Here is a 72,089-nt window from a genome sequence, read left to right as displayed (position 1 = left end):
AGTTTGCCTTGGCAAAGGTGAGGTAACAAGGGATGGTACAAGACGGTGGGAGGCAACACGTTGCACTTGATCAAGCATTCGTATTGTTAAATGTTGTCCAGGTCAATGTGTTTCGTCAGGAATTTCGGATGCCCAGTAGGAATGAGACAATATTTGCACACGTAGGGATACAATGAACACACGTAATATTATTTGATTTCTTCTCCTTTCTCTTCATCAGCGTGGTACAGCAAAATGGTGCCATTTGTCATTCCTCCGTACAAACTATCCCTCGGGTCAGTGGGTCCATCAACTTGTAACTTTCTACGATGCGTTTAAACTCGGGATCGGTTTTCAAACGTTGATCATATTCGTGTTCCCACATTTCCTCCACTTGGTATCCTTACTGTTCTAACTTCAAGCGTCGCTGACAAGTAGCCTGGTATAAGTCTTCCATGGTTTGTAGTAATAGCTGATTTTTACTGCCACGTTGAGGGTAACAGGCGGGTCATCCGTGAAATAAGCAACCGTTAAACTCGTACATGATCTTGGGGTTTTCTAAGTCCCAGCCAAGCACCGAATAAGTTCCGATAGTCTTTTCTCCTCCTCCGTTGCGTGCGTGCTGAATCCATTTGTCTTCCTTGTCGCACAAGTAATGTAACCAGCGTAGGTCTTTGACCGAGTATTGACGTTTGACAAAGTTGGTCGTCTGGGGGCTGATGACAGCCAAGGTGTTTTCGGGCATGAATCGTTGGCGGTACACTACGCTTTGGCATTGTTGCAGGCTTCTTTCAAAGGATCGACCCCTCCGTGTTACATGAACAGTTCTCGAACTTTTCCACAGCAACGCCGTAAAATGTCTAGGTCGGTACGACAATACTTTAACATTTCTTCATGAAGCCGAAAGGGTCTGAGACGTGAGCCTGGTACCAAGCGTATAAAGCTTCTCGTTGTTCAGTGCGCATGTTGTCGGGGTCGTATTAGTAAGCCTCATGCAAATGGGGTAGAACGGCGTGTTGACTGGCTTGGGTATTACAAAATCTTTAAACTGCACTTGTCCCCCTTGCATGGAAATGGTTTTGGCTCCTTTCATTGTGACTTTAGGACGTTCGGTGCCTTGTTTCGCATATTATCTCAAAAGAAAATGTGCATCGTATCCAGAGAAATTGTAAGCCATGACTGTGGCATGGTGATGACAATCTCCGTAACGTTCTATGTCCTCTTGGCTACTCGTCTTGTCGATGGGTTCTAAGATCCTTTGGGCGAGATCGGCTAGCGTGTTTTGTCCCCGAAAGATTTTTTCACGTCCTCCAGGAATTATGGTGCAGTGAGGGCAATGACTAAAGATAGGTTCTTGGATGCACTTTTCGCACGCTCGGTGAGCCACACAGAAATTAGGGATGTGAAGGTCAGTCTCTTGCATGCATTAGAAATCGAAAAAGATGAAACATCCTTTCTTCTTTTTGGGGTTGGTGTTTTTGAATGCAGCATTGATGTTCCAAGTCCACGATTTGGTGACAAATGTGGCATCATTTCTTTCCTGAACATACGTGTGACTTGGCATTATTGGTACATATGCCTTGTCCACACGTAGGACACAATTTCAGGAGTTGACAAGGCACTTTTCTGCTCTGAACCTTGCGTCTTCAGATGTTTTTGGTAACAGACAGGGCTGACAAAAGTAAGCTGACAACCAGAGCAATGCAGTCGTTGTTGTCCTTCGTTCAGACAAGGTTGACAGGCGAAACATTCTGAGCATTTAGATCCACAATGCTTGTGTTGCTATCGATTGTTATAGCCATAGTCACATATATCACAGTAATAACCGTATCCCAAGAATGCGGTGATACTGGTAATGGTATCGAAATGTTCATTGTGATAATATACATGAATTTATGTTTTCCGTCTTGGAAATCTTTGCCTGGAAAAAACAGAGACCCTTGCACTTATTGAGGGTGCACTTTTTAGGTGTAGCGTGGAGCTAGGACATCTTGCAATTTTTGCATTTCAGGAATGCCACAGGGTGTGTCTTTGGATAGGCCGACTTGCTGTAACACGAGTTCTGCTTCACTTTGTTGTTTGGCTCGGTCCGATCGTTAAATAGTTTTCCAGGCCCTTTTTCCATTCTACCGACTCGTTCTTGTCGGCGTATGTTCGTCCCACCACGATAGCCCTGGCTAAACACATCTGGTCTTGAGGGTTGTTAATTCGAACGTGGCTATGCTTAATATTGCAAAGGTCGTCCAATAATAATACCTTTCTGCGTTGTCCGGTCCCCTTAGGGATAGAGTCGTGGGTCATAAACAGTGTCGCTTTTCCATCAGTGATGTGAAACTGGTCTTTAGATTGTTGCACGTGTTGAATCTTGTCGATGACTTTGGAAGGTGTCAATTCTGCTGGGTTGCTAAACTCGATCCAAACGGGGGATTTCAGACTGTCGTGATGAATGGGAAGTCTCAAGCGATCGTCTTCTTTGGCTTCATATTGGCGTTTCAGAGTGGTTAACAAAGAGTCCCACACCTCGTTGATGAAACCCTCTGCTTTCTCCAGTGGTACGTTGTACTTGAAATTTTTAAACTTCACCGTGTATGTGTAAGCTGTGGTTCTAAAATTTCTAGAGGAGCGCTTTTCCGTCTCTCGAATGTGATAGTAATTTTCAGAGTTTACTAACGGTGGCGAACTTTGTCTAAGTGTAGAATCACTGGGTCTGGATTCTGGTTCACTTATGTCATCTTCAAAATCACTGGCATGAATTTGTGCCAAGAATTCAGCTAATGTATGAGGCGATAAGTCACGTGTCTGCCTTTTACTTTCTTCTTCTTTCTTCACGAATTGATGCGCTCTTTTCATCTTGACTGCATAAAGTCAAAGGACCGCATTTTAAACACCATAAGTCACTTTATATCCATAGCAGGCCAGCGGATATAACGGGTGTGTCTCTTGCCTTCCAATATTCATTTCACTCTCAAACCGAGCAGAAAGATGGAAGAGCCTACACAGATCGACCTTTTGATCAGAGCTTTGCGAGGTGTCATAAGAACATTTTCTTCAGACAAGCCGACGGACTACTCACCCTCCTTTCGAGATAAAAGTCAAGATACTTGCTATATCTGTAAGACGAAATGACATTGGTCTTCAGAGTGTCCAGACCGTCAAAAAAAAGAGGAAAAAAAAAACAGGTGCTAGAAGAGACAAAACATCAAGATACCTGTTATCATTGTTAAGAGAAAGGACATTGGTCTTCAGATTGCCCTAAGAAACAACAGGAGCAAGAGAGGGGTTCTGGATAGGAAGAAGAGGTACCCGCCCTCAAGGAATAACCTAGACACATGCAGAAAGAGAAACATGAGAAGAAACGAAGACGAGGAGAAAGTGAGGAAGAAGTGGAGGAAAAATGTGGGAAAGTGAAGAAATTGAAAAACAGAGAGAGAGTGAACACAGACACAGAAGAAGCCTATGGACATTTTAAAGTGTTATTTTGTTCATCTGTCAATTGGATTGTAAAATTTGTACCAGAATAGACCAGGCATAAAACGGAAGTGTCTCTTCGTTTTGAATTTTAGAATATGGACCTACAATCACGCACTCAAACACGTACATGATGGGTTAAACGAGGTTTTGAGTTTTAATTGATGTTGGCAATTTAAATACTATCTCTTTTCGAGAGAAGTGGGTGGCACTGAAAATGATCTTTGGGTATTTGTATGTTTAAAAAAACTCAGGAATGGGACGAAATCAGCTTTAACTGCCTTAAGCCTTTGCCACGACCAAGGCCTACTTCTGACCTGCCTCCTGTAGATGATTTGGTAGAAATCACTAGGGGTCGTACGGCAAGTGGAGTCACAGGGTTGGGTTGTTTAGTTCGGGAAGGTCTTTTTCTCTTCGGTCATAATAAAGAAGTCTGATACATTTGTTTCAGACTTCTTAACTCTGCTAAAATGTCCAAGAGTACCGTGACCGTTTGACTTTCACTATTCTCTCTTAGACCTTATTTCTTCTCTGCTTCTTCTTCCTATTGTTTCCTTCTTGCTTCTTCTTCTCACTGTTGCTGAAGAAGAAAAGTTTGTTCAGCTTCCTTTTGCTGCTGTACAAATGTCTCCAATTCTTCTTTCTGTCTTTGTTTAAAATTCTCCACGTGTGGTAAAGAAGGAAAAGGTGGCGAAGGTACTGGTACCGGAACAAATTCCTGCGAAGAAGAAAGAAAATCGACAAAATCCCAGTTAAAGTTAACCTCTTATGCATGTAGGCCTGTCTTGACTTGGGTAGTAGCTTCTATTCTATTGCTTCTCCTCTCCACAGCCAGTGCACCCCAATTCATCGTCCTCTTAGTTTCCGTCATGGTTAAAAACTGTGTCGCATGGATTGACTGCGCACAGACGCTAGCGACTCTATATAGGGAATGTGACGTCACAGACTGCTATCTTCGGATTGGACGACTGACTCCGTGTTGTGACTAAATTTTGTAACCCGTGTTTGGATTGGAGAATGAATTCAATCCGTTTCTATCCTCCTTATCCCTACAAATAACCGCAGTTCACCGCATTCCCTCTACCTGTTCTCGTCACAAGATGTGGACCAACGTAGAATCATCTGCTCTCGTATCGTTAATGCTGTTCCGTACGGACTTACCCATGTATGTGAAATCATCATGGACCATTGTCAAGATCACGGATACAAGTGTTTGGAAAAGAAGAATTTATGTGCAGAGACAAGGCTGTTTGAAAAGAGTCCTGATTTACGGACCAGAAGTCAGACAATGTTTGAGGAAGAGAAGAAGCCCTCTATGTTAACGGAATAATGTTAACATAAACCCAAAGGCCCTTTTCAGGGCCACTCATATGCCTAGAAAAGAACTGCTTTCTTACCTCCAATTTTTTTTTTGATGTTGTATATATATTTGTCTCTTGTCTGTATTATCTCTGTACACCCGTTCTTTACTCAGTACTGTGACGTCACCTCGCCCTAGTTGCAACATTGTTACCAATCTCCCCTACCTTGACGTCAGACGCTATACAGACCCCACTTTCCCTTGTCGCTATACAAACCCAATAGTCCCATGTTCAATTTCTTTTGTCGCTATACAGTCCCAGGGTGTACTTAAAAGTCTTGTCGCTATATCGTCCCAAAGGGATCTTGTAATGCTAATTCCCATTGTCACTATAAATCTTGTCGCCACATCGTCCCAGGGGAGGTCAGTAATGTATTTTCCTATTGTCGCTATATCGTCCCTCTACACTAATCTTACATCTCTTGAGCGTAACCAAGGTCGGGGATCTAGTTCAATTTGTTTGTGAATCCATGCTGTAAGCATTTTTCTATTCTCATGAATTACTTGAAATTGTCACGGATAAATCCACGTTGAGAAATTGTTGAATCTAATCTGTAGATTGCAGGCATCCCAGTAGATATTACCTCGCTGAAAATTGTAATGTGTGGTTACATTCCAGATGGAATCAGTGGCTGTCTTTGCACCGGCTTCATGTTCATCAGTTTAATTTAAATACCCGTCACGTTGCTGCTAGGACTGGTCTCATTGGCAAGTTGAGTCGATTTACTTGGATGTCTTTCTTCTCGACTGCATTGACGGGCTTCATAGCAATTTCAAGCGTGAGTTCTCTTTTCAAAACGGCTATTACGCTTCATAGTCTTGTTACAATCGCAACTTCAGTTGTTGTCATCGTCGATATCAGTTCTTTTTCCTATATATGATTGCTACATCAATACGTATTTGTATGTGCGAGTCTGTAGTTTGCGTTTACTTGATGTGTCAGTGATAGTGTTATTGTGTAAAACCATGATATCTGCCTGATAAATATTTTGGGGGAGTGGTGACATCAAGCAGTCCATGTTCAATCGTTTGGGTGGTGGTATCTAATTACCCGCCCCCACGGCTAACTTATCACTCATAGCCGATCTTATCATCCAGCTGGCAAGTGACTCCCTATTATTTGCATTTGTTATCGACTTCAGCATGTGAAACCAACATGACATCAACAATAGGTCCTTGTTTCAAATCTTTATTTTTAGAAGCTACGTCATGGGCATGGCACGTTTGATCAATCGCAAGCACTGTTATTATTTGCCGTTTTTGCTCTGAGTCTAATAATATCCATGACCGCTTTGCGTAGAATACATTATAGACTCATGATTATACATAATACATATCCGTATACTACGTACGTAATTGACTTTTCAGCGACACAAAAGCAAGCACCCGTCAAACGTCATCCAGAGTTATCAAACTGTACTCGAGCTGCTGTCATTGGTCATTCTGCGTCTAATAAAATTCAGTTGTTGCTCAACCTGATACTGAGATGGCTCAAAAGTTACAAACTTTATTTCGTAGAGCCATCCGCAGACGACCAACGATGTAACGAGGAGCTCAAGGAATTCAGTGAAGTTCCCAATGATTCTTTGTCGCCCGATAAAGGTGTTGGTGAATTTATCACCGACATCATTGATTAACTGTTAATCGATGATCTGGATGGAAGTACTAGTAATCTTGCGGTTTACGACGATATCATGCTTCACAAACTAACGAATACAGCCGGCCTATTTTCACGAGGCAGACATAAACACACCAATGTAATTTATGTTACACGGCGGCACGGTCAGATTCCCAAAATGATCAGAGATAACTGTAATGTTATAGTTATCTTTAAGAGCGTTGATACATCTAAACTGCGAAACATTCATTAGCCTTGCTGCCCCAGTGACATGGGCATAAATAAGTTTGAAACGGGCTTTGCATATGCTGCGAAACTCCAGATGGAATCATTATACACATTGGACTTCATAGAATCATTGACTCAATACTCCGTCAGCGGATATGCTAAAATGTACAACAAACTCTGTAAACATGTTGACGTTCACGGTCCATAATGTTTATTCGCACCCCGGTGGAGACAGCATCCGGGGCGTACTTGGCCTTATTTTAACTCTTGTCACGGGTTTTTGTGGCTCTTCGGTTTTGAAAACAATGATTGACCCCCGAGGATTTCCAAGTCAACCAAGATCTTGCTCACCAGCCTGACATAAAAGTCTCAGATCAACGTTTGGTATTTAAGATCTCACCATTTTTTCTAGCCCCGGGTGTAGAATCGGGGCCTTGAGTGAGGAGAAGGAAGTAGGGTGGTAGGTTGGTCACACCCACCCCAAAATGGGTCGATTCACTCGCATCCCCCTGCTGTTGAAGATGATGGCTGGACCCTCTCAAATTATACGCATACAAAAGATACAAGTCAATCAAGCAGATGTCTAACTCAACAAGGCTCGAATGTCATCTTTCTTACACTGCAGCGCCATCTATACACTATACAGTGTGCAATCTTTTGCGTCGAACAGCGTACTATATTGTCCCCTTAATACCAAATGCAATTACGTTAATAAATTTATCAAAATTATTTGTTCTTTATACTGTTGCCTCAATAATCTAAACTACAGAACGCAACTTTAGCAACTGCCCGAGACAGGTAGGTTGATAGATAGTAGATACATGCAGCGAGTGGACACAGATGGGAGCATATATTGGACCACTATAACATGAACCATAATTTCGAACAGCCATACTTTCAGTGGAAGATATAATGCAAACGGATGTCAAATATGACCCTAAAAGCAGGTTCTAAACAAATGGTGGTCGTACGTTGTAGAACTGGTAGTGTACACTACAGTTCCATGAATAATGGTGACATTTTGGTAACACATATACTACAAACATATATGTGTTGTGTACGCATCTCTCTTACTTATCTGCCTTTTTTGGTTGGCCGTGCATAGGTCAACAACTTCCCCCTGAAAACATATAAACGTAGTGTGTCTAGATAACTTGTGTCCACACCGAATTGCCATAGTAAACCTATCATAGTAGTTATTTGAGACATTAGGGAAGTGAGCTTGGTGCCCCAATATTATTAGAATATCAAAATACAGGAAACGAGCTGTATTTCTCCAAAGAATTTAAGCTGTTATTTAGATAAGGTAAAGCGAAAACTATAATTAGACATTTAAAAAAATGGAAATGAAAACCAAAACCAAAATAATCTATATTAGCAGATCGTTTTTTGCTACCTGTAAGAAGATGAACGGGTTGAATTTCTGATTTATAACCGAACACTGTTGACGGTGATATAAATACAATGTTTATTGATGAATGACTTGAATGGGAAAAATAATAAAAATTAATTCGTGCGTGCATAAGATCCAAATATTGGACTAATTAACACAATCCGCACGAACCTAATAATGTACCATAAATGTGGATACAAGTAAATGACTGTAGACAGTACATGGACAAAGGTTAATGACTCACAGTAATATCACATGACGACAATAATGACGTGTTTTACTCAAATAGTAAAAATGATGTTATTTGCTCATATAGTAAAATGTATTTACTCAAATAGTGAATAATGAGGTACTTTACTCAAATAGTAACATGATGAAAACAATGGGACATATATCATACGAAATATCATAACTGTCCCAAAACACTGGGTATAACAAATCCCAAAATTAGTCTACAGCTAAAGGTTTACATGTATGGAGTTATACAAAACACTCCGTCACCAGAATATGTCGCTACCAGTCAAACTAGTCAATCAAGCAGTCTGCATTACAGATAGTCACCGACCACAAATTAATTCATTAGTCAATCAAGCAATCAGCGCCCACCAATCGGTCAGCAACGCCCGATCACCTGCTACTCAACCAGCAACACTGTTTACTCTGCTTTACGGCTGTTATGGATCAGCTTTACAGCTGCTATTGTCAACTTATATGGTTAGCTCTACAGCTGGTACCACGTCGACTTCGATCAGCTGAAAATACATCTGACACCGTGTGCTATGCACGATACGGGCATATACGATATAACGTAATGACGTTATATATGGTAAGCTATACAGATTACATTATCGGCACAACGTGTCAAAGCAATAAACAGGTTCAGAAATGAGCCTACTGGTGTCCGATATGAATCATATCGTATTCAATATTTAAAATGAAACTTTATAGCTAATATAAATCTCTTGCTAAGTCACACACAATAGACAATATTTGCAGTATGCTACTCTAGCCGAAGCTACAAAGAAAATATACAAAAGTAAAAGTGGTAATACAATAGTTATAACACACCTCTACAGCTGACGATGTGCAAGTCTTTACGTGGACTGCTTACTGACAAGATGTTTCCGTAGTTCAAAGATGTCGTCCTACGGTGAGGCATTTATACACAGCCGATGAAGTACTACATCGTCTGTGCGCTTGATGTCTATCGGATGTTCCCAACGAGACCACTTTGCACGTTCTGCATAGGATGAACCGAACCTCCTGTTTTGACTTATTGTACAATATACATAATCATCAACCTCTGATATCGTTGTATACAAAACTCCGAATCCCGAGTACATTTGTTTAATAAACAAATGGATGTATGTAATTCAGTGACACTACCATTTCGACTTCTCTCTCGCCATCGTTTACTTTTGATATGTAATTGATTAGAACGAGATCTAACAAACATTGTCAGCTAACTATATTGTCCTGAATATGTTAGAGGAAATAAAATCATATAGCTTTTACCAAGAATACCATCAATATTCTCTTTTTGTGACTTTGTTGTTTTGTTTTTTTTTTTCTCCAAACAAAGCGCGAACAGTTTTATTGTACTTATGAATATAATCTATTACAGGTGCTCATATCTGTCTGTTTTGGAATGTTTTAAGGAGTTCTACGTACAAATTAGTGTAATTCTAATTATCTTTTGGGAAACCTGACCGGACCGATACGCCAAAATATACATTGTATCATGGCTGCCTACCAATAGACAGATCTCAGTAGCTTAAAACGAGGAATACAAAGACTCACATTCATATTACAAATAATGGAATCTAAACTTAGATTTAAATTTTGGGTCCATGGATCAGTTTTAGAGTAATTAAAGCTAAGAGCAGTGTCCAAAGAAAGATTGACAAGTAGAGATACTATGAGTATGGTATTATTATTTAGGGCTTGGGTGGATTTGATGTAAATGAGGTAATACTAACAACGCAATAAGATAATAAGAAAATTGAACCTAGAGATTCATTGTTTCTCGTGAATGCTGAGCCTTCGACAACCCTAATTAGGTCCTTTTCCTTTCGACATGTATGTCGCTAAATCAAGTGTCATTGCAACATACAAATTTACCACAATGTCTGATGATTATGTATTAGAAAGTTCAAATCAAAACTATATAAGACTACTAGATAAATATTTCAATTTCGTATTTGTTTATTAATTCGCTTGATATACATTTGACTCACGTTCCAGTTGATTCCATTAACTATTTCCTTTAAGTCTGGCCCGTGCCCGAATTACGCTTACTATTGAAACAACCGGAACAACCTCAACGACCTGGATCATGATACTTGTTCCGGCACTGAATTCAACATGACAACCATATATATGTCTTGTTCTTGTTGCAACAACCCTGGTGCAATCTTGATGAGTGGTGAATCGTACTAACCCTACTACTACTACTACCTACACTATTAAAATAATTTTTTTACCACAACAAAAGCTACAAAATAATATCTGCTACTACACCAGCAAATTTTACAACCATCAGCACCTCAACTACAACATTTCTTATTAACATTACTTTAACACATTCATCAGCAAAAACAGTAGCAACTAATATGTCTAATAAAGCCTTCGCCACTGATACCACAACAACACAACAAAAACAATAATCGGTATTACTAACATCAAAATAAGGAATATTCTGTTTGCAAACCTCAACCTGCCACACTATATTATCGGTACAAAACATAATAAAGGCAGATCCTTCTTTCAAATTATATGTATGTAATGTAATACTTACAGTACACATAAAATGTAGCCATGCACGTCATCCTGGCGCTGTTTCAAAACTAATGTGTGGTAAATACCCGTCACAAACGTGCAACATATTTATAGCTTTTAAACGTCTTTGTATTTATAGCAGGAACAAAAGCATCGTATAAATCAAACTAAAATAACTTCTCACGAACCATTAAAGTTAGATTTTAAATACATACTACGAATATTTACTAGTCATTTGATAATTGTGTAGAAAAAATGATAGTAATGTTAATGGCAAATTGATAAAATCAGGTGACAAATATAGCATCGTATTAAAAAGGAGAAGAAACACACCATAAATAAACAAAATAGAGATGGACATGTTGTGATAGTATTTTCTACGCATAAGAAAGGAAGATGGTGGCTATTTCCTGCTAAATGATATGCATATATAAGATGCAAATAACCCACGAATATTTATAATTCAACAAGGCTGGAATGCTATCTGTCTTACACTGCAGAACCATCAATACCGCATACAGTGTACAGTTTGTATTTTCACACGTCGTACTAAATATTTCGTTATTACCAGATGCATCTACTTTATTTCAAATTATCAACTGTATTTAAGCTGATATTGATACCTCAGTAATCCAAGCTATTGAACTTGAATTAAATAACTGCTAGAGACATGAAGATTGACAGATATGCCCAATATACATCTAGTGTAGGCAAAGTAAAGGATATATTAGACAAGTATAATGTAAACTGTAATTTTAAACTACCACATACTCACTGGAAGATACAAAGCACACTGATTGCAAATATGACCCTAAATACAGGTTATAAACCTTTGGTGAACATCTCACCACCCTCCCCCCAATGTTGTAACGATTGAAATGAGGTCGGAGTGACAATATATCATGTAGTCTAACAAGATGCCGCTCATGGATTCACACTCGGTTGCTGCTATACAGAATTGTATTTACATGATATGTTTACTCTCGTGAACAAAAAAACAAACTTTTACTAAATCATATCAAATATTTGTGACATTACGGTGGTTATCTTTTTGCCCAAATATTGTTATAATATCAAATAGCAGGTAACGCTTTATCTCGGAACGTTTTTACGTACAATGTTGAATAGCCAATGGAATAGAACTGTCATCTAGATAAAGTAAGTGAAAACTATATCTAGATATTTAACAAGAGTGGAAATGAAAACCAAAACCATAATAACTGAATGATCTCATTTTCCTTCGACATTGTTTTTCATTACTGTTAGAACACACTAGCTAGTATATCAATTTATGCTACCCCCTTCATCTTCTCTCTCGTGGAGCGGACATAAATGCTACAGTGTATTCTATACATTTCCTATGCTTGTAATTTGATATCGAACTTTGCGTGCACATTTTCGACATATTTTCTGGTAATTTGACAAATGTAATCTATAACAAGATCGTCTGAACTTCTGCATTAGAGTTAACTCGTACTTTGATATAGATACAGTGGCATATTCAGATGATTGAACTTGATGCAGCGATATAAACATTTATTTACATTGTTTCTCTCTGTCTCTCTTTTTTGAATCGAGAACTATGCTTCAGATTGATGTGACATTTCAGTGATGAGATTAGTGTCCCAATATTATAGTAATATTTTAAATAAATTAATCTTTCCAAAATTATGTTTATATGCAAATGTTGAATGTCATGGAATTGTAAAACTCGAATGACATATTAATAACGTAAGGTGACAAATATAGCATTCCGTTCACAACGAGAAGAAAATCACGGGAAAGGAAACATAATAGATGGACATTTTAGTGAATACATTCTGCACTGATACTAAAGGAAGTTTGCTGGACAATAGTCTCTGAGATGCTTAAAAGGCCGAGTGGCCTACATCGCTCACCGTTACGGATCACTGCCATCTCACCTCTTTCTGCGTGGGTTCGAGTCTCGGATTAGGCCAATGTGAGTATGTGAGAAATCTTGCCAGTAGCTTCTCGTGAGTCGGTGGTTCTTTCAGGCTTTCTTCCCATGTTCTCCCTCCACTATTTATATTGGCTAGTCATACATGTAATGCATATCTTGTGCTGAAAAATAGCGTTAAACCTTACAACAAGAACAACACAACTGAGATGCTTACAAAGATCCAAGTCCATGGACTCCACCCTCGGTGAAATGGCTGCTGCTGTAGAGATTTCAACTTGTATCAGTTCAGTTTGCTTTCATAGCTAGAAAACAAACTCTAACTAAATCATGGTAGATGTTTGTGACATTGCGTTGGTGCGCTTGTTGCTCCCCTATCCTTATAATATCAAAATACAGGAAACGATTTCTCTAGTAACTCTTTTACGTACACAATTGAATAAAGCTAGCTGCAGTCCTAGGAAGGATTGGAAAGGAAAACAATACCAACATAACTGTGTTTTCTCATGTTCCGTCCACACTGCTTTTTTGATTACTCACTGTTAGAACACACTAGCTATATAATCTATACTTTTATATCTTTTCCTGCTATCATTTCCTCTGCTATCTCAGCATCATTACTTTTGATAAGTAATTGATTAGAACGACAGGTTCCTAACATTGTCAGCCAATGATATTGTCATGGATATATTTTAGAGGAAATTCAGTCATATAGTTTTTACCGAGAATACCATCAATACTCTCTTTTTGTGAAGTTGTGTTTTCTCAAAATGTTGGGCACACTGTGCATGATTATACTTATCAATATCGTCTATTACAGGTTCATATATCTGTCTGTTTTTGGATATTTTAAGAAGGTCTACATGCAAATCAGTTTATATATAAGTATTTTTGGGATACCAGACCAGACCAAACAGCCACAATATACTTTATATCATAGGTGCCTACCAATAGACAGATCCCAGCAGCTTGAAACGAGGAAAACAATGATTCACATTCATATTACAAATATTTCCCAATGTCAAATGTCACAATATTAGAAAACTTTGATCAGAGCGCTTGAAATAAACGCAACAAATTTCAAATAATTGTAGAAATTTTTAATGTTTTGACGAGTCCCAAAATATCTATATCAGATTATATTTATAAAAAGGAAACTTTACATAAATTATAATAGATGTTTGTGACATTTTGGTGGGAAGCTTGCTGTCTCAATATCACAATTATATAACAACTCTAACAATAATTTCTCTAGTAAGTTTCTAATGTGAAGTTAAATATCCGTGCAAAAAAACGCCTATAGATATTTCCCAAGATTAGTCATAATCTCCCAGGTGAGATGACCAACCCCTAGAGGCATGAGCCATCCAAAGAACTGTTACTTGATTTTCTCTTACAGTTGAACTACGGTTTACCTGTTATGATTAATTTAATATCAGCAAATCAGAATCTGCTTGGCATATGTTTCGGACTCCTTTCTGTCGATAACTGTATTATTAATTGGGGCAATATGTATTGATTGTGAAAGAATTTAGGTAGCGGCGAAAAAGATGCCTTGGTACGTAAAGCTAACATTGTTGTTAGTGTGGCGTATACGCAAGCGCTGAAAGAAACAAGATGCGAAAACAAGAGATTTCGCCACAAAGTAAAAAGATACTCCAGAAATTTACGCAAATATTTGAGCATGCCAAAAAATGTTAGCGGAGAGCCAATGCTATTTACGAAGGGTACTGGCTCAGTGGATCATGGTTTTGCAGGCGTAGTGGATCAAGTTTGCAGGCGTGTAGAGAAATCAAAGATTCTTACTTTATATTATATTTACTATATTTTTGACGCCATGTTAAGGTGCACACAATACATCCTACATGTTGGTGTTCCGCTGGGAATATGCCTCATTAGCCCTACCACCTCTTCCTGCAGTCGATCTCGAAAGTCAAGTTATTTCCGCAAAATTCACCTGCTATTTTGACATGCTTGTATGATCATTTAAAATTGATCAGTATAACAAAAGCTATGAAAGCAAGAATTGTTTCGTTTTATTATATTTGAAAAGAAAAACTATGAAAACAAGATTTTTTTTCATTTTGTTATAAATAAAAACAGAAAATATGAAAACAATAATTGTTTCGTTTCGTTGTACATAAAACGAAAAATATAGTGAATTCTTACTCTTTTATTTTTTGTTGGAAATGCTACGAGGCTAAGATTAAAGTCTCAAATCAATTTCACTTTACAATTATTTTTATTTGAAAGGTTAATATATTTAAATGATTGCAGGTGGGAAATATCGTAGCTAAACTTTGTCTATCCGTCCGTTACGTAGGTCAGTTCCTCATCTTGCATTAACATTATTGCAGGGATATTCTGATCTTAACAAAATAAGTTAAGTTTTGAAGCATTGAATACTTCATTTTACATCTAGTCATCACTGGAATAGTGTTGGCATCCTAACTTCAGGCTTCACCTCACACTGACGCCTAATCATGAGGTGAGGTAGGATTCTTTCTTTCTTCTTTTCCTTCTTCTCTTTCTTTTTTTCTACTCCTCGTCTTCAATGTTGACTTCCTCCTGGATCGCCTCCATAACCAACTCATCCAGCAGGCGTCTGGCATTCTCCAGGTTCATTTGGAGTTTTAAAATATTGGCTAGTCTACTCATGGTGATACGTCAACTACGGGTAGCCAGACTGACGAACGATACACTTTATATACTTCAAGCACGGACGTGAATGAAACAACCCTCTTACACAACAACTACCAATGGCCACATTTCAATCAAAAACATGGAACGCCTCGACCTAAAAGAAACACTCACGTCCACCTTTTTATCTACATACACACTTTATAACTTTTCATACATAAAAAATAAAGACAATCTTGCAAGCCAGGGAAACGATATGCTTATAGGCAAATTTATATGTTTGCTTACAAACAGTCACAGACCAACACACAAATACAGATCCATATTTTGGCAATAGATTAGCATATCGTTTCAGATTGTTGGGGTAGCCCTGGAAAGGGATGTTTTGTTTGGGGCTAAGGCAACCTTGTATTCTATAAGATTCCTTCCCTGTCCGGCAGCAGGATTTCCAACGGGATACGGTCTGCTTCTTTGGAAGGAGGAAAAATCCTTAGCATCTAGACGACAGTCCACAAAGCCTCTGTCTAGCTCCTGTGTTTTTTGTTGTTGTTGCTACTGCTCCTTTTCTCTCTGGTCTATCACTAAGATCACCGATACGGCCATTTGGAAACGAAAGATCTATATGGAAAAGCAAGGATGTCTGAAGCGAGTCGTAATCTGCGGTCCAGAGGTCAGACGAAGTTTGAGGAAGAGAAGAAGATCCGTTAGATGTCCTCTATGTTAACTGAATGGTGCTAACAAAAAAATAAGGCCCTTTACAGGTCCACTCCATTGTCTGGTAAAGATGCATATTCTCTCTTGCAAAACAAATTGTAATCGATTTATTGTGTGATGGATTTATGTCCATAAATCTATGTTTATGTCATATGTCTCTGTCTTTGACTATGTGTATAACCCTGTCTTTGACCTTGTCTCTAACCACGTATCTATTTCTCTATTTGTCCCTAGAGTAATGCGTATCCAGGTCAACCCTTTGCCACACTGTTCCGCCAGTTTAAGGCCTGTGTCCAGTATCGTGACGTTACCCATTTTCAATTCCCATTGTCCCAGTCTTTCCCATTCCATTGTCGCTATACATTCTCTATCTTAACTTCTCATTGTCCCTAGACAGTCCCACAATTTCAAATTCTCATATACCGCCCCAGCGTTCGACCCCTGCTTTTCTTTATATGTTCTCATTCCCACTCACTAATTTCCTCTGTCTAGAAGAACTTCTTCTATTTTCAAAGAGCTCTATCATTGGTGTTTTCTAACGAATGTCAGAACAAGGAACTGACATACAAAGACAAAGAGATCACAACAATCGGATGCGTCCTATTTTTGTATGTATTAATATATCATTCATCTAAAATGTATATACATTGTTCCATGTTAATTATTCGTTCAAGAATAAAATATTTACGTATAGCAAAAATTTAGTGATTGATATCATCTTGTTTATGTCATGTTGTTTATTGTTGATGACTTAGACACATAATATATTTAATGACGTAAGCAATGATATAGAATTCAGTTTGAATTCAGTCTGATGAGGCAAGAAAGGAAACCGGTCACACATTCTACGAATATATAGATATCTGCATGCCTGGTCATGACATAAGACGCAAAGTGATGACTTCATTTGATATTTGTTATGTAGCGATATTGTGATGTTTCACGGCAAGATTACGTCAAACCCACACAAATGGACCATGAAGCTCGTTGGAATCTTCCTCTGGCAGAAATGAATGGACCGCCATGGCTGTCTTATATCTCAATGTTAACCTAATGTAAGGTTCACCAGTAAAACGTTTGGGGTCAGACGATAATACACATTCCCATGTCAATCTTAAATGAGGTCATCTTAAACTTATATGAAATTGCTATGCTATGCTGTATTGGATATTTTCTGTATAAATTCAAACTTTCATTGTTCGGTTATGCATCTTCAATATATGTCATTATTAATACAGTTGACCTATTGTCTATTTGTTTTGTCCAGTCCATTCATTTGATGAAGTTAGTATTCAATGATACTATTGGTACAATATCATAGTTCCATTATAACTGTTCGTTTTCCATATCATGATGTCAGCTTGATATTATGCCGTCCTGTCCAGTCATGCTATGCCGTTAATATTTTATTTCGAGGTAGTCATTGCTTACGCGTCGTCGATAACATTGCGTTAAATGAACTCAGATATGGTTGTCATAATATTGAAATCGACCTTGTAATCATGTACTGAGCTTTTCTAACCTTAAACATTATGTACGGCAAAGATAACGTCACAACACTTTAGATGATGTTACAGTGATATTGATGTTGTGAGCAGAAACGAATATGAGAGTTACGAATGGATGTGGTGAAATCAGCATAAAACATTTCAAAATAATGTGAACTAATATCTTTCTTCATAATGACAAACAATACTGTATAAGCTATATTCCAATCAAAAAATGTAGAACGTTTATTGGTTGTGATACATTTTAACAGATATATGTATGTCATCCACATTTAGATCAAACTGACGATGATATTAGATAGTGGGCAAAAACATATAGTCAATAAAATTATGTAAGTTTATTTGATGTGTTTTAGTTAGTAATTGCTGCATTTACTATGTCTATGCGCATAAATTCAGGGCCCAATGTCAGAAGCATTCACAAAGTACTAAACGTTAATCCAAGTGTCTCAGTATTTTACGTTTTCTATCTCACAGTCTTTTCAGTTATGAAACTTTAAAAATGTTTTATATTAAAGGATGAAGCTTTGTATACTCACTAAAACGTGTGTTAAACACCTTATGATACAATCATCAAATGTCAGATTTTACAGCTTGGTATTGCATGTTTTCATTACCCTTTCTCGTCTGCCAAATACATTTAAAACTGTTTGAGACTATGCAACGAAACATTGTATACTTATTAACCATCCCAATTAAGACGTACTGAGTTCTATTTTAGAGGGTCATTTCTTCAAGTTTAATATCGCTCCTCAATAGTTTACATTTCGATGACAATTTTTTTTTCTCAGTTCTATAACTAAAACTGTTATGAGATGAAACTTGGACTATTGTGCTGCATCACTAATAGGTTTGTTGGGAATCTATTGCGAATCTATCTGCAAGGTCAAGGTAATGACTTTTTCTTTTGTTTCCCCACACTTCTTCACTTTCTAAATTAACAGCCATTTTTAGTTAAGGCACACAGTTCATATACATATATGTCATCGCTGTCACGTGCGTTGTGTATCTTTAAAGTCATTGGCATGGCGATATATATTTAATGTTTCCATTTCACCTCTGCAGTGTTTTTGAAGCAGTGATGCACTATGCTTTCCTACTGTTGCTTCAGCATCTTAGAGATCTGTCAGATAGGATGCTCGATGTAGGTCTGACAAGTAGTCAAATATGTTTTTTTGTATGCTATGGAATACATATATGTTTGTATAAACATGTATTTACTTCTCTTGTTACAAAACTCAAACAGTACGATCGCGACGAGGAAATAGCTGAAAAAGCTGAGGATAACAAAGTATGAATAAAGAAAGTTCTGTCATTCTACTCAGTCAACTATTACAGACCTGCTACCGTGTTGTACACTTATAGTGAAAGTCTATATCTCTGATAATAGCAGCAAGTTTGCCTATCTTCCAACCATGCTAAGTACATGAAAATGCGCCCGATGTTTGATAGAAGAAGAGGGTGAAACGATTTGATCACCTTCTGAATGGAATGGACATCAGAAACACAAAACGTTGACGTACATTACTTGCACACTATGCAGGAGAAGAAGTAAACGACATTTTTGAAACACTCCAAGATGCAGGAGAAGATTATGCAACTGATGTAGAAAAGTTAGCAAACTATGTCGCACCTAAGAAGCACACGAATTTAAAAACAATATAGCGTATAATCGATTGGTGATCTCCACACCATGCTGATACAGCTTTCAGCAACCTGCGAATTCAATGATGTCGATAACGAGATAAAATCACAAGTAATTCAAGGATGTGCGTCAACACATATTAGAGGTAGTGCACATCGTGAAGAGATGGACCTAACACATCTTCTTACACTTGCCCGTGCAATGGAACTCTCTGACAGACAAGCAAAAAAAATAGAAAAATCCGAAAGAGAGAATGCCAATATCATAGCAAAACGAGGGACACGGAGTCGCTACAGAAACAAGTCACATTTCATGAGAAAGCTAAATGCAGCAACACACAATAATAAAGAAACAAGACATGCATAGATTGTGGCGTCGAGTACCCATACAAAGATAGGCAGTGTCCTGCAAATGGGAGACAATGCAATTTCTGCAAGAAGAAGCATTTTACAAAAGTCTGTAGATCAAGACTCAAGGCGTAAAGCAATGTTAATCAAGTAGAAATTCAGAAAGATAGAGGTAAATTTATTATATCTTAGAGCTCAGATGAAGAATACACCTTTGGCCTGCGAACTCGAGATAATGTCAATACGCTAAAACCAAAACAACCTCACAGAATGCTAGAAGTAGATGGAGCAAAATTAGATGTGCTGATTGTCCCAGGACTAAGTATTAATTTGAGGGATGAGTATGCATTTGCAAGGCTGAAACAAAACCTTAAACTGCAACAAACACACAAAAATTGAATTGGCTGTGGATCAGAAACCAAATTACATATAGGTGGCTAATTTCAAGCCGTGATTTAGACTAAAGAGTGGATCACTACAGTTCTATTCTGTGTAACCATAACAAATTTGGGAAATCTGCAGAAAAATCATACAGTTACAAATGACTCCTTGAATGCGTGATACAATGAAGAGATGGTCTGAACAACTTTGTCGAAAGTTCACAGATATCTTCAAAGAAATAGGAAAAGTAAAAGACGTACAGTTACACCATCACACTGATGATACTGTAATCCCTTTACACCAAACCTACCGACGTATTCCATTTCACATTCGGAAGAAAGTTGGAATATAACTGGAAAGACTTAAAAAATTAGACATTTGAGTAGGTAGATTGACAAACCCCGTGGACATCTCCAATTGTGGTAGCTCCCAGACTTCAAAACCCCAATGAAATCAGGATCTGCGTTGATATGCGCCTGTCCAATGAAGCAGTATTTTGCGAGAGACACGTCAAACCAACAATATATGATTTTATAGTAGATCTCAACGGTGCAACCGTGTTCTATAAGCATGACCTTAATTCGGGCTACCGTCAACTGGAATTGAACGCAAAATGAAGAAATAATACAACATTCTCAACTTATATTGAACTACTAAAATATAACCGCCTTATTTTTCGTAATATAATCTGCAGAGGAAATATTCCAAAGGATAATATGTAATACACTGTAAGGACTAAAATGTACAATTATTATTAATGATGACATTCTGGTATTTGATCGTACTCTCGAAAACCATGACAAAATTCAAAAATCTACATTCACTCACATAAAGGAAAAGGGTTTGACACTAAATAAACACAAGTGTGAGTTCAACAAAGGCAACATTGGGTTCTTTGGAAAACGTTTCAGCAAAGATCGAATTCTCCAGATCCGACGAAACTGGAAGCAATTAAATGTGACAGTATTCCATCAGACGTAACAGAGGTACGCAGGTTTGTAGACATGGCAAATTATGAGGGACCATTTGTCCAGTTATTCAACAATCAATAAGTCTCTTCGCGCCTTAATCAAGCAAAATCAACCATGGGAATTGACTGAAAAACACAAAAAAGCGTTTGAAAAAAACTAAAACAAGAACTAGCAAGTGACACAATAATAGCGTATTTCGATCCTAATACGGAAACACAATTCATTGTAGATGCAAGTCCTGTTGGTCCGCGAGCTTTGTTAACGCAGAATGGAAAGGTCATTGCCTAGGCCAGTAGAGCACGTTCAGATATGGAAAAGCGGTATTCACATACAGAACGTGAAGCACTAGCAATAGTCAGGAGTTGGGAGCACTTCCATCAGTACTTGTCCGGCCATACTTTTAAGCTATTTAGTGACGACAATTCCCTGGAAGTTGTTTGCAACAATCCAAAATCACTATGTATGCCAACTTAGGGAAATGGAGACTGAGACTACAAGCATATAGTTTTAAAGTAATAATCAAGCCAGGTAAAACAAATGTAGCAGCTTATATTTCACGACATACCAAGGCTAGAACTGAATGAAGCAAACATACTGAAGTCGCAGAAGCTTATGTTCAATTCCTATCCGTCAATATTGTACCCAAACATTTATACAAACAAAACAAAACCTTGGAAATATTTCCAAGACTCAGACCCTAGCTCACGATTATTCCATATACAAATGGTTTGCGTAACAGGAAAATGGTAATCCCGAACATATACAAAATATAGTGATAGAGCGAGCACATGAAGGTCATCAGGACATAGTCAAGACAAAATAACTTCTTTCTGAGAAAGTATGGTTTCCTGGTATTGACAAACAATTTGAGGATTTCTGTCAAAGTTGTATACCATGCCTTACATCAACTCCAAAGCAAACGACAGAGCCGCTACAAATGAGTTCTACCAGACAACCTTTCGAGTCAAATTAGCAAGGCCTTCAGCGGCCCTCTTCCATCCAGAGTCTGCATAATAGTACTTGTTGAGGACTACTCAAGGTATCCAGTAGTTAAAATTATTAACTCAAAATGTGCAAAGTCTATCATTCCGCAAATTGACAAAAGTAATTTCAATGTTTGGAATACCAGAAGTTAAAAAAAGGATAATGGACTTCCAGTCAACGGACAAGAGTTTAGAAAAGTTGCAGAATACATGGGATTCGAGCAGAGGAAAATTACACGTTTATGCTCTCAAGCCAACAGCGAATCAGAAAGGCTTTTTGAGATTAATTGAAAAAGCACTTAAGGCAGCTAATACAGAACATACAAGTTGGAAAAAGCAAATGTAGAACTTTTTACGAAATTACAGAGCCACACCTCATGCAACAACCTACAAATTTCCCTCCGAGATGCTATTTGAACGAAAAATGAAAACTAAACTCCCACGTTAACAAATCAAACCACAGGACAACACAACTAGGACAACATATACTGATGAAGAGGAAAACATGAAGAGCTATGCAGATGAAACTTGTAAAGCTAAAAAGTCAAATTTCAAAGTAGGAGACCGTGTTGATGTAAAGCAAGAATAGCGAAGCGAGTTGTCATCTCCATTCGACTTTAAACCACATGAAGTTGTTAACAAAACATTATCAAGAAGAGAACCCCATCAAATCACTAGAAATTGGTCATTCTACAAGACAGTAAAGTTTTTTCCACATATTCCACCATCCGATGACCGGACATATGATACAATAAATGTAAAGAAAGATGGAGATAGATGCGATACACATCCAGCATCCGACTTAGCATTAAGAAAATCATCCCGAGTCAGAAAACCACCAGATTATTTACAGGATTATGTGTACGCAAAATAATGTGAAACTTTTAGAAGGTTAACCAGATACATTGTGTTGTGTGCTATTTTAATTATGAATAGTGTACTATGTCATAACTATAAACTGTTCTGTAGATCTAGATAATTAATAACAATAACATGTGTATCTCATCAAATGGCAATTAAGTTTGAAACGGTGAGCTTTAGCTCTGCTATCCGTCGAATCCCAGAATATTATTAGGACTAAACAGTGCAAACTTTAAACCTACTTTGCCCAGTTCTAAGTTGGCCATTTTGCACAGTATCAAAAAAGAAAAAAATCACAACGCAAATTTTATTGCACTCATGAATTTGAATTATGTGAATTTTTTTGTTAAGAAATGTATTATAATCATTGATCATTAATCGTTATGATTTGCTTTTAAACACTGAACTGATTTTCAATTTAAAAATATAAATTTTAAATCTGTAGAAAAGAAGGGATGTAGTGTTCTTGAATCAGTGCTATACGGTAATATAGATTTCCCACTATTGCATCAGCATCTTAGAGATTTGATACAAGCGTGACCGATAGGATGCCAATTGTAGGTCAGGTCTGACAAGTAGTCAAATATATTTTTGTATGCTATGGAATAAACATATGTCTTATGTTACGTGTTTAGGCTGGACTAAACAGTAACACAACAAAGAGTGAAAACAACAAGCTTGGCAAAATATAACAAATAATTCATATCCCTTGCAAAATACTGTAATAATAAAAAATGGAACTTACGGTTTCCAGAATCAAATCCAAAATTAATACAACAATAATCCACGAATAAAGTTTTTGCAATCCTAATATTGAAATGTTCTAATGATCTCAAGTTTGAGTCCCGATGAAGAATGCGAGATGGAAGGCGATGACGTATGCTATAGCCTGTACTGTATTGACGTCTACAGTTCCTTGTACAAACACAATAAGTTATCCTCCTGTCTTAGAAATCCAAACAGAATTTTCAATAAATGTCCTTGTTCAAGAATTCTGTATGAATACAATAATATTTACATAGAAACGAATTAATTTGTTAAAGTCCAAATAATATGGAGAAAAATTAATTAATAACTCAAAAACTCAAAAGTATTTTCTGGTCACATTAGAAGAAAACAACTTGACATCAAGTGTTTGAAAGCCCTTGACTCTGATCTCTCTCTCTCTCTCTCTCTCTCTCTCTCTCAACATCACTACTAAGTATTTCTCAAAATACGGAAATGCCTAATTGCGAAATATACTGCGAAATAGAGGATGAAGTGATCATGTTTACATGTAAAGGTCACATAGCTCCAGTATATCATATATAAAAACCAATCATTTTACTCATAGAAAAAGGTTGTTTACTTGACACTCAATCAAGGCCAGGAACTAAGTCAAAAATAGAAACAAGTGTTTATATTATTAAGTATCTAATTTAAAACTCAGGTCAAACTGAATTTTCTGGAAAATATAAAATTCCTAGTAAATAAAATTAATTACATTGACATGTCGTTACGTGTTTAGGCTCCAATAAACAGTAACTCAGAAAGAGTGAAAACAACAAGCTTTTTAAAATGTAACAAATAATTTATTTTCCTAGAACATTCTGTAAAAATGAAAACAGGAGAAGAACTTACGGTTTCAAGAATCAAATCCAAAAATAATCTAAGAATAATCCACTAATTATTTTGCAAAAGTCCTAGTAACAAATGTTCTGATAATTTAAAGTTCGAATCCTGATGGAAAATCAAAGACAGTTCCTTGTAGAAATATAAATAATGGCACTCCGGTGTTGAAAATCCAAATTAAATTTGTAAGCAATGTCTTTCCAAAATCTGTGTGAGCACTCTTCAAATATTTCCAAAGAATAAAGAATTAATCCTTTTGAAACCCAAATGATCTGAAGATAATTAACTCAAAATATGGCAACAACAAAGAAAACAAGATGATGCCAAGTGTAAAAGCCCGAAAACTGAGATCTCTCTCTCTCTCTAAAACAAAGGTTATATTGTATCATAAGACGCAGTTTCGATGTTACCCCAATATGCGAAATCAAAGAGGTGGGTGGGTCACGTGATCATGTGTATGTCACGTACACAGAATATGGTCTTGAGTAGACCAATAATGTTCTTTAAGAAATACAAATAAAAAAAGTTGTTTACACCTTAAACCCACGTAGTCCCATCATGACCTTGACAACAACCAATCATTTTAAAATAAAATAGAACTGTGTTTACTAATTTTGAATCAAGGTCAGCTTCTAGGCTAACACCTGGTGTTTATGAAAAGAATGATTCAGGTCATCCAATTTTCTGAAAAAAATATCATCTCCAGTGAATAACTTTATATTACAATAGCATGTAATGAAAATAAAAAAAAGTTAAAACTGAAAAACAAAGATATACGTAACAATGTAAAGAAAATTAAAAGATTCTAAAACCCACAAACACTCAAAATCAAATCAAATACAACTTAAATCAAATATAAATTAAATCAAATATATGTCACATATATTTGTATAAACTATTTTCCTCTTTCATTAAAAACCCCAAACATTTCAACTTCTTTCCACTGTAATTTTAGAGCCATTTGAGATGAAGTGATACATTTAGTACAACTATATATTATCACTAAACGGTGTCAGGTGGCACATTTGGGGGTCCTTTCATCATTCTGGATTCAATGTTGTTTTCGTTTCTGTGTTTTGACCTAACTGTTTAAGACAAATAGATAGATGCAGCTTAGAATAGTTATATAACGTCAATCAAGGAACATTCTAGAAGGCTTACCCTCAAGGTTAATATCACGGGTCAGTATTTTCCGTTCAGTTTTCTGCTAGCAAACCGATGATAGTCTGATGGAACTCCCAGCATCGGTCTATATTCCTCGGTATGAATGACGAGTCTGCTTATTACGGACTGTTTAAGGGCGTTGGTATATTCCGACGTCCTGATCACCATTTGCTCTTATCGTCGATGCAGTGATCGATGATTTGTTCTTAAAGGGCTTTGGTAGATTGGGAAGTCCTGATCATCATTTGCTCTTATTGTAGATTCATTGATCTATGATTGGTTGATCAAGGAATAGATATTCAACTTGACAGTATTCCAGACAGAATCAATATAATAAGTTAATTAAAATTAAGAAACAATTGAAGTAAAAGATCCATCCTTTCTTCCATGCATGTTGTTCAGGCTGCGGTTCAACACATATAAATGGATAAAGCTTGATATACTTGTATATTTAAGATGTGTTTTATTTCATATTGTGGGATCTTATCATATAGGCCAAGGCCACATATCAATATTTAAACGTTTCCTTTCTTTCTGTTTTATGTTACAAAAAACTTTCTGAGGTCAATTGATGAACCTTGGTACTCTTATGCTTCTCAGTTTGATGGCATCTCGTGTCTCACATGAAAGGTTTTATCTTCAATGTAAAGTTCGCTGATATGTGTTTAAACCCCTTTCGTCGTTTGTCTAGTAACGTTCATTTGAGACTTAGGGATGTAATTTTGTTACGTTCCGTACCTGTCTAGTAACTTTACAGTTCTCTCATAAGGCAATAGTTTGCATTATAGCAGACGTTTGTGGCGAGACAAAAATACAGTGCGTTTGGTTCTTAGATATATGATAATAATAATAATAATACTAATACTAATAATAATAATAATAATAATGATAATAATAATATAGTTACGGAGGTACTTTTACTTAGTCCAAATTAACAGTAAATTAATACGAACCCATTCTTTTTCCAAGCACTTATCATAAAATTTGTTCCATCTAGCCACCAGTTTTCAAATCGATAAGAGAACAAATAGCAAACCTTCATTTTTTAATGAATGATTATACGTCTCGTGGTATATCAGTGATACAGGGTATATAGTATACATACATTTCATTTATATCACACGCACATACAGATGCCAGCATTTCCAAAGAAGTAACGATTGACTACAGTCCACTGTACAAAAAGTGGTAAAAAGTGCGCAAGATCCACGGATGATCGCATCACCTTCCTCCGATGACCGTGTATCAACGTCTTCCTGTTACTTCGAGCCTTCCCATTCTCTACGATTCACCCCTTTCTCCTTGGCCTTCCTAGTCCCTGATTCTGAACTCGTCACATCTTTTTCGGGCTTCCTTCTTCGGACTGTCCCGTCTCTCCCCAGAAAGACGTTCCTTCATGCTGTTATCTTTCAGAAATCGTGCGTCCTATCACTAAATCCTGTCTTTTCTTACACGACGGACACCTGGTCCCCTTTTCTTGTTTAACGAGGAAAGCACTATTCTTTTTACATTACTTTCAAAGTGTACGCCTTAATTTACTTTGGCCAATCGTAAGCAGCGGTTGCTAAATTATCCCAATATAATCATTTCTTCCGTCCGATTTCAGACAGCATATAATCTGTGAAGTACGCGACATATGAATTTCCCTTTGAAAAGGATAATTAGACATGGGTTCATATCAACCTATACTCGTCAGCAATGTAAACAAAGCAAATACCCGTTTCCCAAAATGCTGTTCCGTTGACTTCGTCAATATAACAACCCGCATTCATCGATTAATCGTGGTCAGACATCAAGTTGAATGAAAGCAATCAAGCATTACGTTTGGTTTTGTAAAAATAGATTTCAAGTCAGTTATCTAACAAACAACAACTGTATTGAAAAAAGCACTTAATGTTGAAGCACATTAACTTTGCAAACATCTAATTAACACCTACGCATTAAATCAACAACATAGTAAGAAAACCTCAATGTTACAAACTTCGAGTAATTAGATTGTGTTTTAGATTTCTCTGAATCATTATCAAAGAACTGTTTGTAATTGCCTAATATATACATATTAAGGAAATACAGCTAAACGCAAAACCGAATTTGATACGATAGATCTCAATACCAACTTATTATAGGGAGGTATATGACCATCTCCTCTGCCCCCGACCCACCGTACTTTATATAATATCAAATACTTCAAATACTACTACTACTACTATTACTTGTGCTAAAACTGCTATATAAATCCAAGTGTGTGTGTATATACATACATATATATATATATATATATATATATATATATATATATATATATATATATATATATATATATATATACCTACAATATGTTTCTCATGGGAAAGATTTGGGAATCGAACCCAGGACCAAAGAGCTGTAAATAAGACATCCGGGCAACACATGATTACTTTTTCAGCCGTCTAGACTACTTTTTATGGTCTTTTTTTATAGATTTTGGGAGATAATAACAATTTACTTTGCTACCAAAATACTAAGATGAACTTATATGATATATACATTTGATACATTATTAAACGATCCGCCACACCTTCCACACAGTGACTGGGACGAGTAGTAACCATTTTCATGTTTCAGTTGGCTTTGATTTTATTTTTAATTTGTTGTTGTTGGTTTTGTGTTTTTATTTTACAGGTTTTTGGTGGTGTCATTATCCAGTTATGCCATTCGTTATGTTATAAATCCGTTACTTTACACATTAAATTCATCAGCTGAAAGAGGGCGAGAGGAGAAACAGTGTGAGAGAAATTGTTACAGAAAGCGTCAGAACTTGTTCGGAAAATAATACCAGTTACATAAATTGTTGATACCTGTACCATACTAATACCACTGTAGAAATATATGAACGAAAACATTTCCGTCACAAAATGTTTTGTACATTACCCCCTTCAACATAAATTCCATCATAAAGCAAGCATCATCGACGGTAGACTTTGTGTCCTCTTTGTCTCGGTGTATCTTTTCCTCGTCCCTTTCAATAACCAATAATGTGAGGTGATAACAAGTTCTGAGAATTCACTTAATTCTTGTTTTGAGTACAAGGACAACAATCTATTAATTCAGCATGGTAGTAGTCTCGAATTCGATGGATTGGTGTAACGAACTCTCTGGCATAATTTTAATTTAAATATACCCGTGAACGGCATGTTTAACCTAAGCAGTGCACAATCCGGTGCTACCAAGATGTTAGTTTCTTTATAATCAATTTAAAGTTAATTGTATACCGCTTCGTTTGCATTTTACCCCGTGTGCTCATCATATAAATTGATTTATGTATCATATTTTCCAATTAATGCCAAATAACTATATACTGCTAACTTAATGGAAGCATCAACAACATCACTGGGTTTGAAATCTTATTGTAATCAGGGAAGTAAAACATACAAGGAATATGTGTCACCAGAAAACAAATACAACATCTGATGAACAATAAACCCAAGACGAAAATGTATAAAGTGGGGATGGGAGCATACATAATATATATGGGTCACTACATGGTAACCTTTGCTATCTAGCTGAAAACTAGTTTATGATTTTAAGAGCTAGAATACGATTTATAAAAAGAGATTACATATTAGACATGCATGCCTATAAGCATCCTTAGTCGTGTTCACTTTCTCTGTTCATGCAAGCCATGACATCGTCCAAATCATGCACATGAATCTTGCAAAACATTATCTTTCAGACACTTTCAAATATGTTTGATTATAAAGTGTTTAAAAGTCTTGCGGACTTAGTAGCTGACTTTAAAATGATGATGGATAATGATAGGACGCACCTAACAGAAACAGAAAACACTTTAAGCACATGTATGTTTTATGTAAGAGCTTTATTTAAGCAGGACTGGGACATAATTTAATTTTAAAATAGGTGTTGAGTGACAAAAATACTCTCGCAATGAGAGCAATACCTCTGTCCTGTAAACTGTGCAGTAGTCATCAGACGTATTTTATTGAGTTGTGGTTAGTATTAAAGCTACAGTACGAGTACCGAAAGCACTTCATTCTTTTGCGGTCCAACTTTATACAGCATCATGTATTAATATTACGAAGAAATAAAAAACACTGTCAAACAATGAGTGAGCCATTTATAGTGGTGGGTAGGGTCTCGTTCTGATGCAAGTTCCCCAATGCATTTCTAAAAAAAAAGTCCAAAAAACAGTCTTTGATATTACTCCGAACAGACAAACCCCGCAGAGTGTACTTATTCGGGCAAGCGTATGGTACCCATCAATACATGCGCTGAGATCCCAGGCGCATTGAAAAAATATACTATGATTTTGATCGATGACCAGTATAGTGCGTGAAGATTCTTTTCTTAATCAGCTTTGACCTTTCGTAAATCAGAGCTTTCTGTTTTTGTTGCTCGTAACTGTCTCTGATATCCCATATCTGGAAGCACACTCTAAGACTCGACCACTATTATCCTCGATTGCTACAGAATACAATTTACTGACCTCTTCTCTGTGCAACTGCAAACAATTCGGAATACACGCGTACTCGAAAATGTAGTCGAAACGGATTTAGTTTTCTAGCACCAAACTAGGCACCTGTTACTATCGATTTAGCTCTGAGAATACTACCGATTAGTGCACCTACAATGTGATCGCGATTCGATATACACCATGACCAAACGTTGCTGCCCTAGCAAGACCACAAGTATCATCTTCGACAAAACACGAAGGTTTGTATTTTACAATTAGCCCGGTAATTTCATTTCGCAGTTGTTCCGCTTCATAAATTTTTTTCACGTCGGTAAGACTGAGGGTTTGTTTAATTCTTCTATTAAGAATACAATCACGTATTTTCAATTGCACGACAGGCACACGTTATCCGTTCTCATCATCAAGCGCATGCGCAATAGGCACAATCAGTTCTAACCAGTTGTTCAATTTTACTGGTAGAAATGTTATGCAGTTATAAAAACAACCACTGTCTCGGGAATACCTAAATCTCTGATGAGTATGCGCTCTGCTGGCCTAACAACCATTTCAAACAAGCACACCTTATCCTTAACCATCACTAATATTATTGACGAGGCGTACCAAGTCGGGCACATATACCAGCAAACGAGAAACTACTTAAGCCCAGAAAACGCAATGCCAGGTAGATTTTATCTTCTACCTAATATCCTCAAACAAGAAATCCTGGACAGACCTACAATCACAGAACAGATATCAGAATATTTGGATCATTTTATGAGACCACATGTCCACAAATTACCATCATATGTTCAGGACACGACAGATTACCTCATAAAAAGCAAAGCAAGTGAACCATTACTGCCAGATACATTGCTTGTTTCCTTAGACGTCACATTTTCTATACTAACATACTGCACACCGAAGTGATACATGCGTGTAGAACAGCATGGGAAACAAGAACTGTAGACCATCCACCCACACACTTCCTGGTCCAACTCCCGCAGCTTGTCCTAAAACTCAATAGCTTTGAATTAATGAAGAAAACTATCTCCAAATCAATTGGAATCGCAATGGGTACAAAAATGGCTCCTTCGTATGTTAATATTTTTATCGCAGAACTGGAGGGTCAACTTTTAGCATCGGTTGATCTTACACCATACCAATGGGTACGCTTTATCGATGATATAGAAATGAAGTATGAACATGAAAGAGATAGTCTAGATGATTTCATATCAAAGGCAAACAATTTCCATCCTTCAACAAAATTCACGGCAGAAGTCTCCACATCAAACCTCGTGTTTTTGAACATAACAGCCAAACTGGTAGAAAACAAGCACTATACAGATATATAATCGAAACCATCCGATAAACAACATTATCTACTCCCAACCAACTGTCATCCAAAATACTGCATTAGGAATATCCCTTATAGCCAGATACTGAGGATATGCAGAATTTGCTCCGACGATGAAACATTCCTAAAAATGTCTGAAGAGCTATCTAAACATTTAATTTACCGAGGCTACGACAAAGACCTGATTACCGAGGCAACGCAAAGGACTAAACAAACAGACCGCGATGACCTACTAAAATATGGAAAGAAGGAAAAGTCTGATAGGATACCATTTATCCTAATCTAGGATCCAGACAACCCCAAAGTAGATTAAATGTTCGCTAAACACGGGTCCATCATGGAATCGTCGGACGTATTAAAGTTAATACTCCCGAACAAGCTTGTAGTAGCCTATCGGTTACCCCAAAACATCAAGGACATCATAGACAGGGCGAAGCTAACGCCAATTACTAGTAAAGATCACCCTATTCAATCTGGTCCCTGTGGCGATAAAAGGTGATAAACCTGTCAACATATAATAGAGACCATGACATTTTCTAGCACGGTAAGTAGAGAGAAACTAAACATGCATGGTCCAAACAAAACAGAGAATGTAATATATCGTATCACTTGTAAGATATGTAGAATTCAGTAAGTCGGAGAAACTTAAAAGCTACACAAAAGGATCAACCTTCATAGATATGATTGGAAGACAACGAAGTTTTACATAAGCTCAGTCGTAGAACAGTTCTACACCCCTGGCCACACGTTCAGTGATATAACTCTTATTGCAGTTGTTCACAGCCCCAACTGGAGTTCCGAAACCAGGAAGTAAAAGGAATCTTACTGGATACGCCACCTTATAACATTGAAACCAAGCGGTTTAAACCAAGAAAACTAGAAAAAGAGAACCGTGCATATACACAATTATCTTTTGTACACGACAGATCCTCTTTTCAATAATTCTCTAAATTTGCTTAATAGCCTATAATTACTACTATAACAATGAAATTTCCGGGATATAATATGCGCTTGCATACATTTACATCAAACAACAGATGCTATGGCTCATCGATTTCTAGGCCAATAAGACTGTTTCCCAGCATCCGCAACAGAATGAAATAGGCTAGCTGAAACATATTGGATTTAAAGGTCTAAGTCTTGCAGAAACAGCCATGTGAAGTTTTGTAAAAACAAAGGATTTTTTGTGGTTTTGTTTCGTTTGCCTTATTTTTGTTTTGTACTTGCCTTTCGAAAAGACTCATTAAAGAGTCGAAGCGCTCAGGCTAATTAGATACTGGTTTTGCACTTTTCGTTGTCAGTGTATTGCATATATATATATATATATATATATATATATATATATATATATATATATATATATATATTATTCGTTCCATATTTATGTTTGTCCAGCGGTCACACCTATTAACGTACATGACCCATCGCATCCCCATATACCCTGTCTTTCTATCGTCATTATGTTACACCATTCAGTAAGGAACTCGGGCAATTTTAAAATGCAAACGATGAAAGGCCCTTTAAAGCTATTGTGTAACATTTGGAAATTAGCTCCTTTAATCTGGTTAGTTGATAAACATAAATATCCCTTATAGTGCTGGAAGAATAATTTTTGCATATTTGAAAAAGTACTTCTTCAATAAAGGAGGTCAGATTTCTAGAGCACTTGCTATACACTGGTAGCACACGACACGGACAAGAATCGGAGAGGGGCGTGGGACTTCTGGCAATTTGCTTTAACGCAATGTTTCAATGAGAGTATTATGTCTAAAACAAAGCCCAATAAACATTATAAATTTGACAGAAGGTTATTTTCTCAAACGCTGAATTTAGATGGTAAGAAAACCGACGCGAGATATTGGCTAACTAAAACGCTAAGCTTGAGGGTATAGATTTCTGTCATTATCATTAACAAATACTTCCTAACGACACGAGCTAGAATTTCTGACAAATGGTTATTCTTCGTTCAAGGCTATACTCGATTAAAGTGAAACAGAATCAGCTATGCTTATCCGTTCTGGTTATACTTGGTTCAGTGACTCAAAACCATTCATGCTTATCAACTCTAGTTTTGTGTGTTTCAAGTGCGCCTGACCAGACATAATCATCTACTCCGGTTATTCTTAGTTTCTAAGACACTTAACCACCTATGCTTATCTACTCTTGTTATACTGGATTCACCTGAAACAGCAAGCCGTGTTTGTCTAGTCTGGTCATCCTTGGTGTGAGTTAAAATGTCAAGACAAGAAATATTGAGGCTGATTGCCGGACTCATCGGCTCTGATTATGCTTGGTTTATGTTGCCAGAAACAATCAGTAATTTGTATTTACTCTATATATACTAAGTTAGAGTGTACCAGTCTTATCTACTCAATTCATTCATGTTTGTTTCAAATGACAACGCCAGGAATATTAAGAATGATTGCTTCTAAAATGAATAAAGTATTTAACATTTATTAAAGCCTATATTTCGATACAGATAATGGTCCAAGCAATCTGAAATCATAGAATATATACGTTATTAAGAGTTGTTTTTCTGTTAGCTGTGATTTGGTTTGGTTCTTTTACTTTTTTTTTTTGGTGGGGGGATTGTGGGTTCTTGGGGGCTGTGTGTGTTTGCTAGTGACCCTTATCTAACTATATATCAACAAGCTATTACAAATAAAACTAAGGGAGAATGTAAATTGTAATAATTGTCCATACAATAATAGCTCAATGTGTGTCTAAATATTCATTAAATATACGAGGGATAAACATCATAGACCCTCGAATTCAACAGCACAACGGAACATTAGTTTGGGTGAAGCTATTAGTTGAACGATTATTTTTACGACACGGATCTCCCGCAACAAATCATAGAGCTACCACCTTTCTACCAGTGATTGGAAAAAAACACCTCATACATAACACACACTGCTAACAGTATGTAGTATCTTTTCATACGAATACATTGTGATATATATTTTAACACATAAGACCCGTTAGGAGGGCGGAAATACAGCAGTAGGCAACATTGAATATTAATGTAAATTGTATTAGCATTCATAATCGACGGCTCCAGTGAAATAACTTATTCTTGGTCGATACAAACTCAATTTTGTTTGAACATGAACTCAGCAGAAAACTTTGTTCTGCTCACCTTCTGCCAATAATTCCCTAAAGATATCATAATGATCTTGGCGCATGTAATACGCACGGAGTCTCATGTAATACGCACGGAGTCTCATGTAACACGTACGGAGTCTCATGTACTACCCACTGAGTCTCATGTAATACGCACGGAGTCTCATGTAACACGCACGGTGTCTCACTGCCGAGAGAATCAGACAACATTTGCGTAAGTCTGGCTTGATATCGATATTTCCCTTATTTACAAAGACCTTAGGTCAACGATCCCAGTCAACTGAATGGTTCTTAAGCATGCAATACCACACATATATTTTCTCTAATCAACTGACACATAAACGAGACCTTGCTCTATCATACTTTGTTTTCTTCTTCAAATTCGTATATTTTTTCAGCATCATTTTCTGAACAGTGCGTTGTTTTTGTTATTGTAGGGTTTAACGCCATTTTGTCAGCACGAGATAAGCTATACATGACGGACAGTATTAATGGTGGAAGAAGAACCCAAGTAAACGCCGGAAAGAACCACCAACCCACGAGAAGTTGCTAACAAGCTTTCTCACATACCCACATTGGAGGAATTAAGCAACACTTATGGCCATGCTTCCCTTGACATGATCCAACCATCGAATGTCTGTCTTAGAACAGGACTGAAAATAACCTTAATTGTTATTGAAATCTCAGGCCGCACTCAGGCGGCATACGAAAGCAACGTGATGTGTATATATGCTAGGTTGCATTGTGTTCGTAGATTAGTCAGCACATTTCTTGAGAAACAACCAGGTAGAACACAAAATGGGGTATGTTTTACTATTATACACTATAAAACACACTTTAAACGGTACATCATATATATATATATATATATATATATATATATATATATATATATATATATACAGCTTGGCACCAACGGCGTCGCAGGAGTTGCCGGATTGACGTTGAAGTCAATTTCTAACCGCCTTAGAGACTCCGTCTCGTCTCCGGATTTTCTGTCGGGATTTACTCCCTTAGCCTTTCCCATGAGTGGTTATAGCCGCAAGGCAGCAGAGGTTTGGAATTGGAGTTTTCCTTCTCCTAGATGAGCTACCATCCAAGGTTTACGGGTCACATCTACCCGAAACGACTGGTTTCGAGGCGCCAGTGGCCTGCCTTCACCCCATCTCCTGTTAGTGGAAAACATAGTCCGCCGGACTATGAACCTAAGCCAATCGCGAAGGCCATGAGATCGATTTTACTTGATAGAGGAGATCAAAGACGCAATCCGTATGAAGCATTTCTGGAGGAGTGGGGCGCTTGTCTCCCACTCCCACCCCGGCAATGTCAACATTGGGTACACCAGCTGCGTGGAGGGGGGGGTCTGCTAAATGGGCAACAGCTGATTCTCCATACCACCCTGCCAAGGCTTCGTAGCTCCACTGGAGAGGACACTTCAGCGTCGACGTACGGCGTCGGCAAAACACGAGAAGTAGCAGTTTACCTGTTCTAAGTCAAAGCTCGATTGGCCTAGAGCTTGGCGGCAGGGGTTACTTCTGACGGTGGGAGAGATCACGATGTCTCACTGGATAGCTACCGTCCTCCTCAAGCTGGGCAGCCCCGAGTCAGTAAGGTGCTGTCCGCCATGGCCTGCCTGCTTGACTGAGGCGTGGAGCTTAGAGAACCATATATACAAGTGGGCCACAAAATGCGCACCAGGAAAGACTCAAAGAAGACATAAGAAGACACCAGCTCTTCGTTTTGCAACCTGGAACATCAGGACCATGTGTCATGGATTGACCGCTGACCTACAGGAGATCGACGATGCACGGAAGATCTCGTCATCACCAGGAGTGCGGAACTGGCCAGTATCCTCCTTACCCGTAGCTACCACAGTGCCGACTGCGACACGGACCACTCCCTTGTGGACAGCAAGGTGCGAATATTACCAAAGAATCTACACCATGACAAGAAGAAGGGTCACCGACGCATCAACACCTGCTGTGCAAGCAACCCAGAGAAAACACAGCAGTTCATCAGCAAACTGCAGGAAGCTCTCACTAAAGTGACACCTTATGACACCATCGACTCCAAGTGGCCCCACCTCCGTGATTCTGTGTACAATTCATCCATCACTGCTTACGGGAAGAGGGAGCGAAAAAATGTCGACTAATATGAGGCCAACTGGGAGGAGATGGAGCCCGTGACTGAGGTAAAGAGGAAAGCCCTCCTGGCATACAAGGCTGCACCTAGCCCAGAACACTACAAGTCCCCAGGACTGCATAAAACAACGCCCAAAAGACCGCCCGCCACTGTGGTAATACCTACTGGCTGAACCTTTGCAGAAGTATACAGACAGCTGCTAACACCGGGGATGCAAGAGGAATGTATGAGGGTATCAAGAAGGCGACAGGCTTCCCCACCTCTAAGATCGCCCCCTCAAGTTCAAGACGGGCGAAAACATCACAGACCAGGGGAAAGAACTGCAGCGATGGGTTGAGCACTATCTCGAATTGTATGCAACCCAAAACATCGTCACTGACACCGCCCTGGACGCCATCCCAGACCTGCCTGTCATGGAGGAACTAGACACACCGCCCACCGTGGAAGAGCTTGGAAAAGCCATCCACTGACTTGCCTGTGGGAAGGCTCCTGGAAGCGACGGTATTCCGCCTGAAATCCTCAAGAGCGGGAAACAATCACTGCTCCAGCTCCTGCACATACTCCTCTGCCTCTTCTGGGAACAGGGATACATCCCACAGGACATGCGTGACGCCAACATCGTCACTTTGTACAAGAACAAAGAAGACCGTAGCAACAACTACCGGGGCATCTCCCTCCTCAGCATCGTTAGAAAGGCTTTCGCCCGTGTTGCCTTGGCGCGCTTGCAGATCCTAGCCTCCCTCGTCTACCCAGAGTCCCATTGTGGATTTCGAGCCGGCAGATCAACTGTAGACATGATTTTCTCACTACGTCAGCTGCAGGAGAAGTGTCACGAGCATCAAATGCCCCTCTACATTGCTTTCATAGACCTGACAAAGGCGTCTGACTTGGTCAGTCGGAGTGGAATCTTCAGACTCCTGCAGAAGATCGGCTGCCCCCCCCCCCTTCACGGCTGCTTGCTGTCGTCACTTCCTTCCACAAGAACATGCACAGCACAGTGTGCTTCAATGGCGCAACATCGGAGGCCTTCGCAGTCATTGGCGGAGTCAAACAAGGCTGTGCCCCTGCGCCGACTCTCTTCGACATCTTCTTCTCCATGCTTCTCCAGTACGCTTTCAAGGACTTCAGCGAGGTAGTGTACATCCATACCTGGGCTGATGTCAAGCTGTTCAACTTCGCCCGTCTCCGTGCTAAGACTAAAGTCACAAAGGTACTCATCCGTGAATTGCTCTTCGCCGACGATGCAGCCCTGTCATCACACACGGAAGATGGACTTCAGCAGCTGGTATGCCGCCTCTCCCACGCCTGTAAGGGATTTTGACTAACCATCAGTCTGAAGAAAACGAACGTCATGACGCAGGACGCAGACCCCCCTCCCTCTATCACTATCGATGGGTACAACTTGGAAGTTGTTGAGATCTTCACATGCCTCGGGTCCAACATCTTCAGCTCACTCTCCATTGATTCTGAGGTGAACGGCAGGATTGCCAAGGCAGGAGCAGTGATGTCCAGACTTAACCAGAGGGTCTGGAGCAATCCCAACCTCACCGCGAAGACCAAACTGCGTGTCTACCATGCCTGCGTGCTCAGCCAACACCTCTATAACAGCGGAACACGGATCACCTATGAGAGACACGAGAGAAACCTCAACAGGTTCCACCTCAGATGCTTGCGAAGCATTCTGCACATACAGTGGCAGGACAAAGTACCCAACACAGAGGTTTTAGAACGCGCCAATATGAACAGCATGATCTCCATTCTCAGCGACATGCGCCTTCGCTTGCTCGGCCATGTCAAGAGAATGGATCCAGGCCGAATTCCCAAGGACCTGTTTTATCGGGAGTTAGCAGAAGGTGCACGACAGACTGGACGACCACGTCTGCACTACAAAGATGTTTGCAAGAAGGACATGAAGACGGCCAACATCAATGTCAACGACTGGGAGAGCTGTGCTAACGACCGTTCCACCTGGCGCCTAGCTGTCATACAGAGCGTTCAAAAAGCCGAGAAAGACAGAAACATAAAGCAAGCTGAAAAGAGAACTAGAAAGAAGGAGCAACAAAGGCTTAATGTGGAGCTACACCATCGTCTCCCGTAGACGGGCGGATGCCAATACAATATAAATAATCATACAAATGTGTACGTACAAGCGGAAAGCACATATACATTTGCACATCCACGTTGGAGATTCATTTTGTACCTTAGTGGCAGTTTCATAATTTTTTTCATAAATATTTCAATACATTTAGAAAAAAATGTGTTAATATTGAGCAGTTTCTGGAGAAAATGTGTGTATCACGTTTTATTTCGTTAGCATTAAAACAAAAATAAGAAGGTAAGAATTTAGATACTACTTCTAAAATGAAATGACACCAAAAATGCCTAAATTCACCACTAATGTCATCCATATCGTACACATTGCACATTATTTTTTCTCTATGAGTAATTAGTTGTGCGATCTATTCGTAACCGGTATTCCAGGGCTGTAGTTTAGGCTATCAGTTCACCACTTTATAGATACTAAAGTTTAGGATCTGGAGATGCAAACAAGCTCTGGCACCAATTTATTATTCAGACTAATTTTATTGCCATTTTTGCAATGTATCTGTTAGTGAATATATTATATATTAGAAATCATAGCTTTCTTTATACTGGTCCAATGATACCCTCATCTTTACCTTCACTAGCTGTATTATGGATCTTCCTCACTGATATGCTTACAAAAGATTCAAGTAACTCAGTCAGAACTTTAAATCAGCAAGATAAGGAGGTTATCTCCCTTACTCTACAATGCCATCTATATACTATACAACTTACCAGCTTTAGTGTCGCACTTCGTGGTGAATTGGTCCTTATTACCAACCAAATGCGCTAATATTAAATCTAACTGCCAGCATAATTTATAACTTATATTGATACCTCGATAATCTAAGCTACTGAACGTGACTTAAGCAGTAGTCAGAGACACGCAGATTGGCAGATACGTCCATACCCTTTTTCAATAAGATGTGTATTTTTAAGTCCCCCAAACTTCCCATCCGTACAGAAAATTAGGTAAATTTGTGCGATGGAACATTTGTAATTGTAAATGGAATCGAATGTGTAGGGCTTTAATTGTTCCAAAGAGAGGACGGCTCTTCTCGTAAGTTCAACGTTGTTTTTTTTATGTGGTTTAAAAATCAACGATTTTTGGAAAACAATAACACCTTGGTATTTCATTTCATTGGGATGGCATTTTACCTAGTGTAAACTTTAACTTAACGCAATTACGCGATCGAAAAGATAATAGTTATTTGTTAAATCAACGTATAGTTTCCAAATTATAGTCCACTCAAAGAAGACATTAATTAGACACATCAATATAATGTCCAATTTGTAGTACATACATTATGTGTTTTTTTAGACACATCTATGTTTGCATAAATGCAATGGTCTCTTCTTTAGTATATATTCGCAGTATTTTATGTACAACTAAATATACAACCTATGAAAACATTTAAACTAGATAATCACTTCACACGTGTCAAATTACAGCGAATCATTCTGACGTAATTCGCCTAAAATATTTTACATTTTTGCAAGGAAGTAGAATTCCAAAGTCTTTAAGTCAACATGAAAAGATAATTGGTCAATTTTGTTTAGCCAATCATTAGCGAGTAGTCTCGCTTTCAGGTATAATGTATACACCATATTTTTCTAACGACTAGCGATAAATCTGTGCTTGGCTTTAGTCACACCTAGACGTTTTTAACAAATGAGCGTATGGTGAGCGTAAATTAGGAAATCTCGCTCGTTATGTATGAATCGATGAAACTTGTATACTTGTATTTTCTTTACTAAAAATGTGTTTCTAATAACACATTTAGATTACAAGCAATTACATGACAATTTGCTTTCAAATTTAACGTTTAAAATGAAGTTAGTAATAGTTCTAATATTCACGAAAGGATCTGGTGGTTGGTGAGTTTGCTTCAAATTGTTGATTTTGTAACCACATAGCTAAATACGACTCAAAACGTGGTCTTGTTCTTTGAAAACTTATGTTGCCCTCATTATCTTTACCATTTCTTACAGATTCATCACTTCGGAGTTATTCAGCAATGATGGAAAAAGTGCTTGCTGTTTTGTCTATTTTTTTACACTTCGGAAACGGTAATATATTAAAAGTAGTGTGCATCTATTGCATCTTAAATGCTATCATTAGCCTGAAATTGCATTACAAAATATTGAATTCAAGTTCGATACAAATAAAATAGAATCATTGGCTAGTAAGCATACCTTATTGTCATCATTACCAGGTAGACCTAATAGGTATTAGTTTGTAGCTATTTACCTAATTATACCATTCATTTTGACAGCAATGTCAAAACTTTAATATCTTGCTAATGTGAGACTGCTAAATTAATTATTGAAAGCTCGTAAATTCGATCGAAATTTTTGTTTCGTATAATGGGCCTTTGGAAAAGGTTTGAGATGATTTTCTTTCCTGTTTAATGTGATTGTAAAGCATTTATGATACTGATATCCATGCGGTATTTCGTTTTCAATGCCGCTTACGAATCAGATTGTTCATAAATTGTGTCGTTTGAAAATGTAGTATATTACTGTGTCAATGAGAACAAACGTGATTTCAATTTTAGGTCATTTCGAAGATGTCCAAAAGGTCACTTTTGTTGTGAATCTTTAAGCAAAGTTAAAAAGCAAATGGAAAATACGTCATAGAAGTTTAACCCTTATTACATTAAATGACTCAAGCGCTATCGCACGTGTAATGGTAAACAATCTCCGTTATGGAAAGTGAGTACTTTTTCAATATGATGCGTCCATTTAAAATGCTAACTGTAACCTCTTTATATTTACAGGACAAAATTGCAGCGGCAATTACAACACACTACCGGATCTGGAACGACGCGGGAGGAGCTATATAGTTAGCAGCAATGAACCTTATCTTAGTGATGCAAGCCTGGCTGAAGATTGGTATAATGTAGGAGACAAAAGGATGCCGACTAACAGCAGCGGAATATCTCTGTTCCATTGTGGAACATTTTTCCCGATTTGGATGAAAGGTATTTCCTTTTCTTCTTTCCGTTGTCAGAATTTAAATTTCATTGTTCTTACAAATAGTTTCTAGTGTTGAATGTGACCATCAAACAAAGGATATGCATGTCTATTAGAGAGCAAATAATGGAAATGGACTACGAATAAGGTTATTTGTCGAATCAGTACAAAAACTGTTCTAGGTGTCACAAAAACACCTTCAAAAAGAAATGTACAATAGAAGTTAACACAATTGTAACCGACATATGTGTGCGTGAACATGAACAAGATAATACATATTTCAAAAAGTGTGGCGATCATTTTAAAAATAATTCAGCTTATTTGAGTTAAATTATATATATATATATATATATATATATATATATATATATATACATACATACATAGCTGTATAAGCAATCTAATATGATCGAAATCACTGATATCCACTTGTCTACCTGAATCTACTGAAAACTAACTAATCATTCAATATGTTATTGTACATGATTTAGAATCTATATTGTAGATACTATCCCGTCCGAAAATGAAGGAGATGTCGAACGAACCGTGTGCTCCATTGGGTACTTCTCTGATTGTGATTTAGAAAGTACGATACGGGTCAAGAACTGTGGTACCCATGTCCTTTACAAATTGGGTTCGACAAACAGTTTTAGTGCTTACTGTTTCGGTACGTAAAATGTCTTACCTGAACCGGCAACGAAACATTCAAATATGACATATTTGTCCAAACATAGAAATAGTTTTGCATTCGCATTGATTACAGCTAGAAAGGTATGGTTTTTATTTTTGCAGTCCTCCACTGTATGTATGTATGTATGTATGTATATATATATATATATATATATATATATATATATATATATATATATATATATATATATATATATATATATATACATATATAAATGAGCTCAACAGTTAGCGATTTTCTTAAATGAATTCCTTCTTTGATTCTATCCCAGTTGAATAAATTATTTAACTGACTAACAAATATGTATCGACTAGATTTCGCAGTTAGAAATTTTCTTTAATAAAGTTGTTAATTTGATTACAATCCAGTTGAAATATAACGTAACAAAGTCAGTAGCGTATATTTTCACTGTAAGACATGTTTTCATTTCAACAATTTTTTGCTTAGTTTTACATAAATTTTAAAATACATGTGCGTCCAAAAGGAAAACAAAATCGTAAGAGTAAGCAAATGTCGGCATATTCAGAAGCTGCATTCTCCGACTCCTATGTAATACGATGCCATTACACTAGTCTCAAATTAATCATACTGAAGGTAACTGAAAAAGGTGTGTGTGTGTGTGTGTGTATGTATGTGTGTGTGAGAGAGAGAGAGAGAGAGAGAGAGAGAGAGAGAGAGAGAGAGAGAGAGAGAGAGAGGTATGGTAACTTTGGACTAGGGCTGTTAGTTTTCCTGTTGGTGAATGGACTCTGCCATGATATTACATAGTAGTTTAGTTCCATATTAATACGTTTTCTCCTTTTCGATGCATTGTTGCATACGCTTCGTGCGACAGTAAACTTGTAACATAAATCCATAGTTCTTTTGAAAGAACTTTATTTTTCCCAAAGAGAATCATGAGTTAGATTCATTGATCAAAGTTTCTAGTTTAAATTGCTGTCAAAATGTACAAGGTAACCAATGTAATGAAGGGGATACAAACGGGAATGGAAAGAGGCAAGACGATAAAGATTTGAAAACCTCTTTGGCGTAAACATGATCTATGTACTATACCAGAACTCGAAACAATACATTATCAGGTTTATTTTGTGATTCTGCATTATAATCGCGGAAAAGAAGGCATGATGGACTGACACATTAGAAACGTGGAAGGAGCATTGGTGGAGGAATGAAGATTTTCAATATGGCAGGCAGCCTCTTGAGGAAATAACCAACAATCGTCAAAAAAAAAAAGAACAATACTTATTCTTTACTTGCAGGTTATAAGGATTGAAAGAAAGTTTCAGTTTCTAAGAAAATTTGTTCGTATTTCCTTGCAAGACCAGATTGTTTTCCGGGTTCGTTCTTGTTGAACGTGATCAGAATGTACACGAAGAGTAAATGTATTGTAATAAATTTAGAGTATGCGCAAATGTTTATATCTTTTCGCTTCAAAGATTTCTTAGATATTTGAAATTGCTTATTCGATTACGGGAAATCGGTACTGGGGATATAGTCTTCAGACCGAAAAATTACCCAAGTATCAGGACCAAATGTCACGGAATGAATTGTTACTGAGATTTCATGATGGCATGGTTTACTTTTAGTATATTCAAGTCAGCGCCGCGTTTGTGTCCCTGTCGCTCAGTAGTCCCAATTAAAATCTAATTGTTTGAATTGATTGGGTGCCTCCGTGTGCAGTAGTTATGATTGGGGACTGGTAAATTACACATTACACAGTGGAATAATTGAGGATGAGGACAGGACCGTTCTGTCGTCTGGTGACGCCGTTTAATGTTGCTATGGTGGTAAATATGGAGCAGAGTCTCAGGCGAAATGTTGCTTAAAATCATGATTGGACTGGCCTAAGGTGGCGTAGTAAAAATAGCTCCATGTATTAGGTATTTGAGTTGTATTCTATTCCCATAGCCACACTTTCAGTGATTTAACACTTATAGCAATTGCTCACAACCTCAAATGGAGTTCCGAAACCAGGAAAGAAAAGTAATCTTACTGGATACGCCGCCTTAGAACATTGAAACCAAGCGGTTTAAATAAAAAAAGACTAGAAAAAGACAGCCATTCACAAATAAAATTACCTTTTTGCAGCCGGCATGTTCTCTTTTAAATAATTCTCTAAATGTGTTTATTAGTCACCCAATAACCTATTACAACTACAACAATGAAATATCCGGGATATAATTTGCATAAAATAACAGATGAAGCTATGGCACGTCGATTTCTAGGTCAATATAAAATATTTTTCAGTATCCACAACAAGTCATAGTCATGTAAAGGATTACAAAGACAGCGGTTTGTCTGTTTTATTTGCATGTCTTGTCTATATTTTGTATTTGCCTTTTAAAAAGACTCATTAAGAGTCGAAAGCGCTTAGGATAGGTCGATACCAGTTTTGCACTGTTCGTAGTCGGGTAATTACATTTAACTTAATCAATCCCTTACAAACGTGATCCCTTGCGGGACCCAATGCAATTGGAAGGACTGTTATTCGCCATATGATTTGTATTCTTTATATATATATATATATATATATATATATATATATATATATATATATATATATATATATATATATATATATATATATATATAATTTATCCCTTATTTTTCTGTTTTATAGATTAATTTGGAAATATTGGTAAGTAGTCCAATAACTCACAAAACGAAACGCTTCTTGACGCGAAAATCAGTAATACTTATATCAGTTCAACAGTACTCATTTAAGAGAATTAAAATGTCCTTTCATCAGGAAATGAATTATGTTCTGGTAAAGCAAAATCTGTTCACTCATCTTTAATATTTGAAACGTATCTTCAAAATAAATATATGCATTGTCACATATTCCATCCCAAGATGATTAGTAGATTAGCATCGTTTTCACCATATAAAAAACTTTTTAAAAAAAAAGATTTTTCTATTACCCAACACATAAATATGCGCGTCTTCATAAATGTATGTTTTAAGACAATAATTTCTGTTTTCAGTGTCAATCAACCAAACATCTTGTAAGCCCAAAGACGTTCATGTTGTCCCTGATTTAAAATTCAAAGGACGACCAGTCGTTAATTCAAATGACATTCAGTACAGTCCATTCTCGGTATTCAAATGTGCATTTATGAAGTGCGAAGATGATGCTTTACTCTACACAGTTTCGTGGTAAGATGATATCTAGTAGTATATGTTTAAAACGTCAGTAAGAGAATCTAGTGGTATATGTTCAAAACCACAGATCGTATCTAGTGGTACAAGTTCAAAACGTCAATAAGTGAATACCAATCTTGATAACCTTATTTAGCTTTGCTTATATATATATACATACATATATATATATATATATATATATATATATATATATATATATATATATATATATATATATATATATATATATATGTCTTAGTATGCTATTGTTTATTATTGTAGGAATGTAGGTTTACCTAGATATTGTTGTTTCAATTCAACTGTTATTTATCTGTCTAATTTGTACCTATATAACATCGTGTCTTTGTTCTGTGTATCAATATATGAATAGCCTAATTGATAAATAGGTAAATGTAGGTGGATATCTTAATTGCTTCTTTAGAAAAACAAATGAAAATGGTTTTTAATGCAATGCAAGTGATGCGCATTAATGGTGTTTCTGACTGCGCCATAATTTTTAAGAATTTATTTATAAACGTAACTTCTTCTAAATTAAAGATGACATTTTTGCTAAAACTCTGAGAACTGTAGGGAATACTATCATGATTCCTCTTATGACAAAGTGTTGTACAATATTTGTAAAGCTGTTCATTGCCAAAATGTGGTTGGGGAGAAATCTGATGAAAGAAACTAAACACTGTCACAAAACATTCAGATGAAACCCTTATGTTGCTTTTTCTTTTATCAATGATTGGGCATGATCAGTAGATTGCGCAAACAAACTGATGGATGTAACTTTAAGCAAAGCTTGTTTTTAACCTATCTTATGTAGCAACGGTCTTTTTCATGTAAGAGTGAAATCGGAAATTAACCTTGAAACATGTTAAATACTGACAAACACAAATATAAAAGGTCGCTGCGAACGTACTTGGTTGACTTAGCTATGTATAGAACAGACAGCATGATTTCATCTTACTTTATAATACTGCTGGTCATGAGAAACCTTTGGACAGATTTCATTGACTAAACTTCGCAAGAAAAATCATTGAATATAAACATAACACTGCTATTTTATAATGGTATTTCAGGGATAAATATGCTGTAAGTTGCATTATCTCCAAAAACCTTTTCTAAATTTATACGAGAAGCGCATTTTTTTGTAGCTCATCACTATTTCAAAGTAATGTCTGACAACTAGTATCCACAAAGATAGTTCGAGTTAGCGTGTTTAGTTTGGACAAAGTTGCGTTTTTGAAAACAAGATTGGCAAACAGATCTTGACATAATAAAACCTTGCTCCTATTTTCCAAGATAACATGCAATATATTCACATAGTTGGTTTTGGATTTTTATTAGGTTTTATTACACTTTGTATGAAGGTCATAAAGGGACAAATCTCCTGTGAAAAAGACTTGGACACTGAAAGCACGTGCTGCACGCTTCAATTTGCCAACCCTGGAGTTAGTTATGTATCGGCTATGTAAATTCGCTTGTACAATGCAGACCTTTTCGACAGCTGGAAAAATAATGTCATGTGTACCTGATAAACAACGAACTGATAATCACTTATCGTATTAGATATTGTCATTCCTGCTCAACAGAACCGGTTCACGCAGAACGATTCCCCCTTTGTTTGTACCTGTTTATCTGTTAATTGTTCCACTGGTACAAAAAACAAACGAATAATTCCTGACTGGGAGTGCAACCAGACCATAATATCATTATAACAATGTGCCATTTTTCGCAAAGTTATGCAGCTCTTTTAAACATATCGAATTAAAGTAAATATTAATTTCATCGTTTCATATATCTTGTTTTGTTAGAGAAACGTGTTTCCCCGCATTTTGTTAATTAATCTGCTTATTTATTGTCTTCACGGGATTTATTTTGCATGAGTTGCAAATAGCTCTAAGCGTGCTAGCTTTTAGTTAACTGTTTGGAATGGTGTGCGTGGAAAATAATTTCATAGATCACTTCTCCTTTGATTCTTATATTCATCAGAATTGTACACGTTTTATCCTGACCATGCTGGTTGTTCTGAGATATCTCATAGCTGAGTATTAGCAATTCATTATTTCATTTCAGGTATGTGAATGATATTTATGTCACGACCAAAAGTCCTCAAAACTTTTCAAGTATTGAGGAAACCAACCTGCTAGAAGAAGAACTTGCAGGGTTTAAAATGGATATAACGGTACCCTTCCATATTCACATTACTAAACAAACTGAGAAACAATTCTTCAAAGAATTATTAGACAACCTGATAATGCTTATTTAATATATCCTCCTAGTTACTTTGTTTTAGTTGTAAATGCAATGGTCATTCAATGAGCTCTATGATGATTTGTATGCGGGCTCCACGAACACCCTGGTAATATGGACACTTCAAAATAAAATTCTTGAAGGGCAGTAGACATTGAACAAGACAAGAGTGTTATTATTATTATTATTATTATTATTATTATATATATATATATATATATATATATATATATATATATATATATATATATATATATATATATGTTTCACATATAACCGCAGATTCTAATCAATAAAGGTTTGATTTTATTGAGTTTACTTGCATGTATCTCTTTATATATATCTATATCTATCTATCTATATATCTATCTATATCTATCTATAAATATATATATATATATATATATATATATATATATATATATATATATATATATATATATATATATATATATATATATATATATATATATATCTATATATATATATATATATATGAAAGAAAATATGACAAACAATGTGTGTGTTTTCGGATTTTTAACGTATGTTTAACAAATGTAATCTTTTTGTTCCTGTGTTTGCAATACGAACGTTTTTGGAATCTACGGATTCCATTTTCAAGAGTTTAAAGCCATGAAAAAGATTACACAAACGTAACAAGACCAAAAACACTAAAACGTAATTACTGTTCATAATCATAGTGTAATTTCATGCAGATAATTGCGTAAACTAACAATATAATATATAAAACAATGAGTAAGATTAAATGGAGTCAAATATTTCTACAGTTTAGGATGGATTCTGATTAAATGCTCGCAAGACGGAAATGGTTAGGACAAATGCTTCCAATTGGTGACAGAAGCATTTAGGTCATAAAGTCCTCGCGCCTTCTACAATTGTCCAGTTACATTTTGTTTCCGGGATTTAGCATATTGATGTACTTGCGATTTTTTAAAATTTGTATAATATGTGTCTTAAAGTAGTAATATATAATTGTTTTTGGTACTAATTAACACCTTACAAAATCAAAACATAATAAAGTTATTGGCGTTTTTTAACCTGTACTATCTTTTACAGAAGAATGATAGTTACGATAATGAGTTTGAGAACAATTATTAATGACAGGAAATAGGATTATGGTCACTGGTAGAAAAATTGCGTCTTGAACCCTTTCTAAGTTTTATAATATTTCTGGGAATGTAGTGAAGGAACCGTCTTTCTGTTTTTTAGCTTTGCTTTTTCCGCACACACATTCTTTTCGGCGTCAGCTTTCACTGCCATTTGAGGAAATCCATTTTCTTGCCACATATATGTCAAGCACTTAGTAACGATTCTAATGTTAAACTGTGGCACAAAATAAGATAGAAGTGAAACCATACATTTTAATAGAAACAACAAATGATTGATCTCGCTAGAATCCAAATTAGAATTTCAAAAAGACACAGCATTATGTAAATAAATTCCAAATAATTCTAAATGTCTTATCGGAAGTCCAAAGCTATATAATGTTCTGAATGACGTTCAAAAGTCTTGAAGGTACTGATGTACCACATTGCTATCATCCATAATGAATTTGAATCCTCAATCTAGGTTAGCAATTAAGTTCGCAATGTAGATATGCACAAATACTTACTTAGAAACCGTAGCCATATTGTTTTGCAGAGATAACATTGAACCTGTTGGAATGATGCAATTTTTCCTATTAATATGTGTCTGTGCATTGATTATATGAAAAAGTATAGGAACTGTACATTTATTTTAGATGCATAAAACATTAAGCTAACTATACCAAAGTGTTCAGTCCCATTGCATTGGATATTGATATTTTTTTAAAACAAAATTGCAATTCGCTGTCGCTGTTAGCCCTTGTGGCTAAACTTAGGTATTTCACGACTGCAGAAAGTATTTTTATCGTTTCTCTCTTGACTACAATTTACTATAAAAGTGTTACTATTTACTATTAAATTTACTTTAAAAATGTTCTCCAAAACTTGTGATGACCAAGAAACACATATTATAATCTGGTTGACTGAGAATCGAAAGCATAATAAATATGATTAAAAAACGACGACGTGATTAGGATTCTAGGCTTTAGAGGCGCAGGATTCACAAGGAGTTAGATACACAAACAAGATGGCAAAGCAGACCATCCCCATAAATCTTCTATAATCACACAAAAGTTGGCATTTAATGCGAGGAAAATAGCACAGCTTGTGCTCGTTTTAGCCTATACCTGTAAAAGTGGAATAACTGCATGTCTACGAAAAAACTTTAAATAATAGACCCTTTTTTAGACACGAAATGATAACTAGAAATTATTTATAGTGGTTATCTGTTAATTTAGTAATTTCTTGTTTTTTTCGTCTTGTACTTAAGTTTAGTAATTTCTTGTTATTTTGGTTTTGTACTTCAGTTTAAAGTCTTAATTATGCTTAGTAGTTTTTTTCTTCTTTGTGTTAAAGATATTCCTTATTTTTATACATGTATCACGTTTTGTGAGTGTGCTTGTCTCTGTGTATGTATTTAAATCTCGCCTGGGGGAGATATTGCTGTAAGCTGAAACTTAGGCAGATTTCTTTCGTTTTACTCTCGCATTTTCGAACTATTATGCTATTATGTCACTATATATATATATATATATATATATATATATATATATATATATATATATATATATATATATATATATATGATACGACGTTTTCAACGGAACAAATTAGAGTTAGAGTCAGTGTTTAAATGCAATGGATACCAACTTTTATTTTTGTCGGGATGGGTATATGATCAGTTGAAATGAAAATGAATCTAAGATTTTGTGGAAACTATGGAATTTAAATGAATCACTGATAAAAATGAACTAAACACATTGTCACTGACACCAGGTGTTACTATCGAATAACAAAGTTTAGAGTATTACACTTCAAACACTAAAGATTAATTTTGAAGTATTATGTGATCATCTTTATTTAAAATACTTAATACAGTGAATACAAAAATTATATTATATTTTTAAAAAGAATTTACCAGAGTGTTTCACCAAAATGTAACGAGACAAACATGGGTGAGTAAACACACATTTTATATTTGCAGCTGAAGTGTACCGTCAGAGCCAGTTACAAGAACGGTGGTCTATTGGGCAGTATTACAGCAAGCCCTGGGAATTGGATTGGAATCCAGGTTCATATGCTATTGTTTATTTGCCCTATTTTCAGTAACAAACTCTCTGTTATGTCATATTTTGTGTTATTTCTAGTACAACCCAAATTGATGTTAAATTTACCATCTATACTTTTGCAATTATTTTATGTAAAATCTAGCTAATTAATAATGCACCGACTATGTTTAAAGCCGCACAGTTATATAATCCGTGCAATCAAATATTATTTTGTCTGAAATATGTAACTTACCACTAGTAACTATTTACCTTACTTGCAATGGTATATTGGTTAAAATGGTACATAATGCAAAGCAAAAGACTACATTCATAACAAAATCAAGGACTATGAGCATGAACCTACGTTCTTCTTGCGGATTATGGTTTAAATTATATTCTGTCATATAATCTAGGTTGACACGACAGAACCACATACAATTTATGGGCGGCACGGTTTTCTCCATTTATATTGGCCGTTAATTAATTTATTTAATTTTACTCAGTCCCATCATATAACCAGCGTTAACGTTTTCAGAGTAATATCTATTTCAGGTTATAACCGGCTATTGGGCCATTGCATAATAAAACCGTTAAGAAACTAAAACTAGACAAAGATTTATATATTTCAGGTCGTCAATCCTATTGTAGACATGAAAAAGGGTGATACGGCCACTGTATACCTTAAACCTACGTTTCCATTAGGCTGCACATCAATAGAAACAAGCATAACTGACAAGCCATTGCCTTGCCAAATCAGTGTTTACATGTTCGACCCGATAAGAGCAGCTTGCAATCCAGATATTTCAACTATAACGGTTAATAAAAATAGTAATGCATGCGGTACGAAAATGACAGCATTTACGCAGAGAGAATACAAAAGCTTGGGATCAAGTTGGACAAGTCATATTCAAAACACCAGCATCAGTATCACCACAAAAAATAATGACAAGTACTCTACCACAGGAAGAGACACGTTCAAAATGTCTTTGTTAACAGATCCATTAGCAGGAGGACACCGAATCGTGGCAAACAATTATCTTAGTGATATCACGGTACGAACTCTAAAGCAAATCCTCTATAGATAGCCTAAAAGTACGCCTAACTGTTAATTTGTGGTGCAGTAGGCACACACAAACATACATACACATACACATACGCACCCCCCCACCCCCCCCCCCACACACACACACACACATATATATATATATATATATATATATATATATATATATATATATATATATATATATATATATATATATATATATATATAAATATTTGTTGCTATAAAACAATGCTGTTAAACATACTTAAGTATTGTTGTTTCTATATAAAGATTTATTTTGAATCATATGTATGGAAATTGTTGAAGTCTGATTTAACTATGACTTGGACAGTAAATTGAATTTGCATTTATGTAACGTATTTAATTATTTGAGCACATGAGATTCATTGTTCGAAGAAATACATGCATGTAAACTCGAGCCTTTATTGCTTAGAATATGCTGTTGTGTATCAAAATCATTAATTTAAACCTGCACGTGCTATCTAATTCTTTCCATTTGTAATAATTAATTAATGTACAGTTGTCTACTAACACACAAATCATCAATATGAGCATCTTATCATGTGTTATGTACTTTCTAGCAAGCATTTAGCTTACCTCTAAAATCAATTGGCAACATACAGTATAATCAGATTTAAATTCAATTGGCAACATACAGTTTGATAAGATCTAAAATCAATTGGCAACAAACAGTATGATCGGATCTAAAATCAATTGGCAACATAAAGTATGATCAGATCTAAAATCAGTTGGCAATATACAGTCAGATCAGATCTAAAATCGCCTGGCAACATTCAATCTCATCAGATCTAAAATCAATTGGCAACATACAGTATGATCAGATCTAAAATCAGTTGGCAACATATAGTATGATAATATATAACATCAATTGGCAACAAACAGTATGATCCGATCTAAAATCAATTTGCAACATAAAGTATGATCATATCTAAAATCAGTTGGCAATATACAATCTGATCAGAATAAAATCATTTGGTAACATGCAGTATGATCAGATCTAAAATCAGTTGGCAACATACAGTATGATCAGATTTAAAATCACTTGGCAACATACAATCTCATCAGATCTGAAATCAATTGGCAACATACAGTATGATCAGATCTAAATCACTTGGCAGCATACAATTTGATCAGATCTAAAATCAATTGGCAGCATACAGTATGATCAGATATAAAATCATTTGGCTACATACAGTATGATCAGATCTAAGGTCAATTGGCAACAAAAAGTATGATCTGATCTAAAATCAATTGGCAACATAAAGTATGATCTTATTTAAAATAAATTGGCAACATACAATCTCATCAGATCTAAGATCATGTGCCAACATATAATTTGATCAGATCTAAAATCAATTGGCAACATACAGTATGATCGGAGATCAAAAATAAATTGGAAACATACAATCTAATCAGATCTAAAATCAATTGGAAACGTACATTATGATAAGATTTAAAATCAATTGGCAACATACAATCTAATCAGATCTAAAATCAATTGGCAACATACAATCTAATCAGATCTAAAATCAATTGGCAACATACATTTTGATGAGATCTAAAATCAATTGGCAACATACATTATGATAATATCTAAAATCAATTTGCAACATACAGTATGATCAGATCTAAAATCATTTGGCAGCATACAATATCATCAGATCTAAAATCATGTGGCAACATACATTATGATCAGATCTAAAATCAATTGGCAACATACAATCTGATCAGATCTAAATTCAATTGGCAACATACAGCATGATCAGATTTAAAATCATTTGGCTACATACAGTATAATCAGATCTAAGGTCAATTGGCAACATAAAGTATGATCAGATCTAAAATCAATTGGCAACATAGATACTGATCAGATCTAAATCAATTGGCAACATACATTATGATCAGATTGAAAATCATTTGGCTACATACAGTATCATCAGGTCTAAAATCAATTGGCAACATAGATACTGATCAGATCTAAAATCAAATGGCAACATACAATCTGATCAGATCTAAATTAAATTGGCAACATACAGTATGATCAGATCTAAATCACATGGCAACATACAATCTGATCAGATATAAAATCGATTGGCAACATACAGTATGATCAGATCTAAAATCAATTGGCTACATACACTATGATCAGATCTAAATCACTTGGCAACAGACAATCTGATCAGAACTAAAATCAATTGGCAACATACAGTATGATCATATCTAACATCAATTGGCAGCATAAAGTATGATCAGATTTGAAATAAATTGGCAACATACAATCTGATCAGATCTAAGATCATTTGCCAACATATAATTTGATCAGACCTAAAGTCAATTGGCAACATACAGTATGATCGGAGATCAAAAATCAATTGGAAACATACAATCTAATCAGATATAAAATCAATTGGCAACGTACATTATGATGAGATCTAAAATCAATTGGCAACATACAGCATGATCAGATCTAAAATCAGTTGGGAACATACAATCTGATCAGATCTAAAATCAGTTAGCAACATACAGTATGATCAGATCTAAAATCATGTGGCAACATACAATCTGATCAGATTAAAATCAATTGGCAACATACAATATGATCAGATCTAAAATCAATTGGCAACATACAATCTGATCAGATCTAAAATCAATTGGCAACATACAATATGATCAGATCTAAAATCAATTGGCAACATATAATCTGATCAGATCTAAAATCATGTGGCAACATACAATCTGATCAGATCTAAAATCATTTGGCAACATACAATATGATCAGATCTAAAATCATTTGGCAACATACAATATGATCAGATCTAACATCAATTGGCAACATACAATATGATCAGATCTAAAATCGTGTGGCAACATACAGGATGACCAGATTTAAAATCAATTGGCAACATACATTATGATCAGATCTAAAATCAATTGGCAACATACAGTATGATCAGATCTAAAATCAACTGGCAACATACAGTATGGTCAGGTCTACTGGATAGATTTGTTTACCTTATATAAATAAAAATGACAGGGTTCATTTGAAAATTTCCCCGAATTAGGCGCATCGTCATGGGTGAATGTTTGTTATGTCTCTAAATAACAAGATCCACGTGACCTATTTTGTGTAAAGCATATTCCTTAAGACAGTTATACAACATATGATAGCAAACTGCGAATGAACAGACAAAACATGTTCTCTCTGGTAGCCATTCGTGCCATTTTCACAAATAGTGTTTGGCTTTATATCCGATGTAGCAAAGGTGTATGAATAATCTTTAACTTTCCTTAAAGATGTCAATAACATATTTGACATTTCTACCTTTTCAACAACAGGTAACGGTACTGGATGACACACAGTGGGAAAGAAAAATCTGTTATGCACACGTAGATCCTCATTTGCGAACTGCAGACGGATCGTGAGTAGAGTTATGAATGACCTCCTTTGGGCTACTAGTTTGTAACAGTATAAAAACAATATATCTAGCAATATGTATATAATACGTAGAATTAGCTTTGCAAAGAATCGCATTGTGTCTTGACCTTCATTATAAAGTAATAATCTCAACGATCTTTTAATATTTTCCTCCTTGTCAGTAGTCCAATATTAAATGTGCTTTTGTGCACCACACTCTCATATACAATGAGTTTAAATATACTATTATTGTTGAGAGTTTCATGTCATACTTGTGCATGCAACACTCTTATTGTTAATCTGGATCGTCCGTGTTGCACGGAATTTCAGAGACGCATTGTGACCAAATTGTTTAAAAAAATAAAATGTACTAAGTTAGACCATTTCAGTAAATTACATAGTTTTGAAAACACATTAATTTAAGAATTGGAATCAGTCTTTGGTGTTACAATTTTATTAGCTTTTGATATTCATACTTAAGATCGGTTAAGAAGATTATATCACCATTTTTAAGTATCTTTTGGTGTTGAACTTTCAGCTATTTGTGTCAGACTGGCGTAATATAATCAAAGTATTTTAGAAATTACTAAGTTATCACAAAGGTATGATATAATAAACCGGGTAAATCATCAAGGACTATATATAGATTTATTTCATAGATAATATTTGAAATTAAAGTTGACAATAGCTACTTAAAGCATGAAACAATAGCCCTCCCCAATATTGTAGAATTAATCATATTTGTTAAATAGTTTCATAACTTTTGTACAGGGACTATGACAATCACATTACTGGAGAATATGTGTTGTACAAGCAAAGGCTGGAGAAACAAGAGGTTTGTAAATTTTCGTTTTATGCGATATAAAGAGTTGTATGGATTTGCAAAATGAAGTATCCCCTCATTTTACAAGTATTTCACTATAATGTATTATTTTAGATAAAAACAATTCGTCACTATTCAGTTTCATATGTTTGATTAAAAATATAAAACGAAATTACGAAAGATACTTCCGTTGCTTTTATTGATCAGACATATATATTCGTGTGTATGATATAAATCATATATCTTTTGCAATTATTATGTTGATGAGATTAGTAGAATCGTGCATAGGCATCGGTGTCAAATAGAAAAGCGCAACCAAGGGTGAAACGTTGTTCATCAGGCACGAGGTTTTGCAGAGTGTCTGTCACAAACGTTTGTTCCGTGAGTGACATGTTCTTGTCATACACTGCAGTATAATGAATGAATGATTCAACGAAGAATTACCGAGTGTTCATGGTACGGGTTATGGTTATATTTCTATCCTCGAGACGAGAACTTTTGAAAGTTTTCCGATTTTTTCCCATATTTTGTAAGTGCAATTTTTCCTTTTTATGCATGACTCTTTTCGCTGTTTTAAAAAATTGCCTGTTTACTACTTGCGATTGCTTTTGGCATTAACTGCGTATAATGATATAAAATAATACAAGTTAGGATAAACTTTAAAATCTTATCTCAAATATTTACAGGTTATGATAATCTAAAGCACAATTTCAAGATTGTTTGCCGCAATAAACACATGTCCTTGTATGTTACTTACTTTATATAATCATTACCTTTCTCATTTAATGTAATAAAACTTGACTGATTTTTAGGTCCAGATCAAAACGACGAATTGCAACGGTGGTGCGACTTGTGTATGTGCCACTTCAATAAGAGCAGGAGCTGATATGTATATAATCAATCTATGCGGTGGTACGCGGTTTGCCGGTTTTGTGTCCTGCGATAGTTTTGACGTACTGGAAGTAAGAGAAATTACAGAGCATTATTTCGAGGTAAGATAAATATGCACGGCACCACTGGTCATATATTCTAGATATATATACTTGTATATGTCAACCAATGTGCATAAAGTTTCAAGCACAGCAACTCAGTAACACTAATAACGTTAAAATTAAATTTCATGCTAGTTTCCAAGAAAGGAGTCAATGTATTATTTATACATATGTCCATTACATTGCATGGTAAAATATTTGTGCAAAAAATGTTTGGTATTTTTAAGTCGTAAACCTGAGTATTCTTGAAAGTCTAATTTTTGATTAGTAGCTGTTCGAAAGTATACCAATCAAATGTACCTTTAAGTAAGTATTGTTTTTACCCTTAACGTAATGACCAACGTGATGACTCTTGTTTTGTAGGCGTATATGCCGTTGGGAACCAAAATTGCCATCACAATCCATACGGAAGTAAAATATCGCAATACAATGAATGTGGACATATACCCGAGCGTAAAGGATTGGAATTCAATAGAGGGCATGTGTGGAACGTTCAACGGAAATAAAGGGGATGACTTTAATGGCTTGACGCACAGTGCCTTTGCTGAGAAATGGAGGTGAGTACAAGAGAACGCCGAGTACCTTGCCTAAATCTTATCAATTTCGAAATCAATTCATTGTGCCAGTTGAAATCAATATTGGGTCTTAGATGTCTTGAATTTATCAGTTAAATAACTACATCATGGATGGGGAAGAGTAATGCTGTTTTTTTGTGGTTTTTTTGTATTTGCCCTATAAATGTTACCTGCAGAATGCACTGCAAGTAGTTAGTAGGTTTTTGGTCTCCATGGTAGAAGAGATGTAGTAGTGATTGTAGCGTGAAGGGACAACAATATTAGCACAGCATCAGCATTAATGGTAAGTGTGGTGTTGTATATCTGAATAGAGTAAAATAAAATGAAGAGTATGGCTGCTGATGAAATTGATGTTGATATTGATTACGATGACGATACTGATGATAATGAGAAAAGAGATTCCGCTGTTGTCGGAGCATCTCATCATTCTACTAATGATATTAATGACAAAGTGGTCTAAAACTGTCTTTTACTTTCAGAATAAACAATTCAAATGAGTCATTTCTCAACCCACGCCAACACAATCCCTCCAAATGGACAGCAAGCGACTATTTGTGCTTTTGCCCATCTAGTAGTAATATCACCAATAAGACAGACAATGCAGCGAATAATGAAAGAGTGGCCACGTGCTCCGCCAGTCAGTTTATACTATGCCCAAACCAAGCTAGACGCAAAGGAAGTAGAATTACCAATTCATGCCCAAAAAGGAACAAACGGTCGCCTATAAATTCTCTCGCAAACGAGATACGTCGTGTGTTCAGTAAGGCAATGGATGAAATGTATTCGTCTGAAACAGTCATTTCAAAGGTTTGTATTTGAGAACAATTCTGATATAGTTTGTGGATAATTATAAATTTACCATTTAAACGGAAAACAATTCCCATATGATTTATAGCGCTTGAATAGAAAACCAGGTCGATTTTCGCCTTAAAGTCACAACTGTCAGATCATTTTCAGAAATATAACAAAACTTACAGGACCGTAAAGAGTGATCACGGGCCCTGGAGAAAAAAAAAACAACCGGGCCTCTCCATGTTCAAACACATTTTATTTATAAAATTAAAACGTGTTGTTCGGCCTTGGCCCCTTTACGGGTCCGAGACCCTGGGATATACTCCTGGTTGCCCCCCCCCCCCACGCCCCGCCTTTGTCGGGCCTGAAGACTTATTATAACTACAAAACAAATATTTTGGAAAGAAGAGAAAAGAAACAACAAGTGCTGAAATGTCTCAAAAGTTATGATCTTTAAATCCGTTCTATTAGGTCTAAGCTTAGCCCATTATATAAATAACAAGCCAAGCTTCGTTCAATCTATATGCAAGAATGCACAAAAGCTCGCTCCCTTGTAAGTTTCCAATAACTTTAGGTATGCCCTCCTATCCAACCATATTAATGAAGAATGTGTATTTTTAATTCGGAGAAATGTATTGTATTGTTTTTATAGTATTCTGACATTTGAACTGTAACTTCATTCGCAAGATGCAATGACGATCGTATTCTTCTGTATGTGTCTTATTCTTGTAAGCTGTGTCGCTCATACGTCGCAATAATTTGCAATATATAATTCACGGGCAAAATGAGGAAGAAAAAGAAAGGGACACACACAAAATCATACATACATATATAGCCCTTGTTTCAAAAGTGTAGAGTCAAACAAGTTTGATATATAGTTATGTCACTTTGATACCTAATAAGTGCAACTTCTAGTATTTAAACGGGATTGTACACACAGCCAATATTACTAGTCATTTTAATTTTAATCCCATTTTCGGTTACCACGTTCCGTGAATTTGACAAAGCTAATGATATATTATGAAAGAAATCGATATATATATATATATATATATATATATATATATATATATTAGGACCTTATAAACCATTCAAAACATCTAAGTAAGAATATTATATGAATGGCTGGTACTCAACTAATATTTTGAAAATATAAATCATAGTGGAAGCCATGTATTTTGGTTCCTGCATGATGCAATGGTTTATATTAATTATTGTTTTGTAATGCGACTGGAATCTTTAAAACAGCCCTTGGTGTTGGAAATATTCTAATTTAAACATCGTTGCTATTTTTACCGCTTGCATATTCACCTGCTTAACAATAGCATTAAAGTGTGTATTGAATAAGATCTTTTTATTCATAATGTAAATACAACTTTTGTTACGAAAGGAAACTGGAGCGCACAGTCTACCGAATAACGTATTTTTAGCAAAGAATGATGTAAGCATGATGAATGTGATAACGATCGAATACCCTGTTCATGCTTATAGTTTTGCTACATAATATTTTATCTGTCCAGCAGACACAATGCCATCAGCTGCTGAGGGATGAAAATTGTGTTTCCTTTTCTTTATTTCTTTTATTTGGACATATAATATTCGATCTTAACTTTATCATTAATATAAAAGAAGCGGAGATAAATGAGCGCTTATTACAGAGGTTATTCATTTTTGGGATTTGTCTGATAATATTGAAATGTTTGTTAAGATGTTAGTTCAGAAAAAATACCTCCTCTTATAATGAGTGGAGTTCCTGGAATACACAAAATCATAGCAAATCAGAAGCAAAGTATCATCAGTAGCAGATGTGCTCCTCTGGTAATTCTACATGTCCGTTTCCATGATACGTACGTATACGGGATTTGGGTAACTCTACATGTCCGTTTCCATGATACGTACGCATACGGGATTTGGGTAACTCTACATGTCCGTTTCCATGATACGCACGCATACGGGATTTGGGTAACTCTACATGCCCGTTTCCATGATTCGTACTCATACGGGATTTGGGTAACTCTACATGCCCGTTTCTATGATACGTACGCATACGGGATTTGGGTAACTTTACATGCCCATTTCCATGATACGTACGCATACGGGATTTGGGTAACTCTACATGCCCGTTTCCATGATACGTACACATACGGGATTGGGTAACTCTACATGCCCGTTTCCATGATAAGAGCTATTTTTTGTTTCCTTGGCTTCTTCATCTTGACGATATTCAAACGACTGAAAACGTTTGCGTGATATATCCATGCTTGAATTATTTCTTGGTTAATTTCAGTTATATTAAGTTATTGTACTCGGATATTTAAACTACAATATTCATTTGTTCTGCAGCGTTCTTCCTCAACATTTACAGAGGCGGAAGCCAAAACCTTTTGTGAGAGCGAGTTTCAAAAATCAAATGTTGTTCGAATGAAAGACGTCTTACCGGAATCAACTGACCAAATTATAGGGAATGCCATATTACTATGTATTGCCGATATAATGGTAGGTACAAACACGTTTCACAAAAGCTTGTATGCACGGCACCACTGGTCATACATTCCAGATATTAATACTTGTATATGTCAACCAATGTGCATGAAGTCTCAAGCACAGCAACTCAGTAACACTAATAACTTTAAAATTATATTTCATGTTCTAGTTTCCAAAAAAGCAGTTACTGTATTATATAATGGGTGTATTAACATGCATGACGCATAAATCATGAGATAAATAAGCCAAACATGAAAGAAGCGTCCTGGAAATAAGTAGGGCGGATAGAGTGGAGGAAATGAATTGGACATTATTTGCTATTTTTGACCTTAAGGTTAACTACCGATATGTGGTCAATAAGAGAAGTTTATAAGCATTGCTAATAAAAATAATTGCATATTTCTGTAGCTAATGGTCAAGCAAGTTTCTCGTTTGTATTAATTTGTCAATATCGAAAGAATTCAGACAGATATGCTTTTGAAACTCGAAGAGTTCACTCATTTGTGTTCTGCTCCGGTGGCCTAGTGGTTAGAACGTCCGCCTCAGATGCGGGAGGTCGTGGGTTCGATCTCCGGCCGAGTCATAACAAAGACTTGCAAAAATGCTACTAACAGCTGCCTCGCTTGGCGCTCAGCATTAAGAGGTTAGTGTTAGAACTGGTCGGCCTGTTGTCAGGATAATGTTATTGGGTGAGACATCATGCTATATGTCTGCGGCATCATGCCCCAGTGCTAGACATCACTATGAACTATCACACTACATACATGGTAGCAATATGACTGAAAAATTGTTTAAGCTACGTTAAAGAAACGAAACACACACATATTTATATACACTCATTTGTGAAATTTCACAATAATCATCAGTGGCATTGGAGTACATACATCATGATGTATACAAAAAGCGCAAAATAGGATGGGAAACATCGATAAAACTTCTCAATCGCTGACTCATAGATCCATTTATTAGGCTTTTTAGCAAGGAAAAAAGTAATTCTCATTCTTTTGTGTTGTGTTTCGTACAGTTGACTGGAGAGACATCTTATACGGGTGCACACATCGAATCCGTAACAAGACAGGTTGATAACATAATGGAAAGAGATGTACTCTTTAGACAGGAAAATGCAACAGCTGTTATACAGTTTAATGAGATATCCTGTGTCAATAATTGCAGCGGCCGAGGAGAGTGCAAAAATGGTATTCGATTTTATAAATTATTATCAAGGAATCGTTCGCTCATGTACTGCTGATTTTTAAATGCCTGTTTATTGTATTTTTTTTGTGTTGCTTCTTCGTCTAATACAATATAAAGCTGTAAATCGTGATTATATATATATATGTGTGTGTGCGTGTGTGTGTGTGTGTGTGTGTGTGCATGTGTGTGTGTGTGTGTGTTAGTTAAACATTCGGCGAAGTAAGTAATGAAGTAGAACTTATACAATGATCGACGGTACTTTCCTTATATTGTTTGTTTCTAATTAACACTGGACTTAAACGAGAACGTTTGCCTGCGGTTCGAGATTACATTCTTTTTTTATATATCACTTGCCATTAAGAGAGCACAAATATCCTGTATTTGTAATATTCACATGTCTCCTATTGTCTTTTCTGAAGGCGCATTAGGTTGAAAAATATGGGACAAACGAGTGTCTCTAAATAAGTTTAATCTTTAGGAAACTTAAATACATCTCACGTTGAAGAATGTAATAGCCATTAAGGAAAGTAATGCTGCTCACATTCGGAAGTTCTGAATAACTAGTATATATCTTATGGTAAAGTAATAAGTGTGTTAGTGAGATTAAAAGACTTGGCAATATCTGTGATTGAAAACAAGCTAATGTTCTTGCTGAAAATTGTGTCTTGGTGATACATATATTTTCTGGTTGACAAAAAGTGCCAGTATAATGTTAATACATCATCCAATACCAACATACACCTGCGACAATTTAATACTGTGTGTCTTTTTCAGGAAGCTGTGCATGCTTCGATGGGTATCTTCTTCAAGACTGTTCACAGTCCACAGGAGATGCACCAGAACTGACGGATATTTTTGGAGGTGGAGTATGTTCTCCATTAGTTGACGATTGTTGTAAGATAAAGGTCTATGGTGATGGTTTTGCACGTGAACATACAAAAGGACACATACAGATCATAGAGGTAAGTCCATGAATCTGGCCACTAGTAGATATGTGTATATGTTTTTGATAATTCGAGTGCATAACTGTGGCAGTTTACGCGAGTTTGGCTCTGATTCCTTATTTACATTCCTTATGTTTTTGATAATTCGAGTGCATAACTGTAGCAGTTTACGCGAGTTTGGCTCTGATTCCTTATTTACATTCTTGCAACATCTTGAAAAGAATTGAAAACAACTTATTACAACTCAAAGTGAATTAAATAAAACACGTCCCACATATCTGGAAATACGAGACATTGTATGTAAATGTATATGCTCTTCCACTAGTAAGGAAACAACCGTTTTCTACTTCGAATAACTTAAGTTGTTAAAACCTTTAGTTCAGTTATTATGCTCTATGAGGGTAATATTTTTTATTTTTTCATTTAAAAAGACGTTGAACATGTTGAATCTGAGGAAAATATGAATATCCGTTAAAATAAAATAGGAATGCGATTTGACTTTGCTTTCGAAAACAATATAAAAATTATGTCGTTTATTCAGTGTCAACTTGGTCTTTTATCAAGAAGCTCCTGTTAATGGGACTTAAACGAAAATGCGTAACTGTAAATTAATTCCCAAATTATCCGAAATGTTCGATCACAAGTCCAATAGCTATACAATGTTCCGAATTAACTTCAATAGGTTTGAATGTAACAAAGTAATTTAATGTGCTTTGGTATACAAATAGCATTGACGTATCTCAATGATATGATCCAGAATGTTTTGAACGAATTCAAAATAATCCCAAAGCAGAGTTTTAGTCGAAAACGTAGATTAGTACTTTGTAATTTCAGTGAATAATTTAGACAAATAACTGCTCTCAAATTACATCTGAACACAATTAAAATCTCTTATCGCAAAATCACAAAGACTGATATTAAACGGGAATGAATAATTGTTACCCTAATGTCGAATATATTTAGGATGTCACATGACAAATGATGCAATTGCATTTTCTAGAAAACTAATAATGTCTGCTGGAAACATTCATCGACGTGTACAGAAATGTACGCTTTCAACATAAATTTTAATAAATATGTTATTTACTATTTTTAATCATGATAACATTCAGGAACACAAAGCATACAAATAAGTAGGCCAAAACCCTACCCTACTTCAAGAAAAACGTCTAGCGCACAAATTAAACATACATAACACATATACATTCATGCAATTAAAGTACATTTTGACTCGTGTTCACACAGAACGTTTATACTAATCATTGGAACATTTCTTCTTTTTCAACACAGGTATCAATAAACGGATCTCAGTATTCTGTCGGCGAAGAGACAGAGATTGATGTTGTGGTTGAAAGTGTTTTTGTCGCAGAATTTCAATCGATCCTCTGCTCAAGACGCAAAAGAGCACTTCAAGATAACTCCAGTTCGGAAGCTTTTGCTAGAGGCTTTACCGTTTCCATGTCAAATGATAACATCAACTACGGTAAACCAAAATTCTTCTTTGAGTACGATTCCAACTGCCAAGAAGTATCAACAATGTCTGGTGGAACTTCCATTGTACTTATGGTATACGCTACTTATTAAAATGTAAAATAAGACTAATTTGTATATATCAAATTTAGACATTTTTTCACCTTTTGTAGACGACAATCTTTGCTATTTGATTCATATGATAATTGTGCAGAAGTTTATTTCTGCTAATATTAAATTTCCAAACCAAACCATGTCATTATGTATTTTTGTCTTATTTTTTTAAAAAGATCATGCCAAGCTTGATGCTTAAAACGTGCGGATTACATTCGTGTCTCTGTCTTTGTAAATAGAACTCTCAGGTACAAAAGCTATGTCTTGCATTGAGCATGTCTTGAAATTAAGTGCTATGCAAGCTTATCGCTTTCCTATATTAAAGGTAGAGTAATCGTCGTTAGAGTTCGTAGACACTGTTTGAATACATGTACTTTACATGCGTCATTTGTGGCATACCTACTTAAGTAATGAAACATGAATCGACACCAAATTAAAAGAACACGTTTTTTAAGGTGGCTACTTTGTATGTGATTTACCATACATATTTTCATTATGAATGCTTTTGAATTTTTACATACTGGCGTGAATTACACCATGGCTGATTATCCTATTAACGATTTCTGATTTGGACATTTTTGTTCGCGGAGAGCGTGTGTAAATGGTACGTCAGATGGGGACGATTTAAGACCCGTGATATCAGCAAATGTCAATATTAAAAGTCATTATATAAACTAGCTCACATGCGCATCACTTAATGGTCAGGATAATGCTGACAACATTTCACGTCTCATATTTAAGCTTGCTGCACAGTGACTGCCCATAACGTTTAGAGGTGCGATGAGTACAGAATAAAACTGAAAGTTTAAGGGTTCTTTGAGTTGGTTTATAGGCACAAATTCTATGAATATATTTTAAAATCTTCAAACCCTTCAAATTCATATTATCTGGATATACTCAGTTTAATGCAAATTGATATTTGTGAGTAGTCAAGGGGCTACAAAATAAATGTATATTTGACTGACAGTGAGTAACGTATTTACAAAGTATTAATTTTTGTTGTCACAAACTGGACTAAAACTTGATTACTTGAACGTGTCATTTTTCACAGAATGTATTATTTACTTCTAAAAGGTAATACCTACTCTTTAACATGTGACTTAATCCTATAATAATCAAGGATTTTCACCTAAGCGAATCCTAATACTTTTTTTTCACATTATAGGCGAACAAATGCTTCATTGATGGAACCTGCTATTCAAAGGGAGATAAAGATCCTGTCAATGTATGCAACATTTGTAAATCGGAAGTAAATGGCGTTGCTTGGACAAATGGTTTGTACTTACTTGTAAATTAAATCCCTTAAACTCTGCTTATGGAAGCTTGTAGAAATAGTAGACTTATAATCGACCAATTTTCAACGATCGATTGGTACAAATACTTTTTCATTGTCTTTACTTCTACTTTAAACATACGATTATGAGAACGTCTTCATTTTACATGTCTTTTTTCTCCAGTTTTTGGCGACTGAGTCTTATTATCTCTGGCTTTGCAAGATATAGATTTGTTCTGCTAATGATAAGCATATATTATAAAGAAACTAAAACGATCATAAAACAATCAGAACAAAATGTGTAAATCGATTAATTACTTGCTTCAGTTTATATTCATTAACTCAAGCTTTTTTCAATACCATAATGTGACTTATATTTAGAAGAATAATAATAAATCTATGTTTGAATTTTTTTAGACATTGTGATGCATTGATAAATTTTAAAAACTTGATTCTAACCTTATAGATTGTGCGGAAGTCAGTCCTATACAGAGTGAAGCTAATCGGCTAGTAGTTGCAGTTTCCGTGTCTGCTGTTGTCGCAGTGATCATTATTATCGTACTAATAATTGTTATAAGAAGAAAATGCCTCAGGAAAGAAAAGTTGTACGTATTGCTTGTTTTGTTTACTGATTTCCTTTAGTCCTAAGATTTAACGTAATTATATCTGGGTCATTTTTTAAAACATATTTCCACTTCCAAAATTTAATAACAGTGTCAAAAGAGAAATTTCAAACGAATACATGCAAAATTACAAATAAGTAATAGAAAGGTAAAGATGAACAAAAGACTACAAATATTGTTCCATTATTTTAAATTATATGTCTGTAATTTTAGAGAAAGTCCATTATTGTTTAGAAATGTAGCGACTGCAACTATTAAATCTCATAGTTTTCACGCGGAGAGCAATGGAATGGAAATATTAGTATCATCCGCTGCATTTTTGATCTTTTATGCATGCCATCTTTTTCGTGCAATACAAAATCTGTATTGTGTTCAGCTTTAAATTATCCCTTACAGGGTTGCTGCGTACGTGGAAGAGCATGCTGCTGAAGGATTGCCGAGAGCCAATACCTTTGTTGAGCCCTGGAAACAAAGAAATCAATAATCCAAATAAGAGGACATTGTAGTTTTATAAATGTTTCTTCCAAATCGAAAACAGACCTCAAACGATTAATTAATTGATTATTTTCGTGCAAACGTTTAGAAGTACAACTGAGTTTTTATAATCTGATTATTTTCTACACACATACCATAATGTTTGGTTCCATTAGGCACGATACGTAATTGACTTGTTATTGAAACATTTACCTCCATTTGTTATTAACAATAAACCATAAAGTTTCGAATTGATGGTTAGCAGTTCTTGGCAACAAAACTATCAGTTAAAGTACGCATAACAATAAGAACATCTGACAGTTGGTATATACACAATCACAGTAATAATGAATTAAAGCAAATTAATAGAGTGAGGGGAAGGTCGTGAGCAAATAAGTGATATTCTTGGAATATAATAACATATATAATTCCAGACATTGCATCTTCTAGAGCAGTCAAATGATATATATATGTTTTTCGTTAGGACCAATTAACAGGCAAATTAATCAAAACCAAAGGTTAAAGACTCCATGCTGATACTTCAACAGCTATTCGAGTTTAAAACGATATCGCCAATCATTAGTGTTCGTTTGAAAGATCCTAGCTCTCAATCAATAGCGCAAAATGAAATGGAATGTGACGTCGAAAATTATATTTGCTAAAGTAACTTCAAAAAATAAAAAAGACATTTATTGTATTGAATTTCAAACTAAAACATGATAATGGAAAAGACATGGTTTAAAGCAAAATGATCTACAATAATTTGGAAGCTCCGTAAGTTCCTTTATTAAGAGGAAAATAACTTTTTATCTTAACGCATAAACTCAAATAGTACTTTTACGATTCAAATTAAACATGATGAAAGCATGCAGTGCACTAGGACGACTTGATTCTTTGCATGATTTGGAATATTCTGTCATCAGTACAGTCCACAACGTTTCAATTGTTAGTTTTGCTCTATTTAATGATAGTTACGACTCTATCGTCTTCAGCAAAGTCACATAAAGATATAAAGTCAGTACGATTAGTAAAACGTAATAAACAATTGAATTACCCATATTATAAAATTAAAATGTGACAGGAACTTATATTACTATACAGTGAATCCAAACTAATCCAGAAAGAGTTATATTGTTACGAATATATAGTCTTAAACTAAGTAAACGAGAAAAGCGAAACTAACAACTTTGGTAAAGTTCAACAAGCAATAATTTTGTATATAATACAAAGTTAAAACGATAAAAGATTAACTTGTGGTAATGCGAATAAAATCCATTCTAACACTAGTCATGATTATAGTTTTAAATGACGTTTAGAACTATTCCAGCATAAATCTAATGCTATAGGCATTGATGTGCATGTGATGGCCCGAATAGTAATAATGTGCCAATACTACAATCTAAGAATACGTACTTATTTGAATTTCGTTATAAATCCGAGTCTGTAATTTCCAAGAATGTTATTTTTGAGTAATTTCATGTATTTCCATTGAATACAGTCTTTTATAAATAGATTCTAGCCCAAATGCAATACTAGACACAATAATAATACAAGTGATTTTGATCAGATCTTGCAGCACGAATTAATACTTGCTGGATAAGTAAGCTTATATGGTCCTCTACTTGACTTATAATCATAATGTGCATTTTCTAAAAATAATAACATATTACTTAATTGAAACTTTTATTATGGAAAGTTCCCAGTGTTTACAAGATAAAATTGTAATTATAATTAGAAGGTCTATTCCTATAATTATAATATAAATTGTGTTACACAAGAGATAGACCCGGCATTTCATGGAGAAGTTCCAATTTTTTGGACTCAGTTTGAGATAAAACATGGTGTTTACAAAACAAAAATCAAATTTTCAGGTTAGGTATGAAATGAACTTGGTTTTGGACAACTTCAAGGTTAAACTATAAATACCCAATGCACATAATGAATAAAAAATACAAAACAAAAAAAAATGCAATGCGAACAAAATACACATAACACATATAATGTAAAAGATGATAGAAAGTTCCTTATATATTTCACAGCCGAAAAATACTGGTCCGAGAAGAATCGTGACGTTGTCGAAATGGTTTTATCCTGAACTAATTTGAATAATTCACAATAGTTACAGAATAATAGTATAATTCAGTGATCACTCTATTTCCACTGAATAATGAAAATACATGTATCATCTCAATTAATATCTTAATACAACTTTAAATACCTCTACATACTTGATTGTGAATATGAGTGTGAGTCGGATTTTTAACTTAACTTTAAAAAATTTTGTCATATCGCTATGTTGTCTGTAGTGTGGCAGTATACAGTGATGTCCTGCACTGGGGAATCACGCCGCAGACATGTGGTATGATGTCCCACCAGTCACGTTATCCTTACACCAGGCGAACCGGTCCTAATAGTAACTTCTTAATGCTGAGCGCCGAGAGAGGCAACTATTAGTACAATTTTTGTATAATTCTTTGGTATGACTCGGCCGGGCATCGAACCAACGACCTTCCGCATTCAAGGCGGAGGCTCTAGCCACTAACCTAATAAATAAGAAAACAGCTCTATCCGAGAGTTTACATACAGGCGAGAAAGTTAAAACTCGCATATTAACACTACTAACTACATAACAAATCCCAACATCCAACATTGCAGAACTCACACGATTTAAGTATTCCAATAGGAATCATCTTAATTCTTCTGAAAATACACCTTACCGAGCTGTCCAATGGGAACAAGGCTGAATATTGTCCACATATTTACTAATATTGTATTCTTAGTAACTGTAAACTCATAAGTAATCAGCAATTAATAGATTATATGCAATTTGACGTTTTCGAAAATGTAAAAATATAACTTGTGCACTTAGAAAATTTCAAATGAAGATAATCGTTAAATTTAAAGCCACGAATAAAAATTAAAATAATTAGACACAATGATATACCAGATGAATACTTTCCTCGTTTTGAGAATATTGCTGAAATTTTAAATGGACAAGAGCGTACTTGGATGCATTATTACAAGATGTACTTATTGGCTAAGTTCGTAAAGTCTAAAGTTCACTCTTGGTACAAAAAGTGGTAATTATGATATGATCAAGGATTATGACTTGATACCTGAGGTATATTGAGAGATGATTGCAACATGTTGAAAAAAACTTGGTCAAATTGGTCAAACCCATTTCGAAATTGTTAGGGTAAAATAACAACCATGTGACAGGTGGTGCACAGCCATGAAGATTGTTAAAGACTGTGATAACCTCAGACAACCCAGATTTCGTGATGAGTTCAAGAATTGCGTCTATAGTGGCGTCAAAGCCTACCTTGATGAGAAAACGTTCGAAAATATGATGACTATTCCTTGGATAAAAAGTTTCCTTTGTCAACAAATCTTCCTCGAATCAAGTTTTTGTTTAAAAAAATACATGTCAGTCTCATGCGACTACTTACAAATCTCAATATGGCATTACCTTTAGGAATCAAACGTTCGATTAGATTGAACAGGAATCCTTATCCATTCCTACATACGCTTATTGTAAGAAAAAATGACTCGGTATTTCGTATTGCTACAGGTGGAAAAATGAGCAACAGCGTAAAGATATACCATATGCAAACGCTCTTATTTCTAAGAGATGAAGGTCACGGTCATATATTGAAATAAATACATTTTGGGGGGTTAAAGAAACCCGAGATTGATTTTAGTTTATAGAATTATTAACCTTTTATGTCAAAAGGTTCTGTATTATTTTTTAGTGAATTTGCCAAGCCTATTCCTATTAAAATATTCAGAGATTAAGGAACTCTCTTAGTCTCTTTTTAACAGGTACGTTCCCTTTACCCGAAAAGTCTTCTATTATTGTTCTTATTTAGGGAGCAGAGTGTTGCTTTGTAAATGTTTTTGTGCATTGTTTTGATTTGTTATCCGACTTTGTCTCATGACCCGTGAAGGGGGATGCGTTGCCCATTGAAGGTATTTATTTATTGCTGAGATATCGTGATTGTTGCAGAGAGCGCTTAGAGAAGATGAAGCCACACCAATATCATTGGGCTATTTTGTGATAAATGGCGTCCTTTTGAGAAAAAAGAGACTATTTTATGGACCTTATTTTGGAGAATGGCCCACTGAGCCATCCAATTACTGTATCAACGAGAACCTTTTTGTCTAATCCATGTAACTTCCTTTGCTTGACCATTAAGGAGCCGATCATATTTATCACAAGATCTCCAATAATCTTATTGGCCGAAAGTTAAAAGTGACTTTGTAAGTACTCTAGATCTTGTCACACTTATTAAATCGTAGTTAATCCCAATCAGATGACGCATATGACTCGTCTGCATCATCTTCCAGCATTTGATGAAGAATTTAGTAAAATGATTGTAGACTGTGTCGGTCTATTATTTGAAAGAAAGCCACGCATCCAATGCTTTCTGACCATAATAAGTGAATTCAAAAAATGCCCAGAGGCAATTCGTTTAAGGAATACTGAAACTACAACTATAGATTTCTTTTCACTATTTGGCCTTCCAAAATCTGTCCAATCTGTTCATGGGTTACATTTTATGTTTATAATTTTCCAGCATGCTACGCATGCATTATGCATCCAAGAATTTAAGTATTCTGCCTATCACCTTTAATGTCAAGAGGCTTTGGAAAGGAACTTTCAGCCTGGTAATAATGTTAATCATCTCTTGCCCATACCTTCAGATTCTCCTCAGACTACGTGTTATGGTCCTTATAGTGCTACAAAGAACGCATGTGACTTAAATTTCATCATTATTATCCATTGGGAGACGTAAACTGCAACAACATTCTCAGTTTAATATATTAAAGATATTGCTAGATATAACCCTGTTCCTCGTTACATCAATTTATATATACGGTCCCACA

At 35.8% G+C, this 72,089-nt stretch overlaps 1 protein-coding gene across 2 annotated transcripts; it reads left to right on the top strand.

Moving 5' to 3' along the window:
• Window positions 1–40,299: 40,299 nt before the first annotated feature.
• Window positions 40,300–67,453, top strand: LOC149800482 (von Willebrand factor D and EGF domain-containing protein-like). 2 transcript variants are annotated; one of them, XM_089960109.1, is made up of 20 exons: window positions 40,300–40,401; window positions 40,711–40,788; window positions 41,499–41,702; window positions 42,200–42,361; window positions 45,370–45,541; window positions 47,612–47,720; window positions 50,879–50,965; window positions 51,572–51,994; window positions 55,366–55,448; window positions 56,216–56,279; window positions 57,080–57,259; window positions 57,623–57,816; window positions 58,314–58,641; window positions 60,970–61,122; window positions 62,135–62,306; window positions 63,079–63,266; window positions 64,539–64,814; window positions 65,998–66,106; window positions 66,572–66,710; window positions 67,125–67,453. In XM_089960109.1, exons 2-20 carry the CDS (start codon window positions 40,737–40,739, stop codon window positions 67,210–67,212), a joined length of 3,183 nt encoding a protein of 1,060 aa, XP_089816235.1. In that variant the 5' UTR covers window positions 40,300–40,401; window positions 40,711–40,736; the 3' UTR covers window positions 67,213–67,453. The 2 variants fall into 2 exon arrangements, with proteins under 2 accessions (XP_089816235.1, XP_089816236.1); XM_089960110.1 differs by lacking the exon at window positions 40,300–40,401 and adding an exon at window positions 40,440–40,596.
• Window positions 67,454–72,089: the final 4,636 nt, after the last annotated feature.

The sequence above is a fragment of the Sinohyriopsis cumingii genome, chromosome 5, assembly GCF_028554795.1.
Source record: "Sinohyriopsis cumingii isolate HCF-2022 chromosome 5, ASM2855479v2, whole genome shotgun sequence".
Taxonomy (NCBI): Eukaryota; Metazoa; Mollusca; class Bivalvia; order Unionida; family Unionidae; genus Sinohyriopsis; species Sinohyriopsis cumingii.
Note: the sequence above shows the minus strand (reverse complement) of the source record. Positions and strands in the feature narration are given on the sequence as shown.

What these genes read in the sequence shown, in the direction of transcription:
- LOC149800482 (XM_089960109.1), top strand. Translation starts at nt 40,737, where the DNA reads ATGATGGAAAAAGTGCTTGCTGTTTTGTCTATTTTTTTACACTTCGGA. An exon ending in TATGTATTGCCGATATAATG is followed by an intron (nt 61,123 to 62,134) that starts GTAGGTACAAAC and finishes TGTTTCGTACAG; the next exon opens with TTGACTGGAGAGACATCTTA. An exon ending in TGGCGTTGCTTGGACAAATG is followed by an intron (nt 66,107 to 66,571) that starts GTTTGTACTTAC and finishes CTAACCTTATAG; the next exon opens with ATTGTGCGGAAGTCAGTCCT.